General features: G+C 43.8%; 1 protein-coding gene across 2 annotated transcripts; it reads right to left on the bottom strand.

Moving 5' to 3' along the window:
- Positions 1–3,509: 3,509 nt before the first annotated feature.
- Positions 3,510–38,234, bottom strand: TMEM229B (transmembrane protein 229B). Of its 2 annotated transcripts, XM_073628453.1 has the most exons (3): positions 17,123–17,184; positions 16,888–16,938; positions 3,510–4,144 (listed from the first exon to the last, which is right to left on the bottom strand). In XM_073628453.1, exon 3 carries the CDS (start codon positions 4,034–4,036, stop codon positions 3,572–3,574), a length of 465 nt encoding a protein of 154 aa, XP_073484554.1. In that variant the 5' UTR covers positions 4,037–4,144; positions 16,888–16,938; positions 17,123–17,184; the 3' UTR covers positions 3,510–3,571. The 2 variants fall into 2 exon arrangements, with proteins under 2 accessions (XP_073484554.1, XP_073484555.1); XM_073628454.1 differs by lacking the exons at positions 16,888–16,938; positions 17,123–17,184 and adding an exon at positions 38,142–38,234.
- Between the last annotated feature and the right edge of the window lie 25,857 nt (positions 38,235–64,091).

The following is a 64,091-nucleotide window of genomic DNA, read 5'->3' as shown; positions in this document are numbered from 1 at the left end:
ACTCCTCCCCTGTACATACTACCCACCTCCATATACTCCGCACTCCTCTCCTGTACATACTACCACCTCCATACACTCCACACTCCTCTCCTGTACATACTACCCACCTCCATATACTCCGCACTCCGCAATGTAATAATAGAAATAATGCGCTTCAATCATCCTGACACCATAACAACCATGGTGCCGGGATGATTGAAGCACTAACACCAGGTGTTTGGAGTATCTTTATCTGCTGATTGTTAAACTCTGGAATACACATATTTCTATTGTGGTACAGGATCTGAGGGCTGCTGTCCCTCCATCCCTCTCCCCTCCTTTTCCCCTTTCCCTCTCCATGCCTCATTCATCTCAGACTCTAACCACACCCACTTTGAGCCATGCCCATTTAAGCCACGCCCACTATTACGCATAAACCATGCCCATTCACCGCATTTTTTTTCTATGCCACGCCTACAAACGCATGCCCCGCCCCAAAGTGTCCCTAAATTTTTTTTTACGATGTTGGCAACTATGGTCCTGTGGTATTTTAAATCAATGATATCTTACACATGGAGGAACTAACGGCCATCCTGAACAATATTGAGGAAGCCCTGACGATATATTACCTGCACAGATGGTTATTTGCAGACTGTGGCTCAATCTGTGAATGGATGGCGGTGCCTGATCCCTGGAGGGTGACCCCCTGGTTTCCTATCCCACTACTCTCTCCCCTGAACTCTCTTTCCTCCTCGCTCCTTCTTGCCCATCCCACCCTTTCCTTATAACCACTTGCCTACAGGGAACTTTCACCCCCTTCCTGCCCAAGCCATTTTTCAGCTTTCAGCGCTGTCGCACTTTGAATGACAATTGCGCAGTCATGCTACACTGTACTCAAACACATTTTTTATCATTTTCTTCACACAAATAGAGCTTTCTTTTGGTGGTATTTAATCACTGCTGGTTTTTTTTATTTTTTACAAAAAAAACGACCAAAAATTTTGAAAAAAAAAAAGTTTTTTACTTTTTTTTCTGTCAGTAAATTTTGTAACTAAGTAATTTTTCGCCTTCACTGATGTGCGCTGATGAGGCGGAACTGATGGGCTGTGATAGGCTGAACTGGTGGGCACTGATGAAGTGGCACTTATGGACACTGATTAGGTGGCACTGATGAGGAGGCACTAATATGCCGCACTTATGGGCACTGATAGGTGGCACTGATATGTGGCACTAATGAGCACTGATAGGCGGCACTGATGGGCACTGTTAGGTGGCACTGAAGGGCACTAATAGGGGGCACTGGCGGGCACTGATAGGCGGCACTGGTGGTCACTGATAGGCATTGATGGGTGGCACTGATGGGTGACACTGATGGGCATTACTGATGGGCATTGATTGACAGCAGTGATGGGCATTGATGGGCAGCACTGATAGGCGGCACTGATTGCCAGCACTGACTAGCATCGCTAATGGGCACTGATTGGTGGCACTTGTGGGCAGTGGTGGGCAGTGGTGGGCACTGATAGCTGGCATTGGTGGGCAATGGTGGACACTGATATGTGACACTTTTTTGCAATATTGTAATCGGGGCACTGATGATCAGTGCCCTGATTACATTCCTAGATGTCCCCCTGCGTGGAGATGCCACTGATCGGCTCTCCTTGCCACACACTCTGTCAGTCACCGACACAGCCATTCACATGGTTAAAGAGCCGGCGCGGCCACGATCGGCGCGCTGCGAGAGCGGCCGTTCTGGGACGCCATCATATGACGTCGTCCCAGAACGAGAGCCGCACCGCCCCGCCATCATTTGACAGTGAGGCGGGTGGCAAGCAGTTAAACTGGTTACTCCCTTTATAGAGGTATTTACTGATCCTTTGTCCTGTATGAGATAATGACGTGCTATTGCTATACTTGTACTTGAGTTATCCTCAGAACTTGAAGCTAGTCTGTATATCTTCACTATCCTTCTCTTGTGTTTTTATGTGCTCATTATATGAAAAGTTTAGATTCTTTGCTTTACCTCGGCTAGATTGAACACTGACATTAGACATGCCTTACTAGTCCTATGGTGCAGACCTACTAGCTATGTTGCCTTGGTTTGCTCTTTTTTCCTTTTTTTTTTTCTTTTTTAATCAATTTTACATTTTGTAGGTCTATTGCTTCATCTGTTTATATATGTTGACCTGTTGTAACATTGACAGGATAGTCATGGCTTTTGCAAGTAATTTTGGCTATGATCGACCATGTGCTTGTTTAATTCTATGTACCATGTATAGCCATCAATAAAGATGGAATTTAAAAAAAAAAACATGAGAAAAGCCAGGAGCAAAAGCACGAGAAAAGCCAGGAGCAAAAGAAGTAAAGTGATATTAATCACTCCATTTTTTAAGCATTTTCAGCAGCTGATTTCATTGCTTACTTTATCATTAAATGCAGGGCCAGGGACTAACATTGTGTCCCCCTACACTGCGTCCATCAATAAAAACACCATTCTCTAGTTATCAATTGTCAGGCACAGCTGCCATTTTTATTTAAATTTGCTGGAATTGGCGTGGGGACACATTAGGAGGCCTTCAGCTGTTATTGTGCAGTGTGGGGCTTCTGGTGATTTTTTTGAAGAGTTGTGACTGGGGTGATGGGCAGATCATGGATCACATGGATCACCACTCTTCATATGTGATGGCAATTTACTTACGCATGGCTTGCTGAAATGCTTGACGCAACGTCAGGGGCATGGTCATTTGGCACCGTGCTGACATCACTGTGTGTGTACAGACAAAGTTACAGCTAGACACATGTGACCATTTTGGCATCAACAGGGGGGTACATGTGAGAGCTTCTGTACTTCCAGATTGTCCCCTTTTGGGCCACATGGAGTAGGGATGATAGATGGCATATGGGTCGGTAGCTTTTTCTACACATGAGTATGGACTATTTAATATTTTTATATTTTCTAGAAAAGATACTGCTATTAACTTCTATTTATAGTTTCTAGTGGTTGGATCTGCTTTAATTCTCAGACCCAAGTATATCCCTAGGATGATATTTCTATATATGTCAACTTCTTCTAACGCCCACATTAAAGTTCTTCAAGTGGTGAGTGTAGATATTCCGGGGTTGGTTACTTGTTGGAACACAGACAAGAAAAGTTATGTTCTGGAACTTTCTATTTCCTATTTTTAGGGGTTATTATAGTTTTTTTTTATCGCCATCTTTCTTTAAAACATTATGTGCAAGTCAATATGACCACTAATTTATTGTTGATTGATTCAATTGTTTTTTATAAATATGGTATGTTTAACATGATTGTGAAAATAAATCTTATGAATTCTGTTTATCATATTCCATGTATCATCATTTGCCAAGCCTCATTCAAAGTCCCACTTTTCCTTTCTCGTTTTTTGTATTTATTACTAAGGGGTGAATGCTTGCCATTATTGGTGTCAGGTCACATTTTCTTATGCATTCTTTAAAACATTATTTACATTCAAGAATTATGCATTTTTAATGGAATTATATGTGATATGTTGTTTGGTGTTTTTTTTTTTTCATTGCAAGTCAAACCTTCTAGGGTTTAAAAATGTAGAGTTCATTTGCATTTTCCTTGGTTTCCAACTTGGAGCAAGTGTAACCTGAGTGTGTATTTGATGACCACCTGTTCTGCTATCATACAGCCAAAGTACCAGGGTACTGCATATTCAAGTGTGATAAGACCCATGATGTTTCCAGGGAAATGAGAATAGTCCCAAGGACATGCATCGAAAGTCCTCAGCACATAGCCTGTGGAGAATTCCCATGTGTATGTCCACAGTGTATATACAAGACATCGAAAAATGAGGGGACATCTTCTCTGCAGGTAAAAAGACATCTTTTCAATTATAAAAATGGCTGTCCCATATATGAAAATGGCCCAGATGCTGCTAACTCCTACCAGTTTCCAGCTTTTTATGGTGAAAATGTCCCAGGTTGATGTAAACAGTATTTCACACAGAAGCCCATGGATGGCATAAATGTACCATCGGATGATCCCGCTAAGTGACCTGGATTTCTGCATCTTGATGGGGTGGTAGTCTGTGAAATCTTGACAATACTATCAAAGAATTTATGAGAGGATGTTATGTTGACCATAGATGATCCCAGGCTGGAGGAGCACCTGTGTGGACTGAAAGAACCACTACACATAAATAACGCAATTTTTATAAACTGGTAAATGTAAAGGAGGTTGTTTTTTTTTACAATAATAGGTAAATATGTACAAGTTTTAAGAAAATCTGAGAGCAGATATTTAAAATACATGTGTTATTGTATGGAGTAATATTTTCAAATACAGAGTTATTCCAATTGCAATCATTTTGTTTTTCCTGTTTAGGGAAGCCCATGGACATCAGAGATTGCTCAGGTGTGCAGTTGCTATCTGACTGCCATTTTCAGAGCACTAAGGAGAGCTCCAAAAACTTGTAAGGTTGTCTCTAGTTAGTGAAAGGATGAGAGGGCATAGACAACATTGCCTAACTCAGTTAAGAACAGTAGTGATTGAAACAGGCTTCTCAAGCAGTACTGTCAATGTTCTCCTCAAAAGTCTCCTATTACTTGCTAATATTCTATAGCAATCTTCTGTAACTTGGAGCTTGAACCAACAGAAGGTGTGCCACACTACATTCTCAAAGGAGTCCAAAATAGCTTTAATGATTATCAATACTGCCAATGCAGTAAGAAATCCTAAACTTACTGCTTGCAAAAGAATCAGGTGTAGCAGAATTATGCCAGTAAACCCCAAGAATGAAAAGAAAGCCAACACACTGGGAAGTAGGATTTACTGAAATCTCATATCAGCAATAAATTTACACTAACGTTTTGAGAGCACTGCGTCACCTTGAAAAAGAGGGCCAGCATGCTCTCAAACATTGGTGTAACTCTTTTGACAATATGGAATTTTGGTAAATCCTGCTTTAGAATCTACTTCTTGGTGTTCTGTTTTTCTCTTCATTGTTGGGTTTTGTACAGTACCAATGTAAAGCCATACGCCCGCCCTTCACAATTAGCATAGTTGCCAACAGTCCCGATTTTCCCGGGACAATCCCGATTTTGGGACCCTTGTCCCGATTTAATTTTGTCCCGGGTGTTTTCCCGAATTTTTGGGGTTTGTCCCGAGAAAATCGTGAGTGTTTTTGTAAAAAACGGCAACGGCTCCACAAAAATGGCCGCCGTTGCCTCCACGAGTCAGTCAAAATGTTCCCCTTGTGTTCAGTGCAGGGGAGAGGGGCAGCCAATCCGCTTCTCTCTTCAGTGTACAAATAGAAAATTCTATTGTACACTGAAGCCTATTGGTTGGAGGGATTGGCAACCCCTCCCCGCTCTACACTGCACACAAGGAAGACGTGATCAGCCTCCACTGCCATCACCCTTCCCCCCCCCCCTGTGTCCAACGGAGCTCAGGGAATAGTGGGAGTGACGGGAGGGAAGAAGGGAGGCTTTCATCTGGCTGTTCAGGAGTTGTCTGACCTGTGAGTAGTGGCCTGTCAGTGTAGTGGGGGAGAAGAGAGATAGGGGGAGGGGGTGTACTCAGTGTATGGGAGGCTTGGAGCTTTCCCTGCAGTACACTTCTCAAAGGCTGAGGTCCAGCATGGATGGACTGGGGCTCCGCTGGCTGGGGACATTGATGGTCCTGGCTCCCCTCTTGCACACCATGTCACCACCATACCTGCACCCCTCTCCCCCCGTGTCACCACCATACCTGATTCCCCCCTCCCCCCTGTGTCACCAACATACCTGCACCCCCCTCCCCCCTGTGTCACCACCATACCTGCACCCCCCTCTCCCCCCCGTGTCACCACCATACCTGATTCCCCCTCCCCCCTGTGTCACCAACATACCTGCACCCCCCTCCCCCCTGTGTCACCACCATACCTGATTCCCCCTCCCCCCTGTGTCACCACCATACCTGCACCCCCCCTCCCCCCTGTGTCACCACCATACCTGATTCCCCCCTCCCCCCTGTGTCACCAACATACCTGCACCCCCCTCTCCCCCCCGTGTCACCACCATACCTGATTCCCCCTCCCCCCTGTGTCACCAACATACCTGCACCCCCCCCTCCCCCCTGTGTCACCATCATACCTGCACCCCCCCTCCCCCCTGTGTCACCAACATACCTGCACCCCCCCCTCCCCCCTGTGTCACCAACATACCTGCACCCCCCCCTCCCCCCTGTGTTACCACCATACCTGATTCCCCCTCCCCCCTGTGTCACCACCATACCTGATTCCCCCCTCCCCCCTGTGTCACCAACATACCTGCACCCCCCTCTCCCCCCCGTGTCACCACCATACCTGATTCCCCCTCCCCCCTGTGTCACCAACATACCTGCACCCCCCTCTCCCCCCTGTGTCACCACCATACCTGATTCCCCCTCCCCCCTGTGTCACCAACATACCTGATTCCCCCTCCCCCCTGTGTCACCACCATACCTGATTCCCCCTCCCCCCTGTGTCACCAACATACCTGATTCCCCCTCCCCCCTGTGTCACCAACATACCTGCACCCCCCCTCCCCCCTGTGTCATCACCATACCTGATTCCCCCCTCCCCCCTGTGTCACCAACATACCTGATTCCCCCTCCCCCCTGTGTCACCAACATACCTGCACCCCCCTCTCCCCCCTGTGTCACCACCATACCTGATTCCCCCTCCCCCCTGTGTCACCAACATACCTGATTCCCCCTCCCCCCTGTGTCACCAACATACCTGCACCCCCCCCTCCCCCCTGTGTCATCACCATACCTGATTCCCCCCTCCCCCCTGTGTCACCAACATACCTGCACCCCCCCCTCCCCCCTGTGTCATCACCATACCTGATTCCCCCTCCCCCCTGTGTCACCAACATACCTGCACCCCCCTCTCCCCCCCCGTGTCACCACCATACCTGATTCCCCCTCCCCCCTGTGTCACCAACATACCTGCACCCCCCCCTCCCCCCTGTGTCACCACCATACCTGATTCCCCCTCCCCCCTGTGTCACCAACATACCTGCACCCCCCCCTCCCCCCTGTGTCACCAACATACCTGCACCCCCCCCTCCCCCCTGTGTTACCACCATACCTGATTCCCCCCTCCCCCCTGTGTCACCACCATACCTGATTCCCCCCTCCCCCCTGTGTCACCAACATACCTGCACCCCCCTCTCCCCCCCGTGTCACCACCATACCTGATTCCCCCTCCCCCCTGTGTCACCAACATACCTGCACCCCCCTCTCCCCCCTGTGTCACCACCATACCTGATTCCCCCTCCCCCCTGTGTCACCAACATACCTGATTCCCCCTCCCCCCTGTGTCACCACCATACCTGATTCCCCCTCCCCCCTGTGTCACCAACATACCTGCACCCCCCCTCCCCCCTGTGTCATCACCATACCTGATTCCCCCCTCCCCCCTGTGTCACCAACATACCTGATTCCCCCTCCCCCCTGTGTCACCAACATACCTGCACCCCCCTCTCCCCCCTGTGTCACCACCATACCTGATTCCCCCTCCCCCCTGTGTCACCAACATACCTGATTCCCCCCCTCCCCCCTGTGTCCCCACCATACCTGATTCCCCCTCCCCCCTGTGTCACCAACATACCTGCACCCCCCCCTCCCCCCTGTGTCATCACCATACCTGATTCCCCCCTCCCCCCTGTGTCACCAACATACCTGCACCCCCCTCTCCCCCCTGTGTCACCACCATACCTGATTCCCCCTCCCCCCTGTGTCACCAACATACCTGCACCCCCCTCTCCCCCCTGTGTCACCACCATACCTGATTCCCCCCCTCCCCCCTGTGTCACCAACATACCTGCACCCCCCCCTCCCCCCTGTGTCACCAACATACCTGCACCCCCTTCTCCCCCCTCTGCTGGGGGCACCTTATGTAAGGACAGACTCTGCTGGGGGAACCTGATGGCATCTGGTGGCAGGCGACGTGGCAGGTGACACGCTCAGGGGTCCCACTGATTCTGCATTATGGTGAGTTGAATGATTTCATTATTTATATTACAATGTAATAATAGTAATAATGCGCTTCAATCATCCTGACACCATAACAACCATGGTGCCGGGATGATTGAAGCGCTAACACCAGGTGTTTGGAGTATCTTTATCTGCTGATTGTTAAACTCTGGAATACACATTGCTATTATGGTGTAGGGTCTGGGTCTGCTTTCCCTCCATCCCTCTACCTCCCTTTCCCTCTGCATCCCTCATTCACCTCAGACTCTAACCACACCCCATTTAGCCACGCCCATGTAAGCCACGCCCACTATTTCACGTAAACCACGCCCATTTTTTTGCGCGGCGCGCTCCGCGCGCCGCATTTTTCCTTTTTTATATGCCACGCCTACTAACGCATGCCCCGCTCCCTAATTATAGGCTGACTCCGCCTACAGCCAAAAAAAGTGTCCCTAATTTTTTTTTCCCAATGTTGGCAACTATGAATTAGTTACCTATGGAAGTCTGTGCATTGTGGTTTGATTAATTGTTATGCCAGTAAAACAGATGTAACATACCAGTGTGAGCCATTTTACTACAGTTGGTGTGGTGATTCTTGTGTTGGTTTAAGCTCTGAGCAATGTTACTGGGTACCCACTGCAGAGTACCTCTTTTTGCATGTAAGCTGCCATACCAGAGCCATTAAGCCCTACAAATGACTTTATTTTTCCCTTTTACTACTCTGTATTAATAAGCATAGTCCTAGTGCCTCTTGGATGTATCCCTTTGCATCTTCTGTAATTTGGAAGCATCCCGTAGCATGACCGTCACTTGTAACCAGGGCCAGGACAAGGGGTGGGCGAGAGAGGAAGCAGCCCTGGGCACAATGATCTACTGTAGTGATGGGGGTTCCTTCCTTCAGTTACAAGGCTGACAGGAGTAATGAAAACGACACTCCTGTCAGCCCAACGCTGGGAGCAGCAAGAAGTGAGCTGGGAGGCGGTGTGGGCTGTGTTCTTGCTCCCCCTCCTCCTTCCTGCCAGTGCAGTGCTCCTGTATTAACAAGCAGTCAGTGGTGTTCACAGACACACAGGAGCTGCACTAGCAGGAAGGATGAGTGGGAGAGAGAGCACAGCCTGCACCACTAAGCACAGAAGTGTCCAGGAGAGAGCGGTGAGTGGAGGAGAGAGCCATCAACTCAAGCATGTGCTCAATGTTAAAAATGAGCTGCACAGTGATTCTGACAAGTGATTGACTGTTGGGTGTAGGATCCCCTAAGCTTACACATCGTAAATTGGGGGGGCGCAGTTTGGCATCTTTGTCCTGGGTGCTGGATGGCCTGGTCCTGGCACTACTTGTAACATGCATCACTGTCTAATATGAAAGTCTATTTTCCCATGCAAAGTCTCCTGTGAGTTGGCAGTTCTCCCATTTAAAATGGTAGTCTCACATACTATGACAGCTCTGTAACAAGCACCAGTTTTAGAATTTCAAGAGTATTTGCTTCACTGAATCCATCTAAACACTCACACACATTACTGACCCCTTATAAAGAGAGGGAACATGATGGATGGCATGCAAATCATTAAAGTTGTTTTGGACTTATTTATGAATTTAGTCTGGCCTCCTTCTTTTGGTTTTAGCTTTTACAGAAAAAAAAGGAAAACCTGTACTGAGAGAAATAAATAGGTTGACATTGCTGACCTCCTTCTGTCTGTGTTAATGCTTTTTCGGTCACTGGCCAAGTATGCAGCAAAATAAAATAGGAGTGAAGTCAGGATTCTTGTTTTGCACACCTGTTTCTAGCCAGTGTCTCAAATTGACTTTAAGTCAGAGATAGCTAGACATCTGACATTTTCAAAAGAAGACCAGCAATGACAGCCCACATATTTATCTCAAGAAAAGTTTCTTTTAAGTTTCTTTTCTTGTATATGGGGCTTAGAGTAAAGCCTCATACACACAATCAGATTTTCGGACGACTGTCCATTTTTTGTGGCATGCTAGTCTCATGTCGAAAGTGAAGAGGTTACTCACCATACAAAAATTCTCGTACGACAGAATACAACTTGAGAAGTGACGTAATGTGTTGAATAGTTTTATTCTTCCGTTTCTGAGCATGCGTAGTCTTGCTATTACGATTTTTTTCATATGAAAACCATACTGATTAAACGAAAATCGGACGTTGAGTTCACGTACAACAAAAATGTTATAGTCTGCACATCCAGCTTTTGTCTGACGAAAAAACGGAATCTGCTGTCGAAAGCACTGTACTAATGATCCAAAAATCGGCAGATCGTTAGTGGGATGAAATTTTACTTCCAATTTTTGCATCATATGTACGGGAATTTAGTGGTCCCTGATGAGAGTGCATATGATGAAGTTGCAGCTGGTTGAACCATTCCATCGACTCTTCCTCTATATCAGGGATCTCCAAACTTTGGCCCTCCAGCTGTTGCAGAACTACACATCCCATGAGGCATTGTAAAACTCTGATTTTCACAGACATGACTAGGCATGATGGGAATTGTAGTTCTTGAAAAACTGGAGGGCCATAGTTTGGAGACCCCTGCATATCTTTGATCTTCTGTACATCAGCAGTTAACTGGATACCCATAAATTGAGGAGGATTGCAGTATAATATGAATTGCATCCATTCGATGATACTGGGAATCACTTCAAAGATCTGTATAACACTATAGGTTGTGTGAACATTTGGATGAGGATCTTTGTCTCTTTTATATGATCATAGAACTACTTAGTGACCTCTACACTGTTTTATTCCTGGGGTGGAGCCAGACATGGACATAAAACATCCATGATGCATAAGGCACACAGGGCTGTGCCACCCATAAGACTAATTAAGGTGGCTGCCTCAGGCGGAACTCAAGGAGGCATGGTTTGGGGCGCACTGAGGCTGGAGTGTCCATATCATGCATGTCCAGCCCCGTGTGTGTTCAGCTACCAGGCGTCATTGGTTGCAGGCAGTGATAGCAAAAATGGCTACTTCAGGCAATATCCGCATCTGGCACGACCATGAAAGCACATCACATTAAAATGGTTAAAGTTTGCTTAGTCTGACCTTACACTAAAAAATGTATGTGGTGCAGGAGCAATTTGTCTATTTGTGGCAACTATAGCATATTTATGGGACCTAGTATGGCCATCTCTGAGAATAGAGAAGGATGTTGTGGTGTGTTCAAGTCGCCATTGCTTTTTTGGCTTTAGCATAGTTATGGGGCTTGGCAAGATTGAGGCTGGGTTCACACTTATGCGAATTGGAGGCTGGTTTCCCTGCATCCAATTTGAAGACGGGAGAGTGTGACCGGCTCTCAATAGAGCTGGTTCATACACCTCCGGGGCGGCCGCGGTTCACATTTGGAAAGGGTCCTGTGCGTCTTTGGTTCTGAATCAGGTGCAAATTTAGGCAGAAATTTGGACCTGATTTGCACCTGAATCGATGAACAGGGACGCACCGGACCCCCTGCTGTGAGCTCCGGCCGCAGCAAGTGTGAACCCAGCCTAACTCTGAATTCAAGGGGGTGTATCTTAAATATAATTTTTAACATCAAACTAACTTATAAAATACTAATTTTTACCATTTTTAACATGTTGAAAAATCTGTCACAAGCAAGGTTTACTTTTTTGAAATTTTCAAAAAAATTTTCAAAAAAAAAATTTTTCAAAGATGCTGCTTGCAGGACTTTTCCGAACGTCCCGCAAGCGCACCTCCCCAGTTTGAAAGCACATGGGAGACAGTTTTCAGGCACTTTACAGGCACTATTTCTAGAGCTAAAATGCCCGAAAACTGCCCCAGTGTAAAAGGGGTCTTACTGCAGGCGGTATTTTTTTAATAAAGTGGGGAAGGGTGAAGCTTTCTGTCTGTGATCCTACTGGGGAGATTTACCTCCTATCCATGTGACACCTGTACAAGAAATGTGGAATGTGGTTGTCACCAGCACAGGAAGGCAGGAACAGCAGTATAAACATTGTCAGAGGTTCTATCCCTACCTCACACTATTAAAATGTGATAGTGTCCCCCATTTGAGATATTTTCAGAAAATTTTCTGGAAACTTCCCAAATAAGATTTCAACAAGTCAGATGAAATGTCAAAGCCCGTACTGGAGACCGCTGATCGTCCAGTGAAAGTTAGTAGCTTTACTTGCTGCTGGGAGCCCTTGGAGATGTTTGGAAAGGCAAAGAGGGTTTCATCAGAGGGTGCCTCAACCTGCAGCCCCCCAGTGTAGTGGTTTAGATCCCTGAAAATGGAAAAAACTTAGGACTGCTGAATTCCTCGAACTACTGTGGTCATTACTTTTGAGCTCCACTCAAAGGTGATCAAACCCCACCATACCTGAAGCTGTTCTAAGTGAGGCTTGATTTGGCCACAATGCTTTTCTTGCGTTTCCTTATTGTTTAATGATCACTGTGATAACATAATGTAAATACACCAGTTTATAGCCCGAATAGAGACTTGGTTCCTGGCTTTACCATTGTGTTCCTTACCTACTGATTTATAGACATCGATCTGCAAGCCTTGCAGCAGATAAGATAACTTGCACACTGTCAGTGCCATGCACCAAATTATACGGCCCTCACCTAGGCCAAAAGTCAAATTAATATTTGACTAGCTCTCCATTCACTTGGTATTAGCAAATCAGCTTGTCATACAAACTGGTATTGTAAATCTAATATAAAGCACAGAATATAGTAGATTAGTTTTACAAATTGATACAGTAAAGTAACATTGTCTAAATCAACACTATATATTTATATATATTGTGTAGGGATTTGGCTTGAAGTGGTCATTTTAATCTCCTAACTGTTCACCATGTATAAATTGCAGCCATCATCTTATTATGTTTCAAAAAGCGATTTCTGCATATATAGAATTCTGCATATTAGTCATTACAATTTAATTAGCACTGTGTACAACCTACAAGCAACTAGGGGGACCCCATTTCAAGGAATCCCATGCCCTCAGGACTTACAGTATCTCAAGGAGAACAGATCTGACTTGGGCAACTTTTAACTTGCCAATGACGCTTATGAATGCTATGTAAAGATTATAAAAAGGCTGTACAATCATAAAAATTTTGGCGGCCTTTGATTGTAAGCAGACCCCCCACATGTGTATGCAGCGTGTGTCAAATAAATCTGATTTGAAACTGCCCACAGACGTTGGTTACAGCTGGTCATTTCGCTGACAAAATGGTGCCGCCCGGTTGGATTGATTGAAGCTTGAACTTCCAGACCTCCCTTGCAATGTGAAATCTTCGAATAAGAGGCGCCTCAGTGAGTATTTTATCACTATTATGTTTGGAGACTTCTGTGTTAGGGCAGGTGTGGAACCTCAAGTCTATACACCATTCAAGAACCTCTGTGAGTAGTTATTTGTTTTATGTGTAGCACCCTCTACCAGTAGGTATGTGCTAGTAAGATATTTTTACTAGGTTATCCAGCACAGGTAAATTTAGGCTGCGTGCTAGGCCTGTCTGTTTTGATTTGGGGGCTGGGAGTGGTCAGAGTAGCTGTGGGCGTTACTACCTGCACTTGAGTTCTGAGGCGCCTCCCCTGTTTCTGAGGAGAATGTTCTAGAAAAGTGGCTGGGCCTGGAACTGGAGTGGCAGGCAGCTTGTGTGTGCGCCCTGACCAATCCCCAATCAAGATTGGCAGGGGGCAGGCCTCATATATAAGCTAAGATGATTCTAAACAGGGGTCAGAGTTGGCTGGGTGAAGTGAGGAATGGCATGTTAGTCAGTCACAGGAGGCCATCCCCATCTGAGGGGGTGGGGGTGCGCCGATCTCAGCAGAGGCCCGGGGAGAGCTGTGAGGGAACATTGCCTCTACACGGTCATTGGCAATGTCTCTGCCAACACACGGTCAGATGGCAGGGAACTCCTGGAGTAGAGGGGCAGGTGAAACTGGCGGTACGCATGGTCCAGTCAAAGTTCCTCATCAAGGACTCAGGGCTGTTGGACGGTCGGTGAGTGTTACCAGAGTGGGGCTGGAGGTGCCAAGGCCTGGAAGTGCCAAAGAGTCTGTGAAGGGAACTCTGCTAGTACATGGTCACTAGCGGAGTCTTCATCAATACACACGGTGCATGATGGGGAGTCCTGAAGCAGAAAAGAGACTGTGGAGATCTGTGTCAAGTCGATGCTGCCTGCGGGCACATGATTTGCAAGTTGGGCTGGCTGGGAACAGTAGTCCATATTTAATAGAAGATATGCTTTTAACCCACTGGGCCTCCGGGGAGAGGTTCTGCAGGGCTCAGGCCTAGTGGCAGCGAGCAACCAGAGCCACAGTAGGGAGGCTTATTCAGATTAGGCCCCTACTATTCAATAGAAGAGGATGTGTCATATTTCACTACAGTAACTAAGTTTGTGCAGGAGGAACCAAGTGTACAGCAGGAAACAAGTTATGGGCAGGAGGTGAAAGATATCTAAGAATATTGCTTTTACACGGTCATTAGTGATGTCGCTGCCACCACACGGTCAGATGGTAAGGGAACTCTTAGATGGAATAGTCTGCGGGGGTTGAGCCGCAGGAGGAGCAATAGTCTGCATGGAGATGCAGGAGGAAACTAATACCAAATCCTCAATGCACATTATATCTTCTGGCTCTAACTTTATTCAAAGTGTACTAAAATCCTTAAATATGATGGCAAAGGCTTGTCCTATGGGCATCCCATATTCCTATCCCTATCCAAGTTATACCCCCCAATAAAAACAACAAAAACAAAGCTTGCAAAAGCTGGAAGTGATGTATGAAGTTTGGCAGTGGGGTGATTTGTTGTTATTAGCTGCAACACCATGGCTACATATGTTTATCTGTTTATGTTTGGATTAACTTCAAACTAACCTTCTTGAATGTGTGGGCTCCCAGAAGTAGCTACCATTAGGGTTGCTTTAAAAGGCTTCGGCCTTAAGAAGATCAAGGTATATTGCCTTAAAGAAGAAGTACAGCCAAAGCTCATTTTGCTGTACTTCACCTGTGGATGACAGGAGTGCAGTTCGTTCTGCACTTCTGTGACCCGTTTTCAGCAGACAGCGGGCTGAAGCTGACGTCACAGAGCAGGTCCAGGCTGGGGCAAGATTGTGACAATAAAGTCAAGATCCACCCACAATCCTGTACCAGCACCTGGCTTAGCCTCTCAGCAAGCCGCTGAGAGCCTGAACCGGCCGCTCCCACCCCCTCCACAGCCCAGCGCTCCAGTGAGCTCGGGGGGGGGGGGCCAGAGCAGAGAGCCAGTGACTGACAGTCACCAGCTTTCTGAGAACAGAGCTCTGAGAACGGAGCAATCAGCGCTCGGTTTTCAGTCTTAGAGCCATCGGGGGACAGATGCAGCATCGGAGCGATACTGCATCCACCTAGGTAAGTGTGGTTTTAAAAAAAAAAATGAACTTATCTTTTAACAGCTGATATATCCACCAAAAAGGTGGTTTATGCCAAATTTTGGGAGAAGCAAGCACACTGATAGCTCAGGTGTGCTGGCTTCATAATAGAGCCAGAGTTAGAACTCAGGGCCCCACCATCCTAAGGGAGGTCCATGTGCCTGAGGGGGAGCCATGTGAGATTCTGCCAAGCATCAAAGTGTTCAGGTTGGGGCAGAGGAAGGCTCAAGCCTGATAGGAAGTCCATGTGGGATGGGAGCAGCCAGGAACCTAGAGAGAGAGTCCAGGAGGGACAAGCGCAGCTAGGGAGCTGCAAGGAAAGATGCAGAGCTAAAGTATAGCATCTGCGCATAACCCTGGGACCCCGAAGAGGTACTCAGAGCAGTAAAGCTGCCACAAGAGAGCCTGGAGGCTAAATGCCATGTGTTTGCAGTAATAGTGAAAACCCCCTGCGTGGGAAGAGCAATCTGTATGAATTTTCTTTTAAATAAAAGTGGGCTGCATTGCCTTAAAATACAGTTTTGGACTGGCACACATACAGCTTGAGTTTTATCACCCCATTCTTACAATGTGTAAATTGGATGTGGTAAGTGTTTGCGTCCGTGTTAAGGACACACTTACTAACACATTGCCATACGTGAAGAGATAGTAGAAACTGTTGTGGGTTTTAAGAGTTCCCTGCATTTTGGCCATGTAATGTGCATTTTTAGTTACCTGTTTCAAGTGTGAAAGGAACTCTATTTTTAAATTTATTCCTGTGATTATGTGGGAGCCATGTGAGATGCTGCTATGCATCAAGGTGTTCAGGTTGGGGCAGAGGAAGGCTCAAGCCTGAGAAGAAGTCCATGTGGGACGGGAGCAGCCAGGAACCTGTAGAGAGTCCAGCTAGGGAGCTGCAAGGAAAGATGCAGAGCTAAAGTATAGCATCTGCGCATAGCCCTGGGTTGTGTTTGATGGTCAGGAAGACCAAAAGATGTTTCATGGTCAGCAAGACCCCAAAGAGGTATTCAGAGCAGTAAATCTGCCACAAGAGAGCCTGAAGGCTGAAAGCTAAGTGTTTGCAGTAATAGTGAAACCCCCCTGCGTGGGAAGAGCAATCTGTACGAATTTACTTTTAAATAAAAGTGGGCTGCAATGCCTTAAAATACAGTTTTGGACTGCCACAACTCATTGTAAACGCACCTACCGCTTGAGTTTAATCACCCCATTCTTACAATGTGTAAATTGGATGTGGTAAGTGTTTGCGTCCGTATTAAGTTGGATACACTTACTAACACATTGCTATACGTGAAGAGATAGTAGAAACTGTGGTGGGTTTTAAGAATTCCCTGCCTTTGGCCAGGTAATGTGCATTTAAAGTTACTTGTTTCAAGTGTGAAAGGAACTATTTTTCAAATTACTCCTGTGATTATGAGTTGCAAGAAATTGGCTGATTGCTAAATGACCTGGTGATTTATTAGGTTAGCAGAGTGCCAGGCTGGTATATGTAGTTCCACTGACAGCGAGAAAGTAGTAATTTCTAAGTAAAAGTGAGAGACAAATTCACTTACTAGTCTTTCTTCTCTTTTTTTCTTCATAGGCTGGAGTTGCGGTCTCTATCTCTGTCAAAAATGACACTGCCTCTTGTAAGTTGGTAAGATAAGGAGAATGCACAAAATTAATGTAGTGACTGATAAATTCCTTGCTTAAAGTGGTGTTCCACCCAAAAAAAAAAAAAAAAAATTCATGAATGTGCTTTAAAAAAAAAAAAAAAAACACATTTGGAAATTTTTTTTTTTTACTCACCTCTAAACGGCTGTTGCTAGGGGGTTCCTCATAGTCTGCCTCCTTCAGTGCCTGGACTGGTGACATCAATTCCCTTCAGCACATGAAGGGCTCAGCTCTGCCCCCTCCCTCTTGTCAATCATTTGGGACACGTGAGGGGTCCCAGATGATTGTGCAGCCAATCACAGCGCGCGGCGCTGCTCGCGCATGCGCAGTGGGTGTCCGGCTGTGAAGCCACAGCCGGGCAACCACAGTTACAATGCCGGCGCCGCTGAACAGAGGGGGAGATGAGCGGGGCTTCGCTCCCCAGCATCGCTGGACCCTAGGACAGGTAAGTGTCCAATTATTAAAAGTCAGCAGCTGCAGTATTTGTAGCTGCTGACTTTTAATTTTTTTTTTTTATAATGGGAACATCACTTCAAAGCGGGGTTCCCATTTTGAAAAAAAAATAAATAAAAGTCAGCAGCTACAAACACTGCAGCTGCTGACTTTTAATCGGACACTTACCTGTCCCAGGGTTCAGCGATGCAGGGAATCGAAGCCCCGCTCGTCCCCCCTCCGTTCGGCGGCACCCACTGCGCATGCGCGAGCCGCGCCACGCGCCGTCATTGACCCCACAATCATCTGGGACCAGTCACGTCTCCCAGATGATTGACAAGAGGGAGGGTGGAGAGGCAATCTCCCTTCCTGCGCCGAGGGAAGTGACGTCAGGAGCCCAGGCACCGAAGGAGGCAGACTACGAGGGACCCCCTAGCAACAGGCATTTAGAGGTGAGTAAAAAAAAAAATTTTCTTCAAATGTTTTTTTTTTATTTTTTTTAAACACATTACTAATTTTTTTTTTTTTTTTAGGGGTGGAACTCCACTTTAAGCACTTCTCCTTATAGCTAAAAATGGTATTAAAGCGGCGTTCCACCCAAAAATTGAACTTCCGCTTTAACTGAAGGTGACCCCCTGACATGCCACATTTGGCATGTCATTATTATGGGGTAGGAGCGGTAACTCTCTTTTTAGAGGGTTTCAGCTCCCACTTCCTCCTGGGGCACTGCAGTGCCAGAAGGAAGATCCCCTCTCCCCCTCCCTCTCGGTAATCATCTGGGACACGTCACAGGTCCCAGATGATTGCCCGGCCAGACACAGTATGCAGCGCACAGCGCGGCCCGCGCATGCGCCGTGTGTGTCTGGCTGTGAAGCCACAGCCAGGTGACAATGCCAGTGTCTTGCCGAGAAAGTTCCCTCGACGGATAAGTTCCCCCCCTGTACTGCGCAGGCGCAGCGCCTGTGCAGTACGGACTACTGTCAGCCGCCGGAGATAGCCGAAGCTCAAATGCTTCAATCAGCTGTACACGGCGCCTGCGCCCTAGGTCCAGGTTCCTTCCCCACCATCCAAGTGGACCTAGAGGGGGAATCTAAAAGAGCCGAGCGAAGCGAGGCTGTGCCCGAAGCGTGGCGAGCGAAGCGTGGCGAGCGAAGCGAGCCCGCGAGGGGCCCTCTTAAAGGCGCCGTGTACAGCTGATTTTCAGCTATTCCGCTTCGGCTTTCTCCGCCGGATCCTACTGTGCAGGCGCAGCGCCTGCGCAGTAGAGGGGGAACTTAGCCGCCGAGCGGAACTTTCTCGGCAGAACACCGGCACCGCAGAGAGGAGGGGGAGACGAGCGGGGCTTTGCATGCCCGTATCGCTGGACCCTGGACAGGTAAGTGTCTGATTATTAAAAGTCAGCATCTGCAGTATTTTTAGCTGCTGACTTGCATTTTTTTTTTATTGGAACTCCGCTTTAAGTTATATTTTACTGTGCTTTGTCGAGGCACTGCTAGCAATAATAACAATAATAATAATTACAGCTATTAAGTCATTGATCCGCAAACGGATTCCCAGGAAGATTTTAAATATAAACGTCTGCAGTGGGCTAAGTGATGTATTAGGTCCCGTTCACACCTGAGCGATTTTCAGCTTGAAGCTTGTGGCTCTAAAACGCTCAACCGGCCAAATCCTATTCATTTCAATGGCCCCTGTACACATATGAGCATTCTGTCGTCTGAAGCAAAATGTTTTTTTTTTTCAATCAAAAAATACATGAGCTTCTTTTTGGCAGATTACAAGTGTTTTCGGCCCCATAGACTTCAATAGAAACGCCTGAAAACACATGACTTGAGCGTTTTATGAGTGTTTGGTCGCAAGTTTTCTGATCAAACAACAGTTCTCCTCCACTACTTTCCTCCCCTAGTGCTTTCTATTGGATAAACAAAAACACCTGAAGCTGTTAAATGCTTGTAATACACTTCCAAAAATGCTCAAAAACTCTCAAATAAAAACGCCTGAAAGTCGCTCTACTCAGGTGTGAAATCATCTCACCACTGGTTTGTTGAACATGACAATGAGGTCACTGTACTCCAATGGCCTCCACACTCACCAGATCTCAATCCAATAGAGCACCTTTGGGATGTGGTGGAAAGGGAGATTCGCATCATGGATGTGAAGCCGACAAATCTGCAGCAACTGTGTGATGATATCATGTCACTATAGACCAAAATCTCTGAGGAATATTTCCAACACCTTGTTGACTTTATGCCACAAGATGTAAGACAGTTCTGAAGGCAAAAGGAGGTCCAACCCAGTACTAACAAGGTGTACCTAATAAAGTGGTATATGTATGTGTATATATGTATATATACTGCTCAAAAAGTGTCAGTTTTCTAAAGGAATTCTTTTACATTTGAGATTAGCTCCTTCTGTCTCTTATCTGTAAGAACAGATCAAGCTGCACTGAACATAACATGACATGAGGGCTCGGAAGTTTTATCTTTTTTGGGAAGTTCTGGGTTCAAAACCTTGACACATCTTAAACTCCATTTAATGAAGTATACTGGAGTTCGGAGGTGCCAATGTTTTTGAATCTTATGGATTAACTTTGAAATGTTTTATTTCCATAATACTAAGAGATTTTTTTGTAACATTAATTTGCTCACTAAGCATATAGTCAATTTATCTGGGCATTTTAGCTAAACTAGGTCTTATCTCTGTCCACCAGAGGTTACTTTAAGCAAGTAATATATAAGCCCTGATCTTAAAGTGGATGTAAACCCAATGTCATGCTTTCTAAACTACTGCCATAGGGGTTATCTATAAGGATATACATGCCTCCTGCATGTATCTTTACCTGTCAAATGTCTCCCCTCTGTCTGTTATGAGACCCGAAAAACTGCAGATTCTGTGGGCGGGGTCTGTTGTCTGGAGCTCGGTGGGTGGAGTCGTCATGTCAGTAGACTCCCCGCCCACCTCTACACTCCCCTTGTCAATATGCATTTTCTCCTGTTTATTTCTTACACTGAACTTCTGCTATGATCTCTAACATCCAGTGAAAAGACAGGAAAGTAACCACATGACCTCAGCATGCCAAATCATGGTGAGGTGTGGAACAGCCAATCCTTGCAGAGCTGCTGAAGAATTGAGTGGGGGAGGGAATTAAAAAATAATGCATGTGTCTTAGGCTGTCACTCACAGCAAGGGGGAGGATTTGACAAAGTTTTTCTCAGTTTGTCAAGATTTTTCTCACTGAACAATAAGCCCGGTTTCACACATGTGCGGTGCGAATTGAAGCTCAGGCTTCACTGGGAAGATAAAAATCTGTTGTTCAAAGGCTTCTCTGCGTTCTAGCTGCGGATCAGTGAGCAGGGAGAGAGGGAGAGGGGGAGGGGGGGGGTGTAGTGAGGAGAAGGAGAAAATCCTTGTTCAGAACGCAATGCATCTGCGAATCTGATGCGTTCCCATAGGAGGTAATGGGCTTGTAATTCGCACCGCAATGCCCAAAAAAAGCACACGTTTTTTGTGCAATGCGCAGTGCGAATGCAACGCACATACGAGAACCAGATACATTCAAATGAATGTATTTTAAAATGTCCTGCGAATTGGATGCGGTGTAAGCCGCATCTAATTCGCATAGGTGTGAACCCGGGCTAAAAGAGGATTGCTCAGAGATTGATTAACTCTGTGTGGCAAGACTGGGCTCAAATGATAGGAAATCTTATACTCTACAGTATGATATAAAAAAATTTAAAAAAATGTCGGGTTTACATCCACTTTAAGGAAATATTAACCCTTGGATTGAAGGCTTATTCTTTATGAAAGGAAAATTTAAGTTCTATGTTAACATAAGTTAACAAAGGAAGTCCTGTTTTATAAGATAATTAAAAGAGAAGTATGGGAATTTTTTTTTTCTGGGGAATCATACTTACCTAGGTGGATGCAGCATCGGTCTGATGCTGCATCTGTCCCCCCGCCAGCTTTAAGACTGAGAACTGCGGGATCAAACACAGCTGATCTCTCAGTTCTCAGAGCTCCCTGAGCAGAGAGCTGGTGACTGTCTATCACCGGCTCTCTGCTCTGCCCCCCCCCACGCTCACTGGAGCGTTGGGCTGTGAATGGGGTGGGAGCAGCCAGCTCAGGCTCTCAGCAGCTCACTGAGAGGCTTAGGTGGGTGCCGGTCCTGGCATGTGGGTGGATCCCGACCATATGGTCACAAACTTTATTGAGACTGGACCGGCTCTGTGACATCAGCCAACAGCGAGCGTCAGACTGCTGTCTGCTGATAACGGGGTACAGGAGTGCAGAAAGAACTGTGGCTGTATTTCTCCTTTAATGAAAATGTGTTTGTAGATAAAACAGCATTTCATCTAATTTTACAGTCAGAAATAAGAATATAATGATTTAGTAGAGCTAAAAGCTGTTTATTTTCTAGGAATATGATTATGTCCCTCAGGCTTCTGTGACTATCATAAGCCTCCTATGGTTCATTTTCAATAAGGTTGCACTTCTGCCTCAGGCAGATTGACGTCTAAAGGACTGGAGACCTATAATTGTGGTAAGCAAGGTATCAGGTGAGGCTCTGCTTGGTTGAGGAGGGCTTCCTTTGGTGCTATAGCTACTAAAGTGGTCGTTGTACTTTCATGTATGTTTGACAACCGGTGCTGAGAAATCAGACCGAATGCTTGTTGCCTGGTGGGCAGTTTGTGTCTTCAGCAAGACATTGCTCAGTACTGATGACTTTTTTTAGTCCTACGGAAAGTAGAAGAAGAAAAGCCTGTAGCCACAGAGGGGGAGAGCACCTTGACCAATGACCGAAAGTTGTGAACCATTGGGAGATTATCTTGATTAACTGATTCTGTTGGACTACATTTGTGAGGAATCAAGTCTTCTTAAATTCATAAGGTGAACAGTACTCAGTTCAGTTTGATGAATTGTTTTATGTGTGTTATGATTTCCTCCTATTGTATGCCATGAATTAATAATAATTATAGTGGTAAATTATATTAATCTTGCTGTTAATGTATGAAGCAGTGAACAGCATATTAGCAAAGGAAACTAAAAATGTAGACTTTCTGTTCATTCAGAGATAATCAGAAAAATAGGAATCAAAGCTTATTGTTAAAGTTGAAGATGAAGTTGACAAATGATTGAGGTTAACGATAAGGCTATATGAAGTTACATTGATATATGTTATGTATTTTGAATAGTGCCCTCTGGGGGAAGAGACCTACTAAAAGAAAAGTGTGTTTTTATTGACTGCCCAGTAGAGATGTTAGTTGTGATGGATTTCCAAGGGGAGATTTGTGATACCATCTATCATAACTCAGATCTCTCAGAACAAAGATGTAACTTATTTAATAATTTAATAAAATTGGAAATGTTCTAAAAAGGTTTACTCAAAATGTTAAGGTGATCTTGTGTTGCTTTATGAAGATATACAAAAATGTGATCAGAAATTCTCAGATAGTCTTTATGTTTTCTTTGGGGAAAAATTAAAGGGGACCTCAAGAGAAAATGAATGGAAAAGGTCTGCTGCACTTTACGGGTATATCTCCTCTGACAGACATCGAACCCCAAAAGTGCAACCGCAAAAGAACTTGTCTTATCATTGGATTTTCGTATGTGTTTTATGCCTGCAACCAAGGCATTGATCAAGAAATTTAAAGATCTTCTTTTTTTCATAGATTGAAAGGGTTTCTTATACAGGTGTATGTCTGCTTCAAGGAGATTCAAAATGACGTCTTGCTGACCTTTGTTTTCCTGTTTTAGCTAGAGAGTGAATGGTTGTGTGAGAATCAATAAAGCTGAGTGATAGTTCTGTATGACTGCTTCCATTGTGTTTCTCTCCAAAATGGAGACAGTTCTCCAATCTTATAGGTAGGGCAAGCTTATCTATAAGGTTTTACTGTACTGGAACAAGAGATGGGGGCCTTGCCACTAAAGGTAGGTTAGTAAGGGATAAGATGTTTGTGAAACCCTACATTAGAGGATCAGTTGGTGAATAACCCAGGGACATCCACAAATGATGTGATAGAGGCCTTGGAGATCTCTCACATCTACACCTTTCATTTGTGTTACTCCAGACTAATGTGGGCAAATGCAGTTAGGTGGGCGAAAATGACCAGCGGGTGAAAATGTGTAGGGATTTGGCTTGAAGCGGTCATTTCAATCATTTTACGTGCCGCAACCATTTGTTCTTATTCTTGTATATATAAGGACTATATGGATTTATTCCAACACTACATTTGAAGTTCAGGTGTGCTATCTATCTCCTCTGTGTTTATATATATAGATAAAGATATTGTGATGCTTGGCTTTACATGCACATGAACTTTAATGGCATTCCAGTCTTATGCCCCGTACACACGGTCGGATTTTCCGACGGAAAATGTGTGATAGGACCTTGTTGTCGGAAATTACGACCGTGTGTAGGCTCCATCACACATTTTCCATCGGATTTTCCGACACACAAAGTTTGAGAGCAGGATATAAAATTTTCCGACAACAAAATCCGTTGTCGGAAATTCCGATCGTGTGTACACAAATCCAACGGACAAAGTGCCACGCATGCTCAGAATAAATAAAGAGATGAAAGCTATTGGCCACTGCCCCGTTTATAGTTCCGACGTACGTGTTTTACGTCACCGCGTTTAGAATGATCGGATTTTACGACAACTTTGTGTGACCGTGTGTATGCAAGACAAGTTTGAGCCAACATCCGTCGGAAAAAATCCTAGGATTTTGTTGTCGGAATGTCCGAACAAAGTCCGACCGTGTGTACGGGGCATTAGTCCATCTGGGAGAATGGTCAAACATTCCCATAGACACACTCCTAAACCTTTGTGGACAGCCTTCCCAGAAGAGTTGAAGCTGTTATAGCTGTGGGCCAACTCAATATTGAACCCTACAGACGAAGACTGGGATACCATTAAAGTTCATGTGCGTGTAAAGGCAGGCGTCACAATACTTTTGACAATATAGTGTATATGTGCTTAAAAGCAATCAAAATTTATTTTAGTTAGTAAATTACATATGGAGTTTTATTTAAGTAAATCAACACATATTAACGTTGCTACATTTGGTCTGGGTATCTAGGTTTTTAATTACTTCTGGTCATGAGAGGGGTAAGCAACACCTATAGTGCCAAAAAACACCCTGTGATGAAAAAAATTAAAATAAAATTTGGTTACATAATTGTAAAACAGATTTTTGTACAGTTATTGACAGATATGCTGAATATAATGTAATACTCGGGACATAGTTTATGTTTAGTAAAGTACATGTTTGAACTTTTAATATCTGTTAATGGAAATGGATGCGGCTTGTTCATGGAAGCAAAATTATAACATTGAAGTCTTTGAAAGCCTCTCTGCTTTGCTGCATGGTGACTTTGTGCACTATAATTTCAGCAATAAAAAGAGCCTGCAGTGGTTTTCTACAATGTGCCTGAAGAGCCATTAAAGAAAGTTTCAGCATCATTCATTCAAATGATTTTACCCTAACTTTAGGAGACTTCCTGGCGACATCAAATGGGCCCTTGACTAGACATTTTATACGCCCTCATTTTAATAATGCCATGCAAATCTTCCAAGCATTACTAACACAACATTTGGCAGAAGTCATAATACATATGTCGTGGGTTGTAAGAAATGAAGTTAACTGGAATGTGTTTAAACACAAAGCGTTAAAACATCTGTGATATCATCTATAGAAGCTCTCTGGCCCTGGCCTTGCAAAACTTGTGTCATACCCAGGGAAGTCATATGGCTAATTAGGACACAGGGTGCAGGGCCCCTGCAGAGTACAGAGGCTCACCATTGCTCTGTATATGGGACCTTCTCCTTAAAGTGGAACTTTACCCTACCCCCCCTAATGTTTTTTTTTCCCCTTGCCTACCTGGTGCAATGTTCTGCACAGGAAGGATACTCACCCACCTAGTGGATCCAGCGTTGTCCCGCTGAGATCCCCTTCTCTTTAGCCAGAACTCAGGGCTTGTGCCGCCATCTTCTTCTGGGATGTCATCGAGAGGCACAGGCACACCTCCGGATGACACGCCTGATTAGTAAATGGATGCTGCTGGAGCCTCCTGGGATATCCACATCATATATCCCGAGAGGCACCAGGTGGTGCTGGACTCATTCACCTAGACCAGGGGTCTCCAAATGGCCAGGGGTCTCCGTAAAGGGCCAGTTTACTGTCCTTCAAACTTTAGGGGACCTGAACTGTTGCCAATGGGAGAAATAGTGCCACATCATAGGTATCAATGGGAGAAATAGCGTACTATAGTTGGTGTCAGTTTTAGGACTAATGCCCCATTGTCGGTGTCGGTGTCAGTGGCAGGAACTATGCCCCACTGTTGCTTACAGTTGGGGGAATAATGCCCCAAGGGCCGGGTAACAATGGCGACCCTAGGGGGGGGGCCAGAGGGGGCCCTGACCCCCCCCAACATTATGCTGTGCCCCACCATGTGCCCCCCCAAAAAAAAAAAAAATTTTTTTTTTTTTTTTTTTTTTACAAAAAATCAATGTCTAAGAGGGAGAGAGTCCCCAGTCAGCTCCTGCGGGTGATTCCTCCCCCCTCCCCTGCTCACTGACACTGCATAATGCGAGCGTTCACACAACCACGGCCGCCCGATCTGCTCCTTCACCTGCATCCTCATTGGCAGGGAGAAGAGCGAGTTGCAGGAAGGACTCCACCAGGACTTTCAGTTACTGAAAAAACAGACTGATTTCTCCCGTCCTTAGGACAGGAGAACCAGCCTGTAAATTCCAAGAGATGCCAGACCAGCGCTGTCAATAGCAGGGGCAGGACAGCAAGAGGAGGCTGGGGAACCCCACAGTGACAGAACACCAGGGCCCGGAGGCAAGACAACCTTTGCAACCCTGATAATTCTCCCACTGCTTTGGATCCTTATATTTTCTTGATATGCTGGTGACATATATCTCTTGTTTTCTGCCACCCTGGGGGACCCCAATACAGTAGGAAGGGAGCTCACTGCAGAACATGTGAAAGGGCCCATTGTGGGGTCGTAGTAAAGGGCCCCAGGATATATATATATATATATATATATATATATATATATATATGCATTTTATAGTTGCCCCCCTACTTTTGTCCCTGTCCCCCCATGTGTCCCCCCTAAATTTGAAAGCTGGAGACGCCACTGCCGGGTAAAAGCAAGCAAAGGGTGACATACGCCCCCCAGGCTGCAGTTTGGAGACCCCTGGCCTAGACAAATGACAGAGGGGGGGGGGTTGAGAACAAACAGATGCTGACAAAAAGGTAAATAAACAAAAGGAGAAAAAGAAAACCCATAACTGTGCAGCGGAGGGGGGCTTGGGATTGAGAGGAGGAAACTTGTCAGGAAGCATGAAGTTCCAATTCAGTGTGCAGGTTCTTGTCCATTCCTTCCATTAGGGAAACCAAGACTGCTGAATCCTACCCGTCCAATGGCCTGATTAAATTCTCAAGATAAGATTAACAAATTTAGGGTTACCCCTGATAGGTACTCACAAGCCCTTTTAATTAAGGCCATTTTAAGACATTAATGTGCCACAGCAAACATCTCTCGGGTGGGCTAACACCAAAACAGCATGTCTATACCAAAAATAGACTAGATAAGATTCCTTTTTAGGCCTCTGCGCCACTATAAACACCATTAAATGCTTTTGGCAAACTGTTGAATAAAATCAGGCAGTATTGTATGACATAGATCGTAATATATGTTCAAGCTGGTCAACTGCATCAAAGTGATGCCTCTCCGGCTAGTCCCTACTATACTTTGCAAAATGGCAAATGGCTTTTTGGAACAACATGCCCCCAAATGCATGCTGGGGTCAGTAATTTAACATAGGCCTATATACTCTCCGGCCCACTTTATTATGTACACCTTAAGCCGCGTACACAGGAGCGGAATGTCCAACAGAAAAAGTCAGACGGAAGCTTTTCTTCGTCTTTTCCGATCGTGTGTGTGCCTCATCTGACTTTTTTTTCGAAAATTCTGAGGGACCTAGAAATGGAACACATTCTAAATATTTCCGACGGAACCAATTCCTATTGGGAAAACCGCCCGTTTGTATGCTGTTCCAACGGACCAAAAACGACACATGTTCTGAAGCAAGTACGAGACGGAAGCTATTGGCAACTGGCTATTGAACTTCCTTTTTCTAGTCCGTCGTACGTGCTGTACGTCACCTCGTTCTGGACGGTTGGACTTTGGGTTGACCGTGTGTAGGTAAGATCGCTTGAATGGAATTCCGTCAGAGTTCTGTCGGAGAAACTTTCGGAGTTTATTCCAATGGCAAAACCGGCCGCGTGTACAGGGCATAACTAGTACCTGGTTTTGTCTTCAGAACTGCCTTAATTCTTCCCGGCATAAATTCAACAAGGTTTTGGAAACATTCCTCAGAGATTTTGGTCCATATTGACATGATAGCACCACACAGTTGCTGCAGATTTGTTGGCTGCACATCCATGATGCAAATCTCCCTTTCCACCACATCCCAAAGGTGCGCTATTGGATTGAGATCTGCTGTCATGTTCAAGAAACCAGTGGTGAGATGATTTGAGCTTTGTGACATATGGTGTATTATCCTGCTGGAAGTAGCCATCAGAAGATGGGTACACTGTAGTCATAAAGGGATGGACATGGTCAGCAACAATACTCAGGTAGGCCGTGGCATATAAACTATGCTCAATTGGTAATAAGGGGCCCAAAGTGTGCCAAGAAAATGCCCCCCATGCATTACCCCACCACCACCAGTCTGAACCGTTGATGCAAGGCAGGATGGATCTATGCTTTCATGATGTTTACATCAAATTCTGATCCTACCATCTGAATATCACAGGTGAAATTGAGACTCATCAGACCAGGCAATGTTTTTCTTCTATTGTCCAATTTTGGTGAGCCTGTGCGAATTGTAGCCTAAAGCCTCGTACACACGATCGGATTTTCGGCAGGGAATTGTGTGATGACAGACTGTTTGCCTAAAATCCGACTGTTTGTACGCTCCATCAGACAATTGCTGTCCAACTTTCAGCCAAGAAATGTTGGATGGCAAGCTAGCAAATTTTCAACAACAGACAACGGTCTGTTGTCAGATTTTCGTCACGTCTGTACATGAGTCCATCACACAAAAGTCCAAAGTACAAACACGCATGCTCGGAAGCAAGGACGAGCCAGCAGCGATCGATCTTGTAAACTAGCGTTCGTAATGGAGAATTAACATTTGTGACACGGCAAATTATGAAATGTTGAAATGCAGCGCACAATTCTCTTCTTCTTTAAAGCGGAAGTAAACCCATCCATAAAACAGTTTCATTTCCGGCACGTGCCGGAAATGTAACACTCCCATTGGTTGTGCTCTCGAACAAACTGTCAAACCATCCAATGGCTGGTGTCATAACTGACCACATGTGCAGCATCATGGCAGTTTTAGATTAAACAGAGGCAAAGATGGCAGCTTCCTTGGCTGAAAATGATAGGAGGGTTTACTTACACTTTAATGGGATAATAATAAAGCTGCTTTGCTGGTGATACTGATGGAGCTCTGCTAAACGTATTTTAAAAGGCCTTTTATTTTTCTAGTGATATCAAGAATAATATTATTATGCTTGTTTTTCTTTTTTGTTTTTTTTGGGCAAGTTACCACAACACCATTATCCCGTAGTTTTTAAGATCAAAGATACAAATATGTTGGTGTCCCTTGTTAATTCTACCTTGTATTTTTTTAAATGTAACTGCCTACTCCCAAAATGTCATTTGAAGTAAAACACATAGCCAAGTATTATTCTACACATTTTTTTTATTGTGCAAAAAAAAATAATTAGAGATGCTATCTGCCATCCAAATATAAATAACTTAACCAAAAAGTGCATTCTATGCATACAAAAATATCAAATAAAATCATTATTCCAAAACAATCAAAAAAAGGAAATTAGTAATTGGTGAAGGGTTGAAAATCCCCAGTCCAGCGGCCTTGTTGGGGGTCTTGTGGCTGGTATTGCCACTGTCCGCCATGCTGCTGTGGTGGGTGGGGTGGCTGTGGAGGTGGGGCCTCAAAATCCAAAATGTGTGTTTTTTTCCGAAATTTGGCCCCTCCCCCCCTTGTTGAGGCACTGCAGGATGAGTTCCTCACACCTGCTTCTTTGCTCAACATCCATCTCCCTTAATTTGCTTGCCGTCAGACACACAAATGCCTCAGCCGCATCTGGGTCTGTCCGGATGGCAGTAGTGGCCTGGCTGAGGAAGACAGCTGTGACCTCGTCCAGATTTCTGCTCTTCCTGGCCCTTTTAGCAGGAGGGCGTAGGGGAGGGCTCTGGGACTCTGCCTGGCTGCTGGCCACAAGCTCCTCCTGACTGACACTTTCCGGTTTTTGAAAATGGGACATAATTTACATTTTTGCAGAGGGTTTGGTCATCAATCACACACAATTTTGATCTCCTCACTGTTGCAAATTGAATGTTGACAAATAGAAAAGACTATCATTCTGACACCAGCGTTTTATATTCTTGTTAAAATCATTTTTGGTCACTACTGTCTATTGATATGGAAACCACTTTGTTAAGGCAGAAATATTTTAACAATAACGTCTAGTTATCATCATTGCATTGTATTTTTGGCTACAAATATGTTCAACAATGCTATACCTGGGTCAAGCTGGGCTCCTTCACATCTTCATCCTGTGCCGACCTCAGGAGCTGTGGCCTCAGCAGATGTCGAAGGAAGCATAGACAGTGATGGCCTGGGTTCTGTCTGGTCGGTCAAAAACCGTAGGCTGTGGTAATACCACAGCCTGGGGACATATATGTCATTTGTTGATGCTCCAGATCTCTGACAGTCCATGACCTTGTTGAGATCCCTTTTAAAAGTACTCCTGAGGTTTGATATTTTGTTCTTGACATAGCTGATGTCTGCCCTGGGGTACAAAGGCTTCACCAACTCAAGCAGTTTCTCCAACACTGCCTTCCTCAAGATTTTATTTGAGTAGTCTCGACTCTTGACCTTCCAGAGACAGGGCAGCTCCCAGTGCAGGTCCTCTGACATCAACAAGGCAGTTCCACCCACACAACTGCCGCTCACTGGATATTTTCTCTTTTTCGGACCATTCTCTGTAAACCCTAGAGATGGTTGTGCATGAAAATCCAAGTAGATCAGCCCTCAAAAATTCAAATTGCCTGCTTGCATTTTGAGGGCTGGTGAGGAAGGGCTGCCTGGGAGCGGGGGGCAAGTGCCACCGGCAGGCGGGTTGTATGGGAGCCGTTCTCCCAGCGATCGTGGAGGGGAAGAGAGAGGAGAGCCGTCAGCCAGATGATCAGAGCGCAGGGAACATCACAGCTTTCATTTCAATTGCTGTGTGTTCCCCGCCACTCGTCTTCTCCTCTCTTTGTCCGGGGGCTTTGATAGACAGATCACCCATCCAATCATGGGACAGGTGACATGTATCAAAGTTCCCTGGCCAGGGGATGGGGCTATATGTGACAGCGAGCGGTGGGTAAACACAGCAATTGAAGGGTTAGTGTGTGGGTGTGGCGCTGTCCTAATTTATAGAAATACTTGGTAAATTGTGTGTAGCCAAATTCCATATGTAAAGTCGCATAAACCAAAATTGCAAACAAAAAATTCAACGAAAATAAAATCAAACATAAAACAGCAAAGTGACCCCCTTTGGAGTGTGTAGGTGTAACGTTGTCCTAGTGGAGAAAAAAGTGGAGAAAATGGAAAAAAATGGAAACAATGGAAGAAATCGCATAAAGGACTGCCGCCTCCACAGAAGGTAAGTGAAGGGTTAGTGTGTGGGCCTATGCGTTTCGTCATAGGGACGTCAACTGGAGCGTCATAGCGACGCTCCAGTTGACGTCCCTATGACGAAATGCGTAGGGCGTGGCCTATTCTGACGCTTTTGCATCATCTCCCAGAGGATCACCAACTTAAATCTGACGCTCTCCTGTTTTGATGACATTTGGTTGCCTATTATAAACTGCTTAAATGTGAGTACCATTCTGTCATCTGCGTTCAATAAAGAGTGTTTTATGGTTTTACGCTATGGAATCTCCTCTTTCTTCTCTTATGCCTAAAACGTCACCGTGACTCAGAAACAGCCTGTGGATTGCCGCACAGTGGCATACACTGTGACTGCGCATTACCCCCGCAGGGGTTAAAGAAGCTGGTGAGTGTCCGCATGATCACAAGACACAAGCACCTGGTCACCAAGATTAAGGCTGGGTTCACACTGGTCCGACAAACGCTCCGACATTGGGAGCTCATGTCGCATGACGTGTGAAATTTAATGTTTCCCTATGGGAGCCGTCCTAACTGGTCCGACACAAGTCGTTCCGACTTTATAAATGCTCCCTGTACTACTTTGGTCCGACTTTGATCCTACTTCAGCCTATTGACTATCATTGAAGTCGGATCAAAGTCGGATTGCCGTCTTGCATGATCCGACTTCGGCACGCGACTTGTGCTCAGATGTTCTTGAGGGGGAACTCCGCGCCAAATTTTAAATAAAAAACCGGCATGGGTTCCCCCTCCAGGAGCATACCAGGCCCTTGGGTCTGGTATGGACCTTGAGGGGAACCCCCTACGCCGATAAAAACGGTGTGGGGGTCCCCCCCAATCCATACCAGACCCTTATCCGAGCACGCAGCCCGGCCGGACAGGAATGGGGGTGGGGACGAGCGAGCGCCCCCCCCCCCCTCCTGAACCGTACCAGGCCGCATGCCCTCAACATGGGGGGGTTGGTGCCTTGGGGGAGGGGGCGCGCTGCGGCCCCCCACCCCAAAGCACCTTGTCCCCATGTTGATGAGGACAAGGGCCTCTTCCCGACAACCCTGGCCGTTGGTTGTCGGGGTCTGCGGGCGGAGGGCTTATCAGAATCCAGGAGCCCCCTTTAATAAGGGGGCCCCCAGATCCCGGCCCCCCACCCTATGTGAATGAGTATGGGGTACATGGTACCCCTACCCATTCACCTAGGGAAGTGTCAATAAAAAAAACCACAGTACACAGGTTTCAAAATTAATTTATTGGGCAGCTCCGGTATCTTCTTCCGACTTCTCCCGGTGTTCCGCCTCTTCTCCCGGGCCCCGCCGCTATCTTCTTCCAGCTCTATTGCCAGCGAGGGGCCCGGTCTGCTGCCGCTGTCTTGTCGCCGCTGTCTCGCTGGGGTCACCGCCTATATAAGTCAGAGCAGAGCGCACAGAGAGCATTCCAGCCGGGGAGAGCGTCGTGTCAACATCGGAAGAAGAGATGAAGAGAAGGAGCGGCGAGACAGCGGCGACAAGACAGCGGCAGCAGACCGGGCCCCTCGCTGGCAATAGAGCTGGAAGAAGATAGCGGCGGGGCCCGGGAGAAGAGGCGGAACACCGGGAGAAGTCGGAAGAAGATACCGGAGCTGCCCAATAAATTAATTTTGAAACCTGTGTACTGTGGTTTTTTTTATTGACACTTCCCTAGGTGAATGGGTAGGGGTACCATGTACCCCATACTCATTCACATAGGGTGGGGGGCCGGGATCTGGGGGCCCCCTTATTAAAGGGGGCTCCTGGATTCCGATAAGCCCTCCGCCCGCAGACCCCGACAACCAACGGCCAGGGTTGTCGGGAAGAGGCCCTTGTCCTCATCAACATGGGGACAAGGTGCTTTGGGGTGGGGGGCCGCAGCGCGCCCCCTCCCCCAAGGCACCAACCCCCCCATGTTGAGGGCATGCGGCCTGGTACGGTTCAGGAGGGGGGGGCGCTCGCTCGTCCCCACCCCCATTCCTGTCCGGCCGGGCTGCGTGCTCGGATAAGGGTCTGGTATGGATTGGGGGGGACCCCCACGCCGTTTTTATCGGCGTAGGGGGTTCCCCTCAAGGTCCATACCAGACCCAAGGGCCTGGTATGCTCCTGGAGGGGGAACCCATGCCGGTTTTTTATTTAAAATTTGGCGCGGAGTTCCCCCTAAAGATTCATACCAAACACAGTGCCGGGCATTGGCGGGGATCCAAGTCGGATCCCCGTTCATTGAAAATCGGACACATGCCGGCTTCATGTCGCAGGGCAAAGTCGGATCCAAAGTAGGACGGCTGTCGTGTCGCACCAGTGTGAACCTAGCCTCATACAAATACCTGCCTTGTTTTACAAAGATGTCAAGTTTTTCACTTAAGTTGCACTGAGCACTAGTCACGATTTAACCTATGTAATTATTCAGCAATGTTATGTTTGTCAATCACTATATGGGGTTTTTATGCAGATGGAATAGCTTTGGCTAAAGTCATTTTTTGATTTCATCCCCTGTTCCCCTTCCCCCTCCCCTCAATTCAAAGGGGGCCAACCTAGCCGTTAAATTTGCTATATGCGATTTTGTTTATATTTTGTTTATAATTTACATGCGACTTTACATGTGGGACTTGGCTACACACGATTTACAAAGTATTTTTTAACCCCTTCCCGCCGACCGTACGCAGATATGCGTACTCGGCTTTCCGGGGTTATACCGGGATGATGCCCGCAGCTGCAGGCATCATCCCGGTACCGTTGTTTACAGCGGGCGATCGGCTACCCGTGTATAACAACCGATGCGGCTAAAAGCCGCTCGGCTGTTATACCGGAGGAGCGGGAGGGGACATCCCCCCCCTCCCGCCGCTGTTACCGGGCCTCCCGTGTGATCGGGAGGCCCGGTGTCCGTTCGGCTGCCTTCGGCGGCTGGGGGCGGGCTGGAACGAAGCTGCGAGCGGCTTCGTTCCAGCCTTCTTGTTGTAAACGCGGAAGCGACGTCATGACGTCACTTCTCGTTTACACGGCTGCCAATGGCGCCGAATTAAAAAAAGTACACAGTATTCAGAATCGCCGTTTTCGGCGATCTGAATACTTTGAAGTGTAAAGGAGGGATGGGGGGTCTTTTAGACCCCCCATCCCTCCATAAAGAGTACCTGTCACCACATATTACTGTCACAAGGGATGTTTACATTGCTTGTGACAGCAATAAAAGTAAAAAAAAAAAAAAAAAAAATTTAAACACAATTTATAAAGTACAAAAATAAATAAATTAAATAAAAAAAAAAAATAAAAAAATTTTAAAGTGCCCCTGTCCCCGCGAGCTCGCGCAGCGAAGAAAACGCATACGGAAGTCGCGCCCGCATATGTAAACGGTGTTCAAACCACACATGTGAGGTATTGCTGCGATTGTCAGAGCAATAATTCTAGCCCTAGACCTCCTCTGTAGCTCAAACCTGGTAACCGTAAAAAATTTTTAAAGCGTCGCCTATGGAAATTCAAAGGTACCGTAGTTCGTCGCCATTCCACGAGTGCGTGCAATTATAAAGGGTGACATGTTTGGTATCTATTTACTCGGCGTAACATCATCGTTCACATTATACAAAAAAATTGGGGTAACTTTACTGTTTGGATTTTTTAAAATTCATGAAAGTGTCACTTTTCCAAAAATTTGCGTTTAAAACACCGCTGCACAAATACCGTGTGATAAAAAATATTGCAACAATCGCCATTTTATTCTCTAGATTCTCTGCTAAAAAAATATATATAATGTTTGGGGGTTCTAAGTAATTTTCTAGCAAAAAATACGGATTTTAACTTGTAAACACCAAATTTCAAAAATAGGCTTAGTCATGAAAGGGACAACGTTACACCTACACACTCCAAAGGGGGTCACTTTGCTGTTTTATTTACGTAGAATTTTTTATTTGCAATTTTGGTTTATACTTTATATGCGACTTTACATATGGGATTTGGCTACACACGATTAACCAAGTATTTCTATGTATTAGGACTGCGCCACACCCACACACTAACCCTTCACTTACCTTCTGTGGAGGCAGCAGTCCTTTATGCGATTTCTTCCATTGTTTCCATTTTTTTCCATTTTCTCCACTTTTTTCTCCACTAGGACAACGTTACACCTACACACTCCAAAGGGGGTCACTTTGCTGTTTTATGTTTGGTTTTATTTTCGTTGAATTTTTTATTTGCAATTTTGGTTTATGCGACTTTACATATGGGATTTGGCTACACACAATTTACCAAGTATTTCTATAAATTAGGACAGCGCCACACCCACACACTAACCCTTCACTTACCTTCTGTTTTTTCCACCTAGGTGGAAATCACATCTGTGGAGGCAGCAGTCCTTTATGCGATTTCTTCCATTGTTTCCATTTTTTTCCATTTTCTCCAATTTTTTTCCATTTTCTCCACTTTTTTAATTTTCTGTTCCGTTGCGCGGATACACCACTCATATTTCATTAAATACAGCAATTGAAATGAAAGCTGTGATGTTCCCTGCACTCTGATCATCCAGCCGGCAATTCCTCTCCTCTCTTCCCCTGCACAGGTAGGCTGAATTGTTGGACACAGGCTGCATTGGTGGACACAGGCTGCATTGGTGGACACAGGCTGCATTGGTGGACACGGGCTGAATTGGTGGGCACGGGCTGCATTGGTGGGCATGGGATGCATTGGTGGACATGGGCTGCATTTTTGGGCATGGCTGCATTGGTGGGCACAGGCTGCATTGGTGGACACGGGCAGGCTGCATTGGTGGACATGGATAAAGCTGTTGTTTAAATTTATATTTATAACTTAATTCTGCATAAAACATTTAAGTGTCATTTCATGAGATCATTTATGGGGGCGTGATTAGGGGCGGAATTAGGGGCGGGGCAGGATAAGTGTTGGACGGGGCAACTGGTGGTGAGTAACCCTTGATGCCTGGCTAGTAGCTCAGGACTTGAAATTTTGAGCCCTGCAGTACTGTAGATCATCAGTTTTTGAAATACTGCCCGCCTAGCACCACCAACCATGCCACGTTCAAAGTCACTTAAATTCCCTTTCTTCCCAATTCTGATGCTCGGTTTGAACTTCGGCAAGTCGTCTTCACTACAACTAGATACCTAAATGCTTTGAGTTGCTGCCATGTGATTGGCTGATTAGCAATTTGTGTTACTAAAGCAATTGAACAGGTGTACCTAATAGTGTGGCCGGTGAGTGTAGCTCTGGCTCTATCCGTCTATAGTGACATTTGCTGGCTGGACAGTCAGGCAAAACATTGACTCATTCATATATTGTTGATCCAGCACTTTTTTAAAGTATATTAACAATCCCTCTCTGTAATTTAACTTAACCCAAAACAATTATTTTATATTTTGCAGTTTACCAGTCCTTGGATGTGGTGGCTGAATTTGTTTTCTTTTTTCACACTTTTTTCCTTTATTTTTACCTGGTGATACCAGCAGTAACATCACCAATTTCCTGATATAGTATGACAACACTCACTCACCCTACTGTTATCAGGACAACAGAAACAGGATAGGACTACAGTAAACCCCAGAACAAAATGTAAATATATTGCAGCTTGCCACTCCTTAGATGCAATGGCTGCAATTTTCCTTTTTTTCAGGCTAGTTTTCTGTTTCCTATTTTTGCATATGTTATTTTGTTGGTTATCACATGGAATGCCATCAGTTTATGCAACACTGAAGATGTAGGTTTCATATAAAATTGTATTATTATTATTAATAATAATAAAAGCAACAACAATAATAGAAAAAAACAATAATGCATTATAAGTATTATTATTATTTTGTACTGTATGTAGTATACAAGCATACCCCACTTTTAAGTACACAATGAGGTTTATTTACTAAAGCTGGAAAGTGCAAAATCAGGCTCACTTCTGCATAGAAACCAATGAGCTTCCAGGTTTTATTAACAAAGCTTAATTGACCAAGCTGGGGTTAGAAGCTCATTGGTTTCTATGCAGAAGTGAGCCTGATTTTGCACTTTCCAGCTTTAGTAAATAAACCCCATTGTGTACTTAAAAGTGGGGTATGCCTGTATTACTACTAATACTACTACTGCTAAAAATAATTATAATTGTAATATAATATAATATAATATAATATAATATAATATAATATAATATAATATAATATAGTTAGTAGATATTATTTGATAATAATAATATACTTCTTTTTCTATGTCTATATTACTATTATTATTATGAATTCAATATTAATAAATACTAATTGTAATATACTATTATTATTATTACTTTGTATGTAGTATAATACTACTACTAATAATAAAAAGGTTAGTAGAAATGTATTAAAAATATATTAACGATGCTGATAATAATAATAATAATAGTATATTCTTCTTCTTATTATTATTATTATCATTAGTAGTAGTAGTATATTAGTAGTAGTATTAGTAGTAGTATATCACTATTATTATTGCTAGATGTGATTGTAGTCGTATTGTTACTAGAAGTAGTAGTAGTATATTAGTAGTAGTAGTACTGGTGGTATTTAAACAATATAAAAGTATTCTCCTAAAAACTATTGCTTTAGTTTTTTTAATTTTTGTGTGTGTGTGTGTGTGAGACATTTACATGAAATAAAGCTTAATTTTATTGCTGTTTTATAAAAATATTATTAACTAATAAAATACACTCAGCTTACAGGTTTAATGAAAGTGTAATATGCCTGCTTAATATACTGTGTTGAACAATAGTGCTGATTAAATAAAGAAGTTATTCTCCCTCTAATATTTCAAACTATTCAGTAACCAAACTTTTCAAAAGGAAATTTGTATTTGTTTCAAAATTCCCTTAAACCAGATTTGACAATTGCCGTGAACAAAGGCCCCAGTAAAAAAAAAAAAAAACTCTCCTCCAGTAAATTGGCCTCAATGTCTTCATCATTTTATACTTTTTGAAAAAAGAAAATGAATTGTCCTCACCTGCGTCTCCTCAAACTAAGTTCTTCACGAGTCTCTGGTTTCTCTTCATGAACATATGAGTACTAGAGATTTTAATCTAGTTAATATTTTCTTACTCAAGAGCTTACTCAACCCAGATCATGATTGATCAATACCCTGCTGAAGATCCGGCACTGAGTGGGTTGTGAAAGCGACTCAGCGCTGAGCCTAGAAGGATGGAACTATTTCTGCATGATGTTCACAAATCATACAAAGGTCACTAATACACTAATAACATTCCCCGTCATAAAAAGGTAAGAGCATTGAGCAGGTGTGTAATGTATGGTGGTAGTCACTATCTGCTGCTTATCAATGTTTCAGTTACAGAGTACTTTGTCATGTGATGATCCATTGATATAGTGACCTCATGTGGAAGTCCAGCCACAATTTTTCTGTAGGTGCCCTTTAGACACTGGAGCCGCTTAAAATATAGGGAGATAACACAAAGCCAGTTTTATAGTCCACAAGCTTTATTAAACCTTAATGTTTTCATTACAGAAAGCCAACACATTTTGGGGGTTCCAATGTCTCCCCTCTGCAGGGACAGAACAAATTACAAAAAATGTACAATAAGTATCTGATCTATAAGATTCACAATCAATTGCGAAATATTACTTGTGCCTCTTATGTGGTTGCCTAAAACACCTTGCAATATTAGAATTTTTTTTTATAAGAATGCTTTAAAATACATACATAATTAAGTGGTAATGTAAAATACATACAGTGGTACCTTGGATTACGAGCATAATTTGTTCCTGAAGAATGCTTGTAATCCAAAGCACTCGTATATCAAAGCGAGTTTCCCCATAGGAGTCAATGGAAATGAAGATAATTCGTTCCACAGTGACTGCTATTGTATGCAGTACTGCATGTGGCCAGAGGTTCGGGGGGGGGTGGGGGGTGCCGGAAACACTCAGAGACAGCTTGGAGCCGCTTGGATGCACTCGGAGACACTTGAGGAAGCTTGGAGACACTCGGGAATGGCGTGTTTCCGAGCGTTTCCAAGCGTCTCCAAGCAGCTCCAAGTGCATCCGAGTGGCTCAGTGTGTCACCGGCACCCCTGCACCTCTTGTCAAATGCAATACTGCACATCCCATTGGCTTAAATCCTGCTCGTGTCTTGCGAGACAACACTTGCAAACCAAGTCAGGATTTAAAAAAAATAATAGCTCATATTGCGAAACGCTTGTAAACCGCGTTACTCGCAATCCAAGGTATTACTGTATATCCAATAAGTTATGTCTCTAGCTTTCACAAAGCGAGTTGTATAAAGTCCACTGTTACTGTGCTGACAAAATCCACTTTGGGGTGTCAAATATCTGCCCTAAAGAACTAAAATGTCTCCATTAGCATTAAAGGAGAAGTATGGCCAAAGCTTTTTTGGCTATACTTCTCCCATGGATCACAGGAGTGCAGTTCATTTAGTTAGTTCCTTCTGCACTCCTGAGATTGTTTTCAGCCGACAGCGGGCTAAAGCCTGCTGTTGGCTGAAGTCACTCAGGCGATCCAGGCCCAGGAAAGATCCCGACCGTATGATCAGGATACACCTAGATGCCTGGAACAGAACTTTACTCAGCCTTTCAGCGACCCGCCGAGATCCTGAGCCAGCACCTCCTGCCCCCTCCATAGTCACAGTGGGCACTGGAGGGGAGAGCAGAGAGCCGCTGACTGACAGTAGTTTAAAAAGAGTCATGGGTCTCTGCTCAGAGCAGAGGGGGAGAACTGAGCAATCAGCGGTGTTTGATTTCTCAGTTCTCACTACAGAGCTGGCGGATGACAAATGCAGCATCCGATCAATGCTGCATCCACCTGTGTGTGTATGATTGTTTTTTTTTTTAAATCCTGAACTTCTCTTTTAACTATTTTAAATCCTTATGCAGCGTACACACGGCCGGACTTCCCGACAGAAAAAGTCTGATGGGAGCTTTTGGTCGGACATTCTGACCGTGTGTATGCCCCATCGGAGTTTTTCTGTCGGCATTTCCGACGGACTCCAATATAGAACATGTTCTAAATCTTTCCGTTGGAAATGCCGACGGAGTTTAGCCCGTTGGCAAGTCCGGCCGTGTGTATGTGGCATTATGCTTCTAGTTAGTAAATAGATAGAAAGGCACACTACATAGTCAAAAGTATTGGGACACCTACCTTTACACGCAGATGAACTTTAATGGCATTCCAGTCTATGATTGCACAACAATGGACTTATTGATTGCATGAGCACTTTATATATTAGTTTGTTTATTTATTATTAGTTCAACATAGGAGCAGCGCTAAGTTTAATATTGCCTATTGTTAGTTTGTAGGGTTCAATATTAAGTTGATCCACCCTTTGCAGTTATAACAGCTTCAACTCTTCTGGGAATGCTGTCCACAAGGTTTAGGAGTGTGTCTATGGGAATGTTTGACCATTCTTCCAGAAGCGCATTTGTGAGGTCAGGCACTGATGTTGGACAAGAAGGTCTGGCTCGCAGTCTCCGCTCTAATTTATCTCTAAGGTGTTTTATCGGGTTGAAAAGGATTAAGATTTCCGCGCTCACAGACCAAGGCTTGCAGCCTCCCCTTGCTCACCCCCGCAGGGATGAGATAGAAAGTGAAGATATGTGTGGGTAGGGGCAAGTGGCGCTACCTATATGGGTACGTATCTGTTATGTATTAGCTATATAGCTCAAAATTAATTATGTGCTCTCCTAGTAGTGAATAAGTGTGCTTGGGCAAACCCGTGTAATAAAGTGTATATATGCCCAATGGGATAATTATCCCGTAACAAGAAAACCAGTTTACCACCAAAGTGTATATGTATATACAAATGTGACAGAAAATATCATCAGTACCATTAATTGTAAATAATAAATAAATATGACTGCACACAACTCTCTCCTATTCTATAAAGGATTAACCTTATTTTACAATTCGTTCTTATACTTCCTACAGTGGCTAATATAGAGTCTTTTATCCGTCCACATCCAGTGCCATCCACTGGTTACATATTGCCACTAAATATCCATTGTGCACAATTACCGTGACCAACCAATATATATATATATATATAAATAAAAAAATGTGTATATAAAGTGATCCGTTGTTTCAAAAATATACCAGTTGTAACACAGTTGTAATATATAAAAAATTGTGGATAAAAATTAATATTATGAAAGTTCTATCTTGAAGATATTTCATTCAAAAAATTCCTGCGTGAAGTGACTGTGGTGATGACAGTTGAAATCCAGTGACTTAGGTGCTCCCCCTCAAGGGTCCCCACTCACCCGCTCCCTGCACCCCTGCAGGGGTAAAAAGCATCTGGTATCCTCGATACTTTCTTGGAATCCGATGTAGTTGTCCAATGGGGTTATCCTTAGGGGGCTTCCACTCCAGGTGTAACTGTCCTTCAGGTTTAGGCTTTATCCTCATATAAAAGAAAACAGGGCTCCCATCGTGTGATAACGTATTGTATTTATTTAAAATATTATTAGGTCCAATGACCAGTATTATAAAAATAAATATAAAAGTTAAAAACCAATTAACACTCCCGAAGGAGTGAAAATATCACACTGCGTAGGGGAGATCAAGCCCGGAGAGGAGCTCGTGGATATACGCCAAACAGCTGAGCGGCGGTCAGGAAAGTCAAGTTCCACCACCCAAAACTCGCTCATCCATGTCCTTATGGACCTTGCTTTGTGCACTGGTCCAAATCATTTGGTGGAGGGGGGATTATGGTGTGAGGTTGTTTTTCAGGGGTTGGGCTTGGCCTATTGGTTCCAGTGAAGGGAACTCTTAAGGTGTCATCCTACCAAGACATTTTGGACAATTTCAGGCTCCCAACTTTGTGGAAACTGTTTGGGGATGGCCCCTTCTTGTTCCAACATGACTGCGCACCAGTGCACAAGGCAAGGTCCATAAATGAATGGATGGATGAGCGAGTTTGGGGTGAAGGAACTTGGCTGGCCTGCGCAGAGACAGGACCTCAACCCGATAGAACATGTTTGGGAAGAATGAGAGTGAAAACTGCAAGCTAGGCCTTCTCGTCCAACATCAGTACCATGTGTTTCTGGAAGAATGGTCAAACATTCACATAGACACACTCCTAAACCTTGTGGACAGCCTTCCCAGAATAGTTGAAGCTGTTATAGCTGCAAAGGGTGGGCCAACTCAATATTGAAAAGTTAAAGTTCACGTGTGTGTAAAGGCAGGAGTCCCAATACTTTTAACAATAAATTGTAGCCCTCAAATTTTCCACTCTACTGTGGAAAATGAGGGCTGGCGGCTGGCAAGCATACACTGCCTGGGAGCGGGGGGGGGGGGGGGTTGGGCACCGCCGGTGGGCAATGTTGAATAAGAAAAAATTTTCAGGCGCTTACTTTATACCATCAGCATGTGAGTGCATTCTTTTTTGTTTACATATTTTAATAAAAGTTAACGGTTTTACAATATTGGAGCCTTTCTATTTTTCCTTGTCAAAAGAAGTTTATTGAGTATACAATATTATAAAGATACATAAAGTAAGTTTACAAGGATCTATAAAGTAAGCTCATTGTTTTACAGTAGGGTTTATATAGGTAAATATCATGAAATTTCAAATATTAAACATTGGGTTCACGTAAACCTAAATTAAAGATATATATCATTTCCTTAGTTACTTTTGTAGGTATTTAAATGATTTATACCTACTATACATATTGTTTACAGGTAGAGTGTATATAGGTCAAATAAATTCTGATAATGAGCTTTAATCGTAAGGTGGAGAAAAGGAAAGAGAAAGAAGAAAAAGGGTAGAAAGGCAGAGGTATGGTCCACAAGGTTGTCCCGCTCGTCAGTTTATTATTCTTTTTAGTTCTCTTTGAAGCCTTAGAATGGGTGTCTCTGTAAGTCATTTAATCTGTTACCATGGCAACAGGACAGAGTCATTGAAGTTTGACAGGAACTGTTGTTTTATCCAAGGATGCCAAAGTTTTTCAAATTTTGGAATTTGATTTTGATCGATGGCTACCATCTTAGCATGGGACATTGTATTATTCATTCTGTGAATTGTTTCTGCTAGTACCAATGTAGGAGATTTCCATGCCTTGGCCACTGTTTGTTTTGCAGCCGTTATTAGTTGGATCATAAGTTTGAATTGAGAGAGTGTTAACCATTCCGGTTTTAGATTAAGTAAAGTTAAATATGGATCTGGTTGTATTATTTTTTAAAATATTTTAGATGCAAACACGAAGACTTCCTTCCAGAAGGTTTGGATTACTGGGCACGTCCACCATATGTGTAAATAATATGTGCCTATTTCTGGGCGTCCTCGAAAACAAAGAGCTGAGATATTAGGTGAATATTTTGCCACTCTAGCGGGTACAAGGTACCAGCGGGTTAGGACTTTATAATTTGTCTCCAGTGCTAAGATGTTGGGTGAAGATGACTTAGATGTGAGCCATATGTTAGACCAGTCCGTGTCTTCTAAAGTTCGTCCCAGGTCCTCCTCCCACCTCTGAACGTAAGAGGGTCTATTAAGATTTGCTACTCCATATAATTGATTATAAAGTGATGAAATTGTACCTTTAGCAAATGGATCTTTTGTACAGATTGATTCAAAAATGGATAATTGGGATAATGGTGTATCCCCCTTTAGGAATGGTGTATAGAAATTTTTGATTTGGAGATATCTAAATATCTCAGAGTTTGGTAGATCATATTTTTCTCTAAGCGATGGGAATGAAAGGAATGATTTAGATGCTATGAAGTCATTTAGTGTCTGAATGCCTGATGTTGTCCAAGCTTTAAAAGAATTTGGGTAGATCCATGCCGGATAAAAGGCCGGATTTCTGATAAAAGAAAGGAGAGGATTGTGTGGAGATTGTAACTGATATTTGGTTTTTAGTTTATCCCAGAGAGATAAGAAGTGTTTAGTTATGGGATTATGAATTTTAAAGCGGTCTTTAGGATCAAGCCATAACAAGTTTGATATTAATAGAGGGTCATTTTCTGAAGCCTCTATAAATACCCATAATGGGATTTCCTGTTTTGCATGGTATTTGGACAGACTGGCCAAATGTGCTGCTCTGTAGTAGTTAGTAAAATTAGGGCATCCCAGGCCTCCTTTATTTTTGGGAAGATGTAGTGTGTGTATAGGTATACGTGGTTTAGAAGAGCCCCATATAAACGAAGTTGCTCTTTTTTGTACTATTCTCAAAAAATAGGAAGGAATTGGAATAGGGAGGACTCTGAATAGATAAAGCAATTTGGGTAGAATAGTCATTTTGATTGCATTAATCTTCCCTATCCAGGATAAAGGAAGTTGCGACCATTGTTGCCTTTCTATTTTTCATGATTACATCGACTCTGCTGCGGGTTGGTGTCCCATTACCTGTCAGTTTGAATACCTTCACTACGGCATTAAGGTCTTTGATGTGCCATCATATTCCAAGGCTCCTGGTTCAATGGTTGTGATCCGGATTATCATCCCTCTAAACAGCTTTCTCTGATCCCCTGTAGTGGGGGATCATGAGTTTCTGGTAAGCGGCCATTGTTTACCTTTGGTGGTGGATCAAGCACTCTTGTCTATATACAGCAGGAATTATAGTTCACATGGACCTTTATCTATCACATGGGTGATTTATATCCACTTCATGCACATGGACTTTTGTTCATTATTATTATTTCACATTAAGCAATGTACATTTGATGGACTGTCACTTTGTCATTTTTTTATAATTTTGCTTAATTTGCTTAATTCACATATTTTAGGAATATTTCTATTTTCACTGTGTTCATGTTGCATAGAGGAATTGCAGCTCATTTACTTATAATTTTTTTGTATACTTCACCTAAGCGCAGTTTCTTTTGCCCCTTTTTTTCTAATGTTGAATAGGAGCCGTTCTCCCCGTGATCACCCAGAGGAAGAGAGAAGAGAGAGCTGGCCAGATAATCAGAGCGCAGAACATCGCTGAAGCAGCTTACATTTCAATTTCCGCGTGTTCCTGCACTCCCTGTCACATACAGCCCTGTCTCCTGGCCCAGATACTTTGATAGAAAGATCACCCTTCCAATCCTGGGACGTATATCAAAGTTCACGGGCCAGGAGGCGGGGCTGTATGTGACGGCGAGCACTGGGAACACACGGTAGTTCAAATGCAAGCTGTTACAGTAATGTTCCTCGGTGCTCTGATGACCTGGCCGGCAATCCTCTTTCTCTCCTCTCTTCCCCTGCACAGGGAGGCTGCATTGGTGGACACAGGTGAAGCAGCATTGATGGACACAGGTAGGCTGCACTGATGGACACAGGTGAGGCTGCATTATTGGGCACAGGTAGGCTGCATTGTTGGGCACAGGTGAGGCTGCATTGATGGACACAGGTGAAGCGGCATTGATGGACAAAAGTAGGCTGCATTGTTGGGCACAGGTAAAGCAGCATTGATGGACACAAGTAGGCTGCATTGTTGGGCACAGGTGAAGCGGCATTGATGGACAAAAGTAGGCTGCATTGTTGGGCACAGGTAAAGCAGCAATGATGGACACAGGTAGGCTGCATTGTTGGGCAGAGGTGAGGCTGCACTGATTGGCACTGATAAAGTTGGTGTTAATATTTATTCTTATAACCTAATTCTGCATAAAACATTTAAGTGTCATTTCATGAGATAATTTATGAGGGCGTGTTTAGGGGTGGAATTAGGGACAGGGCAGGGTAGGGACGGGGCAACTGGTGGCGAGTAACCCTTGAGGCCTGGCTAGAAGCTCAGGACTTGAAATTTTGAGCCCTAAAATAGTGTATATTATATTTACTCGTTTTAACTTTTTTTTTTTACATTTCTTCTGTTGCTTCCTGGTTTCTGGCCTAGGCCAAAATTATGTCATATATCTCAGGAGTCTTCATGGACATTTTTCTTTCATCTGAAGGAGAGGTATTCTCAGCTAAGCCCGCCTTCCTACCTGCATGCCTGAACTAAGGGCAGATGGATTTCAGGAAGTAAATTCTACATGAATCATCTGCCCTTACTCAAAATGGCCACCTGCCTTCCTACCTGCATGCCTGAACTAAGGGCAGATGGATTTCAGGAAGTAAATTCTACATGAATCATCTGCCCTTACTCAAGATGGCCACAGCTAGAACTGCTAGGGAGGTGTTTTTCTCAACAAAATAAAGCATGGAGACATGGATGATGGGCAAGCTTGCTTTGAATATCAAAAACTGATTAAATAGCATTTTCAATTTGTGGTACCCAGATACAGTTTAGTTCTGCTTTAATTAACACAAGGCATTCTCTGGATGGAACAGGTGACATCGCCGCCCTTCCTCTCCATCTCATCCAAGTTGTCTCTTCTCTAAGTTAGAATCTAACCCTCGTTCCATTCCCTGTTTCTTCAGTAATAAAGTTAGATCTCTGAAGTCTCAGAAAGCCGTATTCCTCCTATTGAATGGATGAATACGTTCACATTTGAGGGCCAAACTCATATGGATCTGTGAAAGAGAGTGAAAGAGACTGATAGAGATAACGACATACGAAGAGAATTGTCACCAAGTAATACAAAATCTATCAAAGGGGTTTTTTTTTTTTTGTTTTTTTTTGTTCTTTAAGATGAGTTGACCTTAGCCCAAAATGTTCTCTTCTTTTAACAGCTTGCTAAATTAAAGTTATGTGTCCCGGCACTCTGGGCTTTGAGAAATGAGAAAAATGTGATGAAGTTCCTGATTGTGATAATATCAGGTAGAATGAAATGGTTCGGCTTTGGATTTAAATCTGAGGCCTACAAAGGCCTTCTACCTCCATTTATTTTACCACTTTCCGTGTAAGATGTTCTGAGTGCCTCTTGAAAAGCCAGGACCCATGAATCTCGTCACGAATCCATGAATCATGAAGTCTTTAGTCTTTTTATTATACTCTATAATATAAGACGGTTATTGAAAATACATACATCGTGGAAGACACTCTGTGTCATTTTTATAACGCTCTTATTATTTTCTTTTACAAGATAAGATGTCAGACTTTACCATGCTGCATCTGTAGATACTGTAATTTCTGAGCTTCAGATAAAATTAAGGCATTTTCACTTCATGCCAAGGAATAGGTAATAGCAAAAACGAATTAAATGACCCCAAAAAGAGATTGTGGTCAGAAACAGCGGTAACTCAAATCAGACTGGGTGACAATGACACAGGTGAGTTTGGAAAAATCATCATATACAAATTTACTAAGTAATAGTAGGTAACAGCGACTCTTCATCCTGATTCACTAAATTAAAAGAACAAAAGTCTTCATTTTAAAAATTCCCTTAACTTTTGTGATTAATACAAAAAGTTTTTTGTTTTTTTTAATATTAAAGGGCCAAGGACCTTTCGCACCTACCAAAGGTTATAAAAGTACAGAAGTTTATTGTTACTCTGAAACACTAATAAAAAAAATCAAAATGGTTTCTCCATACACAAAAGCAAGTGACAAAATACAATACAAAAGTTCAAAGACTATATGTAATATACAGTACTATGCAAAAGTTTTAGGCAGGTATGAAAAAATGCTGTACATTAAAGTGGTTGTAAACCCTCACATATACCCAGTGAAGTGAACAGCCTCAGATGATACACAGAACAGATCCCCTTTTTCACACAGGAGAAGAACTGTGTTGTGGATAAACAAGCTCCGATCTGAGCCCCCCCCCCGACACAAATTGATCTCATGTGTCGGGAAAACTTCTCAGAAGTGACTCATGCTGATAACAGAGGAACAAAGCACCAGAGAGAAACTAAACGTAGAGCTTTGGAGAGAGATGAGTAAACACTAGAGATATATGTGCTTAGTTCAAATTCCATGACTGAGGTTTACAACCACTTTAACCACTTAAGCCCCGGACCATTTGGCTGGCCAAAGACCAGAGAACTTTTTGTGATTCGGCACTGCGTCGTTTTAACTGACAATTGCGCGGTCGTGCGATGTGGCTCCCAAACAAAATTGATGCCTTTTTTCCCCACAAATAGAGCTTTATTTGGTGGTATTTGATCGCCTCTGCGGTTTTTATTTCTTGCGCTATAAACAAAAAAAAGAGCGACAATTTTGAAAAAAAACACATTATTTTTTACTTTTTGCTATAATAAATATCCCCAAAAAATGTATAAAAAAACATTTTTTTCCTCAGTTTAGGCCGATACGTATTCCTCTACATATTTTTGGTAAACAAAATCGCAATAACGTTTATTGATTGGTTTACGCAAAAGTTATATCGTCTACAAAATAGGGGATAGTTTTATGGCTTTTTTTTTAATAATTTTTTTTTTACTAGTAATGGCGGCGATCTGCGATTTTTATCATGACTGCAACATTATGGCAGACAGATCGGACACTTTTGGCGCTATTTTGGGACCATTCACATTTATACAGCGATCAGTGCGATTAAAAATGGATTGACTACTGTGTAAATGTGACTGGCAGTGAAGGGGTTAACCAGAAGGGGGCGTTGCAGGTGTTAAGTGTGTCCTGGGGAGTGATTCTAATGGTGGGGGGGGGGCTATGTGTGACACGACACTGATCACCGTCAGTGTCATTAGGCAGAATGGTGAAATGCTTGTTTACATTAGCTTCTTTCCCCGTTCTTCCTCTCCGTGAGACGATTGTAGGTATCCCAACAGACATCGAGTCCTCGGGGATACCTGCAATCGTCTCACGGAGAGGAAGAACGGGGACCCGCGATCACACTCACGGAGTAGGGTTGCACGTGCACCGCTGGCAGCGCGCACACGACCACATGGCGGCAAATTTAAAGGGATGTACATGTACGCCCATTTACCTGTCCGTGCCATTCTGCCGACGTAAATGTTCGTGCGGCGGTCGGCAAAAGGTTAAAGTATAACTAAAGGCAAACCTTTAGTTTATATAATCACACACGTAGGTTGGACTTGATTGACTTGTGTCTTTTTTCAACCTCACTACTATGTAATTATGTAACTATGTAACCTTTTTTTTTTTTAGTTTTGGATAGATGGAAGAGTGATTAGAGCACCTGTCAGTTTTTATTGCTGTCTGTGTCCCCGTTTAGGATATTCCCCCTCTCTATTTGTCCTGTTTCCTATTATATGTGAAAGTAAAAGAAAATCTCAAATTTTGGGTTGCCCCATAAAAGTAATAGAGAGGAAATCTTCCAATGGGGACACTAGTCCTGGTCACCTGGGGGTCCCCAAGGGATTCCCTTAATTTGCAGGGATTTCCTATCACTTCCTGTTTTGGCTATGGGACAGGAAGTGAAGGGAAATGTCCCCAATGGAACAAAGATGGCAAAGATAAACATTACAGGGGCTATAACCCTCCCTTACTCTATCTAAATGAAAAAAAAAAGGTTTGCCTATAGTTCTGCTTTAACAATGAATAAAAGGCAAAACGTTTTTGTATAGCTATATGTTAAAAGAAATTTTATAAATACCTTTTTTCCCTTTTTGTAAGTGATCATATTCTCTCTGTTCTCAGCTGCATAAGAGCTGGGGGGAGAAGAAGAAGCAGCAGCACACTGAGCTTCCCAGTGAATGGCTGTGTAGCGGGGGCGTCAGGACAAGTCTGATCAATGTATTCTCCTGCTTAGTGCGGTCAGTTTTTAATAGGATAGTAGAGGGACTGGCAGGAACGCCAGGAATTTCACACAAAGGAAGCAATACAAAGAGAACCGGATACTTTCTCATACAAGTACATGGCACAGAAGGCACAAATCAAGAATATGAAGTTTTGGGGAAACAAACTCTTTAATACATTATTTAGGCCTGTGACTAACCTTACTTGACGTTGAAGGATGTCTAAACCCTAGAACAAAAATGTTATATGTTGCAATATATCAGTCTGATGTTGTGACTGCACTAGTTTTCTTTTTTGCTGGCTTCTTTTCCACCTGGTGATTCTACCAGTAACACACCACCTCTCCTAGGGTGACAACACTCACTCACAGTGCTGTATCTATGGAGGGGTAGCATTGTCACCCTAGGGCAAGAAGTGAGTTAGGACTATAAAACACATCTCTCCTCACCTCTATAATATAGGGGGGGGGGGTGCTTTTCAATCCACTAAGAAGTCAAGTGTACAGGAAGTCAGGAGCTTACTGAATGTTTTTCAAGATCAACATGTATGTTTTGCACCAATGGAACAGATAGAAAAAAACTCTTTTAATGCTTTGTACACACGAGCGGACTTTCGACGGACTGAACTCGGAAGGACTTTTTGACGGACTTTCGACGGAGTTCCGACGCAACGGACTTGCCTACACACGATCACACCAAAGTCCGACGGATTTGAACGTGATGACGTACGACCGGACTAGAATAAGGAAGTTCATAGCCAGTAACCAATAGCTGCCCTAGCGCCCCTTTTTGTCCGTCGGACTAGCATACAGACAAACGGATTTTTCGACTGGACTCGAGTCCGTTGGAAAGATTTGAAACATGTACTATTTCTAAAGTCCGTCTGATTTTTCGACAGCAAAGGTCCGATGAAGCCCACACACGATCGAACTGTCCGGTGGATTCGTTTCGTCGGACCTTTGCTGTCGAAAAGCCCGCTCGTGTACACGGCATAAGGGTTGTATTTAACAAACCAAAAAAGAACAAATAAGAGAAGTTCATTTTGGGGACTTACATACACTTTAAAGTTTTTGTTACCCCAAAACGTCATATTTCTAATATGTGCCTGCTGTACCATGTACTTGTATGAGAAAGTATCCTGTTCTCTTTGTATTGCTTCCCTTGTGTGAAATCCCTGGTGTTCCTGCCAGTCCCTCTGCTTTCCTATTAAAACTGACCACACTAAACAGGAGAAAACAGCGAGGTCAGTTCTCTAGCTGTGCTGTGAACTCAGCCTGCTCTCCTCCAATGATCAGACCTCTCCTGACATCCCCCCTTATGCACTGTCATTGGGAAGCTCAGTTTGCTGCTGCTTCTCCTCCCCCAACTCATATGCAGCTGAGAACAGAGGGAATGCGATCACTTATAAAAAAGGGGAAAAAGGGTATTTATAATGTATTTTATATCTACCGTATATATCGGCGTATAACACGCGCCGACGTATAACCCGCACCCCAAGTTTAGGAAGGAATTTTAAGGAAAAAAAACTTTTAGGATGGAAGTTTAAGGAAAAAAAACTTACATTTAAATGCCCATCAATGCAGCCTTATCAGTGTCCATCTGCAGCCTTGCCCAGTGTCTTTGCAGCCTTGTGTCATTGCAGCCTTTGCAGCCTTGTGTCATTGCAGCTACAGGTATTTAAAATTGGCGCCGATCATCGGCTGTGTCCGCCCTGTAGTGCGCAGGCGCTGAGGAGACTCCAAAAATCTCCGAACATCAACAGCTGATCGTGAGCCGGTGCCAACATACACAAAGCTGAGTGTACTCGGCTAGTCTCGGCTCCTCTCGCAGTCCCGCCCAGTCCCGCCCCTATGATGGACATAACACAGGTCCAATGGTGGGACTGGGTGTGAATGTGAGCGGAGCCGAGACTAGCCGAGACTAGCCGAGTACACTCGGCTTTGTGTATGTCGGTGGTGCTCGCTCCACTCCGCTCACGATCAGCGGACAACGGCGGGGATCGGCGTATAGCTCGCACCCACGATTTTCCCTTGATTTTAAGGGGAGAAAAGTGCGCGTTACACGCCGATAAATACGGTATACAAAATTTTTTTGCCTTCCATTTCTATTTTAAACTGAATGGGTTGTTTTACAAGGTGATCCATTACAATCACTTTAAGCACCATGAATAAATTGTTGGCATCATTTTATTCAAAACTGATCAGATAGACAAATACTCCTAAATTACAGCTCTAAATTACAAAACAAAAATCCCCTATACCTAAAATAAGATATTTATTGATCAGTCATGACTTTATGACCACTGGCAGGTTAAGTGAATAACATTGAATATCTCTTTACAATGGTATCTGGAGGTTGGAGGGGTATATTGGGCAACAAGTAAACATGTCCCCTAAGTTGATGTGTTGAAAGCTAAAAAAATGGTCATCGTAGTTTGTTGTGTATGGGGCTATGTAGCCACAGACCAGTCAGGTTGCCCATACTGACCCATGTCCACACCTAAAAGTGCCTACAATGGACATCTGAGCATCAGAATTGGACCACGGGGCAATGGAAAAAGGTGGCCTGGTCTGATTAACCACTTGCTTACTGGGCACTTAACCCCCCCTCCTGCCCAGGCCAATTATCAGCTTTCAGCACTGTCACTCTTTGAATGACAATTGCGCGGTCATGCAACACTGTACCCAAATTAAATTTTTATCATTTTTTTCACACAAATAGAGCTTTTTTTTGGTGTTATTTAATCACCACTGGGGTTTTTATATTTTGCTAAACAAACCAAAAAAGACGGAAAACTTTGAAAAAAAAAATTATGTTTCATAGTTTGTTATAAAATTTTGCAAACAGATCATTTTTATCCTTCATTGATATGCACTGATGAAGCAGCACTGATGGGCACTGATAGGCTGCACTGGTGGGCACTGATGGGCACAGATAAGGTGGTACTGATGGGCACAGATAAGGCGGTACTGATGGCCACTGGTAAGATGGCACTGATGGGCCCTGATGGGTGGCAGTGATGGCCACTGAAGGGCACTGCTAGGTGTTACTGATAGGTACCACTGAGAGATGGCACTGATGGGCACTGATAGATGGCACTGATGGGTACTGGTAGCTGACACTGATGGGTACTGGTAGCTGACACTGATGGGCAGCACTGTTGATGAGGCACTGATTGGTGACATTGATAGGTGGCACTGTGGGCACTGGTAGATGGCGCTGGTGGGCACTGGTAGACGACACTGGTAGGTGGCACTGGCAGGTGGCACAGGTGGGCACAGATGAGCTGGCGGCTGCTCTCCTTGATCGGGACCAATGTCCCTCTGACAGCCGCCGGAGATTGGCTATCAGCGTGAGGAGAAAAAATAGCCGACTACCGGCTCTGTTTACATCACATGATCAGCTGTCATTGGCTGACAGCTGATAATGTGGTAAGGAGTCGGGATCGACCCCTTACTTCGTTCTGTGATCAGCAGAGTCTCATAGACTCGCTGATCACATAGCGTGCCGCGCGCGCCCTGCAGGGGGCGTGCAGGCCGCTCGAGCACGGGAGGATGTCTATTGACGCCCTCCTGGCAAAGTAGGTCCGCGCTGTAGCCGTCATTTGGCTATAGTGTGGATCTGAGGGGGTTAATTGTGTTTTTGTGGCCATGTGGATGGCTAGGTGCATGTGCATTCCTTAACTGGGGAAGAGATGGCACCAGGATGCAGTATGGGAAGAAGGCAAATCAGAGGCGTCATTGTTATGCTTTGGCCAATGTTCTGCTGGGAAACCTTGGGTCTTGCCATTCATGTGGATGTTACTTTGACACGTACCATCTACCTAAATATTGTTGCTGATCAAGTACATCCCTTCATGGAAACGGTATTCCCTGATGGCAGTGGTCTCCTTCAGCAGGACAATGCACCCTGCCCCACTGCAAAAATGATTCAATAATGGTTTATGGAAAACAACAACAAGTTTGAGATGTTGACCCCAGATCTTAATCCAATCGAGCATCTGTGGGATGTACTGGAAAAACAAGTCCGATTCATGGAGGCCCCACCTCGCAATTTACAGGACTTAAAAGATCTGCTATTGATAGCTTGGTGCCAGATACCACAGCATACCTTCAGAGGTCTAGTGGCATCCATGCCTAGATGGGCCACCCCCGTTAGACATGCATTTATTAATGTATTAATGTCCAATGTGCGCATGTTATTGTGACTGAATTGTTAGTTTGAATTGTTCCTTATTGACTACCTTTAGGCAGATTTTAAAATATTTGTATGGGTTATGGTTGTGCTAAAAATGGATATATTTTTCTATTTATGGCTTTGGTTTACAGTTTTTTTATAATATAAAATTGGCATAAATGGAGCAGCATGGTTTTGTTTCTCTTGAAAGATCTATTTGAGATAGATTTGGAGATTAAATTATTTTATATTATTTATATTATAAATTATATCAGAAACATGACATTAACTGTCTATAAAGACCAGTAGTCATAAAAGTGGCACAATAAACCAACTGATCGTTCAGTCATCGGTAGGCATTAGCAGGTTGGCAGGCAACTATCAACAAAATTTTTTATGGCTCTTCGAGACAACAGGTGCAACATTTTTCATAATCATTTGCATCTCCACCTCCTGCCGCCACAATGGATGGGTCACTATTTCACAGCTGGAATCCCTAATTATATGTTTATCGTTTAGGGATACGGTCATTTCACAGCTGTGTTTTCACATTTTTTGTGTGATCTGCAGAAATCAGTCAGACTGCAGCCAGAATGTTTCTTCATATTGAGCCTAGGTTCACACTGGTGCGAGCAAAACACTGCATGTGATTCGCACAGGAATCGCACTGCATTCCTGCGCACATCACATGCGATGTCTGTGCAGTGCGATTTGAGGCATACATTTTGTATGGCTCAAATCACAATGCATCTGCACCAAAATGGTGAAGGACCCTTTTTTTCCCCTCACTTGAATCACATTGCATATGGGTGGTTACGTGTGATTCTGGTTGTTTCGGGGTGTCTTTAATCTGACTTTGACACCCGCTGCAGATCGCATGGACGCCATGCGATTGCCTTGAAATGCGATGTGATGTGGGGAAACGCAGCAAATATTGTGCCTTTCCCGCATCGCATCAGTTTGCACCAGGGATGAGCGTGTCTAAGCATAGATTTTTTTTCTCCAGATGATGCTGAGCATACTCTAACGCCTTGTACACACGGTCGGACTTTCCGACGGAAAATGTGCGATTGGAGCTTGTTGTCGGAAATTCCGACCGTGTGTGGGCTCCATCGGACTTTTTCCATTGGAATTTTAGACACACAAAGTTTGAGAGCTGGCTCTAAAATGTTCCGACAACAAGCTCCGATTGCACATTTTCCAATTGTGTATAGACAATTCCGACGCACAAAGTGCCACGCAAGCACAGAATCAAGCAAAAGAGCCGCACTGGCTATAGAACTTAATTTTTCTCGGCTCATCGTACGTGTTGTACATCACTGCGTTCTTGACATTCGGAATTTCCGACCAACTTTGTGTGACCGTATGTATGCAAGACAAGTTTGAGCCAATGTCCGTCGGAAAAAATCCAATGGATTTTGTTGTCGGAATGTGCGATCGTGTGTACAGGGCATTACAGTCTTTAAAGCGTTATGGCAGATTTATGGTCACAGCATACATTTATTTCATAACATCAGAATTATAACAACAATACAAACAATAGTTACAGTTGACAATCCAATATAAGCTTACTTGAAAAATCTCCTTTCATGCTGTGAGTTCTACCTGTCTGCTGGTCGCTTCTTTCCACTACTTCCTGGATTCCATGCTTTTCCTTTGCTGTTTACTTTCCATTTTGAAGGACTACATATCCCAGAGTACCTTGCTGACTGCAAGCAGCGATTCCTGTACTTCCTCCTGAAACTCCTCCTATCAGTACCTCTGTAGTTCGGAAGGCACGCTCTGTGAAGTGCCAATCACCATGGTTCTGGTTCTGGTGGTGTGAACTGGGGAAGTGTTAAATATTTCTAACACAATCTGCCACGTGGTCTTCTTTCCTGGGCCTAGACCCTAAAAGCATGGTTTGTTGAGCTGTAACTTTCCCGTGTGTAGGCCCTGGGGGCTATGTGCTGCAGAAGTCCATCTGTCCGAGAGTATTACTGAAAAAGCTGGACAGCTGAAAGTAAAGTGTTCTGTCTTGAGGAAGCACTTGTTTCCCAGGGGATGAATGTGGTAAATTGCTACCTGAATCACAAGTCTACAGGTTAACCTTCTCAACTCTCCCACCTTAGAGGTCTACGATCAGGATAGCACTTGAGTCTCGATCTATAAGGAGCCAAAGTCCTAGGACATCAGCCAGAATAGCCTGCCTGAGTGAACAGAGAGAATAGCAAGGGTGTACAAAATTGGAATTAAGCAGTGTGTATTAGTGTTTATCCTGTGTCTCCTCAGCCTCCCCTCCATCCCCATTAGCATGCATTTGTTAAGGTCAATTCACAAAGTGAATAGCATCCATTGTTTATCTACCCTGCTGGAGAAGGACCAACCCTTGAAATGGATGTGCCTGGGGTATTCCAACATGTAAGTATACTGGAACATTTACAATGTGACCTATTTTGCCATCTAGTGGTTGTTTGCAATAGTTATATTAGCACAATTGGGCATTCCATTACATTTACTGCATAAACAAGGAAATCCAACAAAGCAATACAGTGCCTTGCAAAAGTATTCACCCTCCTTAGCTTTTTACCTATATTGTTACATTACAGCCTTCAGTGCAATGCTTTTTTTTTTAATCTGAATTATATGTGATGGATCAGAACACAATAGTCTAAGTTGGTGAAGTAAAATTTGAAAAATATATACATAAAACTATTTTTCAGAAATAAAAAAATGGCATGTGTGTATGTATTCACCCCTTTGTTATGAAGAACATAAAAAGCTCTGCTGCAACCAATTACCTTCAGAGGTCACATAATTAGTGAAATGATGTCTACCTGTGTGCAATCTAAGTGTCACATGATCTGTCATTACATATACACACCTTTTTGAAAGGCCCCAGAGGCTGCTACACCCAAGCAAGAGGCACCACTAACCAAACACTGTCATGAAGACCAAGGAACTCTGCAAACAAGTAAGGGACAATGCCGTTGAGAAGTACAGGGTTAGGTTATAAAAAAAATATCCAGATCTTTAATGATCCCTAGGAGCACCATCAAATCTATCATAACCAAATGGAAAGAACATGGCACAACAGCAAACCTGTCAAGAGACGGCCGCACACCAAAACTCACGGACCGGGCAAGGAGGGCATTAATCAGAGAGGCAGCACTGAGACCTAAGGTAACCCTGGAGGAGCTGCAGAGTTGCACAGCAGAGACTGGAGTATCTGTACATAGGACGACAATAAGCCGTACGCTCCATAGAGTTGGGCTTTATGGCAGAGTGGCCAGAAGAAAGCCATTACTTTCAGCAAAATGGCACTTTTTGAGTTTGCGAAAAGGCATGTGGGAGACTCCCAAAATGTATGGAGGAAGGTGCTCTGGTCTGATGAGATTAAAATTGAACTTTTTGGCCATCAAAGAAAACGCTATGTCTGGCGCAAACCCAACACATTACATCACCCAAAGAACACCATCCCCACAGTGAAACATGGTGGTGGCAGCATCATGCTGTGGGGATATTTTTCAGCAGTCGTGACTGGGAAACTGGTCAGAGTTGAGGGAAAGATGGATGGTGCCAAATACAGGGATATTCTTGAGCAAAACCTGTACCACTCTGTGTGCGATTTGAGGCTAGGACGGAGGTTCACGCTCCAGCAGGACAATGATCCCAAACACACTGCTAAAGCAACACTTGAGTGGTTTAAAGGGAAACATGTAAATGTGTTGGAATGGCCTAGTCAAAGCCCAGACCTCAATCCAATAGAAAATATGTGGTCAGACTTAAAGATTTCTGTTCGCAAGAGCAAACCATCCAACTTGAAGCAGCTGGAGCAGTTTTGCATGGAGGAATGGGCAAAAATCTCAGTGGTAAGATGTGGCAAGCTCATGGAGACTTATTCAAAGTGACTTGGAGCTGTGATAGACACAAAAGGTGGCTCTACAAAGTATTGGCTTTAGGGGGGTGAATAGTTATGCACACTGACTTTTTCTGTTATTTTGTCCTATTTGTTGCTTGCTTCACAATAAGAAAAAAAACATCTTCAAAGTTGTGGACATGTTCTGTAAATTAAATGATGCAAATCCTCAAACAATCCATGTTAATTCCAGGTTGTGAGGCAACAAAACACGAAAAATGCCAAGGGGGGTGAATACTTTTGCAAGTCACTGTATGTCACCATTATCTGTCTTTGTAATGTGCAGTCAGGCAGAAATAAAAATATCTGCTATTTTATGTTTTTCAATCTATGCAGACCCCATTATATTTTTTATTAGCCTTTGTCTACCAAGGCTCCAGAGAACACTAGGGTTCCTCCAGGGGTTTCTAGGGGTTCCTTGAGCAATGGGCAATGTCTGGCTCTCAGATAAGTTCCCACTGACACCGTTGACCTGTAAGAAGGAATTCTTTCCTCTGACCACAAATGTAAAAAAGCATTCTTTCCACTAACCATCATGCTGCTGTACTATGAGCTGTAGATATAATAATTATCAGCAGGGGTTCCCTGAGACCATAAAGTTATTTCATGAATTACTTCATGTTAAAATACTTGAGAAAGGCTGCTCTATACCAGTATTATCAATCTCCTATATCAGTGGGTACTAAAGCAATTGCCATGTACTATACAAGAAACCCCTTGGTCAATATCACCAGCACACCACATGTTGAAGCAGTGACATAGTTACAAACATTTTTGATCTCAAATGAGATGACATTTTGCAATTATAAAAATGGTAGCGAGACTCCTGCGACATCTGTCTTGACAACAATATTGAGTGCAGGACAACATGAAAAATGTGGGGCTTTTCTTGCAGAAAGAGGGACACTTGGCAACCATGCAGTATATGTGTGCTATTCAAACATCAGATGAGACAATTGTTTAGATAATGTTTTATATTTTTAGGCAAATCCCACCACTGCAGCCCCTGAGATATGCAGCTCAGTGGTTTAGTAGGTAGCACTAAGGTTGTCAGTTTAAATTTGAAGTTTCATGTTCCTCCCTCACTTCAAAGACATGCTTGTAGGTTAAAGCCTGTGACGAACCACCTGGCACCCAGCCTGGGTGCTTCTGCCAAGATAGAGCTTCATCCACTCTGGAACCAGGAACCAGGTATTATAGCTGAGCATTGTACTGAAGAATTAGACGATGCTAGCTTAGGTGCAAACTGGAACTCACTTTATTGTAAACTCACACAGAATATATACTACACAAAATCAGATAAGAGCTTGCTCACATTATCCTAAACCATGCAAACTTTAAACAGTAATACCGTCAGTACATCCAACATTACATCTAATAAGCAACTAACATAAACACATAAACATCCCAATAGTTTGGCAACGAGGTGAAGTGGACACAATACTAACAGACATATAAAAACAATTGGTGACTCAATTAACAATGGGGATTCACACCTAGGAGGCATGTAATAGGGAATTATACAATAAGAGAAAGTTACCCTAATAAACTGATTACACATAACAGCAGGAGACACCAGCATCGGGTTGTTTGGAGCTGATCATAATCTTTTTTAGTCTTTAAACTTAGAGTCTCTGAGTCTAGGAGGGGGGTTGAAGCAATCAATGCTGCTGGTTTCGGCACAGATGCCCTAAATTTGTATCCAGGTCCTAGGTTCCCGGAGTCTGTGTAGTTTCAGAGAGACATGGACCTGAATCTAAAGTTAAACCACTCCAAAGGTCCCTGTCAGTAACCATGAAATCAGGCCGAGACAGAGGTACAGTTGAAGCATACTTGTTTGATAATAAAAGTAAAAAGAACAAACATAGTCAAAACATAGCCAAAGTTCAGTAACCGGAACGGATAGTCAGCCAAGCCAGAAGTCAGGGATCAATGTAGTGGAACATAAAGCAGGATCTGGAGCCAGAAGGGATGTCAGCAAAGCAAGTCTTTGAACAGGAACGCAGGAGATCGCCTCTGTGATATTGACCAAGGCAGAGATCTTAGCGGCTTAAGTAGGCAGGACTGAGGAGCAGAATATCGTCAACAGCTGAGTAACTGTGGAGAGATAGGAGCTGGCAATTAGACGACAGCTGAGCGGCCAGCTCTGAGAAGGAAGGGCTGAGCCCAGCCCTGACAGTCCCCCAGGCACACACATCCCAAAGAATACAGCCCCCTCAAAAGCCAGGGCCCATAGTCAGTAGGCAAGAGCCTACCCTGCAGTCCCCTCTAAAAGCCTCTGTCCCAGTTGAGTCTGTCACAATCTCAAGGTTTTTTGTGACTTAATAGTTTGCGCTGTATGTTAGCAGCAGTACAGGGAGTTCCCATCCCACTCCTGGGACAAAATCAAGTTGGGCTGAGAACTGCTCAGCCATTCACAGGAAGCTCTGTATTTCATCATTGACTAGGGGGGGGATCGTGACATTATCCATCCACCTCCTCACCTAACCAACCAGAGGAAACCCAGTATTCATTCAAAAAAAAGCTTCCTGTGAATGGCTAAGCAGCTTTGAGCCTAACGTGATTTTGTTTCGATATGGGTAGGGATGGGATGGGTACTTCCTGTCCCGCTGATTCTACATACAAATTATACAGTGCTGACAGAAGGCACAACAATTATTGGAGCAAATAAATTGTTTGGACCAGCTTGGTCTAAACCAGAGGTGTCCAACCTTTTGACCTTCCTGAGCCACTCTGGAAGAAGAGGAATTGCCCTGGCCACAAAATATACTAACCATATACTAACCATAAGGATAGCTGATGAGCAGAAAAAGTCAGCCAGATCACAAGTTAACTATCACTGACATAGATAATGTACCAATCTGAGTAATAAAACTAAATTTTTTGGTAATATTTTTTATTATAAAAGTAAAAGAGGGCAACAAAAACAAACTCATCAATATCTGGTTCGCTAGATGTAGCAGCATTTCTAAATTAATTCTCCAGGTGCTCATTCTCCTCATGTGATTCATCTTTCAAAATAGTTGCTCACAAATATATTTGCTTCTGAAAACTGATGGCATGGGAAGATAAAACGTATAAAAGTCTAGTAAAGAGACACTGTCAAATTTTTCTTGGGCCGCATGTGTTCGCGTTAAACTAATTTTTACAAAAATTCCCCCCCAAAAATTAACATTTTTTACCTACGTTTACGATTTTGTGTTGGGCCACATTCATAGTTGTCTAAGGCCGTATGGGGCCCTTGTATTCTAAAGTCAATATTTAAAGTCATAAGAAATCTAGAGTTAAGCCTCGTACGCACAATCTGACTTTCCGACAGGAAATGTTCGATGACAGGCTGTTGGCGGAAAATCTGACCGTGTGTATGCTCCATCGGACAATTGTTGTCGGATTTTCTGTGGACAAATGTTGGATAGCAAGTTTTTACATTTTCAGCAAATAAACGTCTGTTGTCGGATTTTCCAAGAGTGTGTACACAAGTACGTCGGACAAAAGTACAAAGTACAAACACGCATGCTCGGAAGCAAGGACGAGCCAGAATCAGTTGGTCTTGTGAACTTGCCTTCGTAATGGAGAATTAACATTTGTCACGTGGCAAATTAGGAAATCTTGAAATGCAGCACACAATTCTCTTCTTCTTTAACCACTTCCCGACCGGCGCACACCGATGTACGTCAGCAGAATGGCACGGCTGGGCAAATGGACTTACAGGTAAGTCCATTTGAATTCCCCGCCGTGCCATTGCGTGTGCGCCAACGGCGGCACACGCACGCCGGCCGGGAGCACCGTGAGTCGGGTCCCGGGTCCCGCGGACTCGATCGCTGCGGGGATCCCCACGATCGGCTCACGGAGAGGATGAACGGGGAGATGCTGATGTAAACAGCATCTCCCCGTTCTGCCTAGTGACAAGTGTCACTGATCACTGCTCCCTGTAATCGGGAGCAGTGATCAGTCTAGTGACACACACAGCCCAACCCCCCTACAGTAAGAAAACACTCCCCTAGTACTGATTAACCCCTCCCCGCCCCCTAGTAGTTAACCCCTTCACTGCCAGTGTCATTTAAACAGTAATCAGTGCATTTTTAATTGCACTGATCGCTGTATAAATGACAATGGTCCCAAAAATGTGTCAAAAATGTCTGACATGTCCGCCATAAGGTCGCAGTCACAATAAAAATCGCTGATCGCCGCCATTACTAATAAAAAAAAAAAATTATTAATAAATATGCCATAAAACTATCCCCTATTTAGTAAACGCTATAACTTTTGCGCAAACCAATCAATACACGCCTATTTCGATTTTTTTTTACCAAAAATATGTAGAAGAATACGTATCGGCCTAAACTGAGGGAAAAAAATGTTTTTTGATATATTTTTGGTAGATATTTATTATAGCAAAATGTAAAAAATAATGCGTTTTTTTCAAAATTGTCGCTTTTATTTTGTTTATAACGCAAAAAAATAAAAATCGCAGAGGTGATCAAATACCACCAAAAGAAAGCTCTATTTGTGGGAAAAAAAGGACATCAATTTTGTTTGAGAGCCACATCACACGACCGCGCAATTGTCATTTAAAGCGACGCAGTGCCGAATCGCAAAAAGTGCTCTGGTCAGGAAGGGGGTAAATTCTTCCAGGGCTGAAGCGGTTAATGGGATAATAATGAAGCTGCTTTGCTGGTGATACTGATGGAATTTTCAAAGGCTTTTTTTCTAGTGATATCAAGAATAATATTATTATGCTTTTTTTTATTTTTTATTTGGGCAAGTTACCACAACACCATTATCCATTATAGTTTTTAAGATCAAAAGTACAACTATGTTGGTGTCCCTTGTTAATTTTACATTGTATTTTTTAAAATGTAACTGTCTACTCCCAAACTGTCATTTGAAGTAAAACACATAGCCAAGTATTATTCTCCACAATTTTTTTTATTGTGCATTAAAAAAAGAAACCAAATAAAATTAGACATGCTATCTGCCAATAGAACTTAACCAGAAAGTGCATTCTATGCCTCCAAAAATATAGAAAATATACCAAATCAAATCATTATTCAACCAAAAAAATAATGTCAAAGCAATAACTCCAAGGCCAATAATAAATAAAACGTTATCTCCTCCGATTCCACAACATGTCTGGTTGACGAACAGAAACGAACTGAAAAGTCGAAATGAAAAGTGTGAAATTAAATCAACACTCACCAAACTTCTACTAACATGAAATTAGCAGAAGGCGCCCAAAGGGTGGCGCTAAAGAGCTGAAAAACAATGTAGTACATCACTACGTTCATATTTGTTGGCCAACAATTGTGTGCCGTGTGTATGCAAGACAAATTTGGGCCAACGCCCTTTCGGAAAAAAATCCTCAGTTTTGTTGGCCAACAATCCGATCGTGTGTACGAGGCTTTTGGATTTAATTGGCTCCTGTCTAAATTGGCCCTAGTATGTGTATGTATGAATGTGAGTTTGGGACCTTAGAGTGTAAGCTCCTTGAGGACAGGGACTGATGTGAATGTACAATATACAGTATCTCACAAAAGTGAGTACACCCCTCACATTTTTGTAAATATTTTATTATATCTTTTCATGTGACAACACTGAAGAAATGACACTTTGCTACAATGTAAAGTAGTGAGTGTACAGCTTGTATAGCAGTGTAAATTTACTGTCCCCTCAAAATAACTCAACACACAGCCATTGATGTCTAAACCGCTGGCAACAAAAGTGAGTACCCTAAGGCTGCTTTCACACTGCAGCTCCCGGCCATTAGTGCTAAAGCGCTGATCATTTTTGGGGCACTTCTGCTGCGCTTTTCGACCGTTAGCGGAGTGCTTTTAACCCCAAAGAAGGGGATAAAAGCATCCATGTTACAGCGCTTCCAAATCACTTTTAAATGGGCAGGGTGTTTTGGGAGAGCTGTATACAGCTTATACGGCGCTCCCAAACTGCCCCAAAGATGCTGCTTGCAGGACTTTTCATAACATCCCTCAAGCTCACCGCCCCAGAGTGAAAAGTCATACTGAAATTAATGGGAGGCGGTTTTCAGGTGTTATTTAGAGGCTATTTCTAGCGCTAAAATGCCTGAAAACCACCTCAGTGTGAAAGGAGTCTAAGTGAAAATGTCCAAATTGTGCCCAAAGTGCCAATATTTTGCAGCACTGCCTTAACCCTCTTGGGCATGGAGTTCACCAGAGCTTCACAGGTTGCCACTGGAGTCCTCTTCTACTCCTCCATGATGACATCACAGAGTTGGTGGATGTTAGAGACCTTGCTCTCATCCACCCTCCAACAGATGTTCAATAGGGTTTAGGTCTGGAGACATGCTTGACCAGTCC

The sequence above is a fragment of the Aquarana catesbeiana genome, linkage group LG04 (genome assembly GCF_042186555.1).
Source record: "Aquarana catesbeiana isolate 2022-GZ linkage group LG04, ASM4218655v1, whole genome shotgun sequence".
Classification (NCBI taxonomy): Eukaryota; Metazoa; Chordata; class Amphibia; order Anura; family Ranidae; genus Aquarana; species Aquarana catesbeiana.
The sequence above is the reverse complement of the archived record's forward strand: the minus strand, read 5'-3'. Positions and strand labels throughout refer to the sequence as shown.

What these genes read in the sequence shown, in the direction of transcription:
- TMEM229B (XM_073628454.1), bottom strand. Translation starts at nt 4,036, where the DNA reads ATGCAGAAATCCAGGTCACTTAGCGGGATCATCCGATGGTACATTTAT.